The sequence below is a fragment of the Notolepis coatsorum genome, assembly GCF_963971535.1.
Source record: "Notolepis coatsorum genome assembly, chromosome: 6".
Lineage (NCBI taxonomy): Eukaryota > Metazoa > Chordata > Actinopteri > Aulopiformes > Paralepididae > Notolepis > Notolepis coatsorum.
The window spans coordinates 179,718,641-179,779,588 of NC_140170.1; the positions used below are offsets into that span (position 1 = coordinate 179,718,641).

At 42.3% G+C, this 60,948-nt stretch overlaps 2 protein-coding genes and 2 long non-coding RNA genes across 4 annotated transcripts; 2 read left to right on the forward strand and 2 right to left on the reverse strand.

Moving 5' to 3' along the window:
* Positions 1–5,426: 5,426 nt before the first annotated feature.
* LOC311231066 lies at positions 5,427–7,654 on the reverse strand. Its single transcript, XR_014619848.1, has 4 exons — positions 7,526–7,654; positions 7,224–7,443; positions 6,993–7,123; positions 5,427–5,534 (listed from the first exon to the last, which is right to left on the reverse strand). It is a non-coding gene; the product is annotated as an uncharacterized lncRNA (long non-coding RNA).
* A 10,183-nt stretch (positions 7,655–17,837) lies between these two features.
* On the reverse strand, positions 17,838–18,976 carry LOC311231065. Its single transcript, XR_014619847.1, has 3 exons — positions 18,864–18,976; positions 18,148–18,370; positions 17,838–18,034 (listed from the first exon to the last, which is right to left on the reverse strand). It is a non-coding gene; the product is annotated as an uncharacterized lncRNA (long non-coding RNA).
* A 9,433-nt stretch (positions 18,977–28,409) lies between these two features.
* Positions 28,410–32,762, forward strand: LOC311229823 (uncharacterized protein; the record flags this gene model as incomplete). The annotated part of the gene is made up of 6 exons (XM_084315897.1): positions 28,410–28,493; positions 30,134–30,265; positions 30,541–30,734; positions 31,860–32,007; positions 32,115–32,319; positions 32,455–32,762. The coding sequence occupies 6 exons, from the start codon at positions 28,410–28,412 to the stop codon at positions 32,760–32,762; spliced, it is 1,071 nt and encodes a 356-aa protein (XP_084172023.1).
* A 20,706-nt stretch (positions 32,763–53,468) lies between these two features.
* LOC311229824 (histone H2A-like) lies at positions 53,469–53,819 on the forward strand (the record flags this gene model as incomplete). Its single annotated transcript, XM_084315898.1, has 1 exon — positions 53,469–53,819. One exon carries the CDS (start codon positions 53,469–53,471, stop codon positions 53,817–53,819), a length of 351 nt encoding a protein of 116 aa, XP_084172024.1.
* Between the last annotated feature and the right edge of the window lie 7,129 nt (positions 53,820–60,948).

Below are 60,948 nucleotides of genomic sequence, written 5' to 3' on the forward strand. Positions count from 1 at the left end.
ATTTGTGTATCTATATATATTCAACAATTAGGTCGATGCATATAGTACTGCGTGGCTTCTACGATACGATTGGTCGGGCGTGGCGCACGTGTGTAAAGCTAATAGAAGTTAAGTTCTCATTTAGCCAGTAGAGGGCAGAAGAGTTTCAGCCATGAGTTTGTTCTGCTTTACTCTCTTAAAGGAAAACTCCAACATTTTGGGAAATTAGCTTATTTAACATCTTCCCTGGAGTTAGACATGCATGCATTAGGCTTAGGGAACGCGTGTAGCTTATTCCCAGCGGAAGAGTGCGTCGCGTGCTTCCACGTTTTCTCTGATTGGCCATGACGCCCATGTGACCACGGCAGCGCGAGAGAGCTGCAGTGCGGAAATAGGCTGTCTATTGCCTCGCGCTGCAGCGCGGAAATAGGCTGTCCATTGCCATTCTCTAAGACAAACTCTAACCTTAACCAGCTCCTTAACAGCGCCTAAACTTAACCCTTAAGAAGGAAAGTGTCAGATCAGGTTAGTCTTAAGTTATATGGGGAAAGGTTAGAGAGAGTAGAGTGCTTTAAATATCTAGGGATTTGGTTTGATAAAAGGCTTATGTGGGCAAACCATATAGGAAAAGTTGTTGCTAAGTGTAAGAAAGTATTAAATATTGTAAGATGCCTGAGGGGTAGGGAGTGGGGAGCAGGTAGGGGTTCTTTGAAAGCTGTGTATATAGGATTAGTAAGGTCTGCTTTAGATTATGGCTGCATCGTGTATCAGTCTGCATCAAAAAGGTTATTAAAGAAGTTAGATATAATACAGTATCAGGCGTTAAGACTGTGCTGTGGTGCGATCAGAACAACCCCAGTATCTGCATTGCAAGTGGAAATGAATAAAGCTCCTTTGGAGTTCAGACGGAAGCAAATAGCGTTAACGTATTGGGTAAACTTAAAGGGCCATAAGGGGAGTCACCCCACTCAAAAGGTATTATTAGCATGTCAGGAAAAAGAAAATAAAGAGTTTAACAGATGGTAGAGGTAAACGGTACTCTATCCCCCCCCCTCACAGTGAGCTGTGGTGTTCCACAAGGAAGCATACTAGGACCGCTACTCTTCCTAATTTATGCAAATGACATGTCGTCAGCCTGTGACTGCAATTTGTTCCTGTTTGCGGACGACTCAGCCCTGCTGGTCTCTGACAAGAACAAATTGCAGGTTGAAAAAACCCTCAGCACTGAACTAGGCAAAATCTGCATATGGCTCGCTGATAACAAACTATCATTACACATGGGCAAAACAGAGTCCATTCTCTTCGGTTCAAATAACAAACTCAGCAAGACCGACGGATTCTCAGTTACAGTGGGTGACAATATTGTCACAAGGAAAGACGAAATTACCTACCTGGGTTCCATCCTAGAGGCAAATCTTTTCTGTGACAAAATGGCATCCAATGTAATAAAAAAAGTCAACCAACGAACTAGATTCTTGTACCGGATCTCCTCTCTGGTAAACAAGAATACCCTGAAGACTCTGGCAGGAGCACTCATTCAAGGGTACTATGACTATGCGTGCACCTCATGGTACCAAAGCACCTCAAAGGCGCTTAAAACAAAATTACAAACATCACAAAACAAACTGGTCAGACTACTACTTGACCTGAACCCCAGAACCCACCTCACCCCTGCCCACTTTGCCAACCTAGGATGGCTTAGAGTAGACGACAGAGTACAGCAACTTGCAATGGGCCTGGTCTACAAGATACACTATACGACCGGGGTGCCCATGTACATGTCAAAATACTTCCCAAAGGTCAGTGAATACCACAACCACTACACCAGAGGAAGCTCAACAAATCATGTGAAACCCAGATTCGGCTCAAACAAGGGACTAAACACGTTTCGCAATTATGCCACAACAATGTGGAACGCCCTACCCAAAGCTGTAAAGGAATGTGAATCCCTGCCCACATTCAAAACCGCTCTTAAAGAGCACCTACGGGAGGCTGCAATTCGAAACTGGCCACCGTAAATGCCCAAAACCCCCACCACCTCCTAATAGACAGTCTCCTCCCCACCGCATGTATATATTCCCTCCCCGCCGTATGTATATTTCCCTCCCACCCACCCACCCCCTCCTAATGTACAGTCCCCTCCCCATCATATGTATATACTCTGTCAGGATCTAGGGGTAACAGTACTGTATATTTGAATACCGCCTATGTCACAAATGTATCAGTACTAAATACCTATATGTCCCTATGCCATAAATGTCATGTATGTTGTGTATGTCATAAATGTCTATATGAATTGAAAATGGGGGACCCTGATGGAAACAAGACAAACGTCTTTCTCAGGTCTGCATCCCCTTAACAATTGTATGTATTGAGCCGTACTGTATTGTACCCATTCTGCAATCTGTTAAATAAAGTTTTCATTCATTCATTCATTCATAAGAGTTTTGGGTGGACAATAGGGAATGACAGTAGGGAGATATGGATAGGGGAGATGGAGATAAGCCCGACGGTACCATTGTCTGATGTTCCACCATGGCTGTTTGAGGAGGTGGAGGTAGATTTTCATTTATTGGAAAGAAGGAGGGAAAGAGGTGAGGAAGTGTTGGATAGGGGTCTGTGTACGTTTTGATAGTTCGTTTTTTGTTTCAAAAGGAAAAACGAAAAAACGAAAAAAAACGGAAATACGAGGTGTTTCCTATTTCCGTTTGAAACCAAACTCGAAAAAACGGGGAAAAACTGAAATACGGACCTGTTTTTCGTATTTTGGTATCAGAATCAAATGAAAAAAACGAGTCAATAATGGGCCGTGTAGGGGCCGTGTAGGGGCCGTGTACGTTTTGATAGTTTGTTTTTCGTTTTTGATGTGAAGAATGGAGAACGTGACAAGTACATTTTTCAATGTAAAAGCCATGCACAATCTAACGTGAACGAATATGTATAACGTTACGTTATGAATAAATACATGCATACAGATCTATACTAGGGCAACGTTATGATACATACATTTTTTGTTTTGTGCATTTCATTTAGACATTATATTTATTGTCCGTGTGATTGAAAACTTTATTAACAGATTGCAGAATGGGTACAACAGTACAGCTCAATACACACAATTGTTAAGGGGATGCAGACCACAATAAGCCGTGACATGGTCGACCAATCATATTGATTTGCAGTAGGCAGGCTTTTTATTTGATCAACAGAAAAATAATCGTAACTATACATTATAATCTAGGTATTTTGGCGCATTAGTATAGCCTCCGGTATTTCATCAGTGCAATACATATGCCTAATTTCTATGCGCAATTTGTACACATCCATCCTTACTTCTGTGTATTCTAACGTGCAGTAAAATATTACATGGACTTTGTTAACTGTGTAAATACACGTACACTACAGTAAAGTGTGGAAAAACATACAATCTAAAACTACTTACAGAAACTGACCAGCAGGTGTCGCACTGTCAATTATTATTATTATTATTATTATGCCACATGATTATGGCATCACTCACCCAAATGTGCTTTCTTTTTCCTCAGAAATTTCATAATGTAGGCTATTTGGTCTAAAGACTGAGTTTCATACAGATCTATACTAGGGTAACGTTATGATACATACATTTTTTGTGCATTTCATTTAGACATTATATTTATTGTCCGTGTGATTGAAAACTTTATTAACAGATTGCAGAATGGGTACAAACAATACAGTACAGCTCAATACACACAATTGTTAAGGGGATGCAGACCACAATAAGCCGTGACATGGTCGACAAATCATATTGATTTGCAGTAGGCAGGCTTTTTATTTGATCAACAGAAAAATAATCGTAACTATACATTATAATCTAGGTATTTTGGCGCATTAGTATAGCCTCCGGTATTTCATCAGTGCAATACATATGCCTAATTTCTATGCGCAATTTGTACACGTCCATCGTTACTTCTGTGTACTCTAACGTGCAGTAAAATATTACATGGACTTTGTTAACTGTGTAAATACACGTACACTACAGTAAAGTGTGGAAAAACATACAATCTAAAACTATACTTACAGAAACTGACCAGCAGGTGTTGCACTGTCAATTATTATTATTATTATGCCACATAATTATGGCATCACTCACCCAAATGTGCTTTCTTTTTCCTCAGAAATTTCATAATGTAGGCTATTTGGTCTAAAGACTGAGTTTCATACAGATCTATACTAGGGTAACGTTATGATACATACATTTTTTGTGCATTTCATTTAGACATTATATTTATTGTCCGTGTGATTGAAAACTTTATTAACAGATTGCAGAATGGGTACAAACAATACAGTACAGCTCAATACACACAATTGTTAAGGGGATGCAGACCACAATAAGCCGTGACATGGTCGACAAATCATATTGATTTGCAGTAGGCAGGCTTTTTATTTGATCAACAGAAAAATAATCGTAACTATACATTATAATCTAGGTATTTTGGCGCATTAGTATAGCCTCCGGTATTTCATCAGTGCAATACATATGCCTAATTTCTATGCGCAATTTGTACACGTCCATCGTTACTTCTGTGTACTCTAACGTGCAGTAAAATATTACATGGACTTTGTTAACTGTGTAAATACACGTACACTACAGTAAAGTGTGGAAAAACATACAATCTAAAACTATACTTACAGAAACTGACCAGCAGGTGTTGCACTGTCAATTATTATTATTATTATGCCACATAATTATGGCATCACTCACCCAAATGTGCTTTCTTTTTCCTCAGAAATTTCATAATGTAGGCTATTTGGTCTAAAGACTGAGTTTCCACTGTGCTGTATGTCTTTGGAAGATACTCTCCCAATTCTAGGGAGATCTCATGTATTTATTCTCCCTAGTAATGAACAATTTATTCAACATTGCACATACTTTCAATAGCAAAAACACCATAACAATAACATGAATTTACATAAATTAACCAGATATGGCTGCAGAACATAATTGACTTTGAACTTTACGAGGTCCTCAATAGAAAGTAAAAAAATGCAAATATTACTATTGCACTTTACTGTTACATTTGCACTCTGGTTGGATGCCAAATGTCTTCGTTGTACTGTATAATGACAATACATTTTAATCTAATCTAATTAGACTGATACTTCATGCGCGGGGGCTCTTGCATCAGCCAGGGACCTGTTGTAGATATACGTTGCAGACTTCGCATTTTTCAACACCTTCTGAGAAGGAGTGTATTTGTCAGCTGAACCAGTGTGATTGATCTTGCATGACAGTAAAGCACAAACAGTACTGTTGTCCAATGCCAGTCTGTTTTCTGTGACAATCTTCTTCACCATACTGAATACCCTTTCAGAGCTGGCATTGCTGTGTGGAATGCATAACAGAGCCTTCATAAGTCTCGCCAGCTCACTGAACTTCAAGTCCTTGCCTAGAAGGCCCCAAAATCTGGCGATTCTGTCTTCTTGGGGGAGCTGCTCGGTCTGGTATACGGCGAGTTCCTGTGACAGCAGATTCTGATCGAAACTCAACTGAGGGAACAGGGCTCCTAGCCTTCTCACTGTAAAACAAAACCATACAATACATTATACAATACAGTCAAAGTATCTTGCTGTCTTCAACTGGAAATTATAATTCTATTCTAACTGGAAACTGTTGCTAATATCTACCCGTCTTTAAAAAAGGGTTATTACATGGCGTTTTCACATTCGCCAAAATGCTTGATTGTGATCAGTGGTGCAGTCGTAATATGGGAACTGGTAACACGCCACGCCACGTGCACGCGGGTACGTGCATGCGCACGCGCGCGGGGGTACGTGCATGCGCACAGAACAGATTTCTTTTTTTTTTTTTAAATAGAGCAGCTGAAAAAGGTAGCAGGATGTAGCCTTCAATATATAAAGAAATTATATTGTCAACAGATATGGTTGAAAAACAAACAATGTTTTAAATGCAATACCGGTAGTTACAATTTCTTTAATTGAATCAACTTAAACTAGAAAAGTAAATACAAACTAAATTAACAATGTAAGTTACATTGTTAATTTAGTTTAATTGAATTAACTTAAACTAGAAGTAAATACAAACTAAATTAACAATGTAACTTACATTGTTAATTTAGTTTGTATTTACTTTTAGTTTAAGTTAATTCAATTAAAGAAATTGTTTTACACACAAACACAAAAGCAAACTTAAAATAATCAGACAACTTGTGTTTACTTGAAGTGTGTGTGTGCAATGTGCATGACTCCTAGTGCACAGCCAGGGAGGTTTGGTGATGAACCTTGTGGTGCGCTCACACCCACTCGCGCGCGCAGTTATACACGCACACACACACGCACACACAAGCGCATATACGCAAGTGCAATCTTTCTATCATACACGCTCTTCTTGCTCTCTATTTGTGTGAATGTGCGCGCGCGAGAGCAATTGGAAAGCTGGCGCGCAGCACGGCAGACGCTTGATTCAATCATAAGCAGGTAGACCCCCATCACGAATTCCGAGCCACATTAGTATTCACCTCCACTGCCATCACACAGAATGAAGGGGGAGATGCATTCAGATAGCCAACACCCAGACACCTAGTCTACCTGCGCTTTTTGTTATGTAAAACGGTGGCCGCCGGCCGGGTACTAGTCACAACGAATGGATACAGCGCATTTTTGTGTGCGCGTACACGCGAGTACACATCCGTGCGCGATCGCGCATACTTAGTTCTGCCTCAGTGATCTAATAACACGGCGTGTAACCGCGCGTGTGCACGACTGCACCCCTGATTGTGATTGGTCAATAGCGCTCGGTTGCCCATAGCAGCGGTCAATTATTTCTCGATAACTGACCGCTGGCATGGGCAACGCGCAATAATGACCGCTGATACGGGTAACAGAGCGCTATTGACCAATCACAATCAAGCATTTTGATCGCCACTAGATGGCACCATCTACCAGGCTATGCACAGCTCAGTGCATGTTGTGCTGTTGTGAGGAGCCACAGAAGTTATCTTAAACTGTTTCTATACCTGTCATTGGAGTTATGTCAAGCCGCGATGCAGGGTCTAGCACTGTCAGGTCCTTCAGGAGTTGGGAGTCGATTGGAAAGCAGGCGATCATCTTTCGTATAAGTGCTTCATAGAAGGCTCTTCTTACAGTTCTAAAACAGTAAAACAAATCATATTCATTAGTGTCATTTCAGGGCACACAACAGACTTCTCAAGTTGAGATCATAACTACAATAATAATAATATACTCACTGAAAGATTTTCTTCCTGGCTGAGACAGGGATGTCTGCCTGTTCGATGAATGCACGTGTCTGTTCTCCAATGAAGAGCGCTTCATCTGCCAGCTGATGTCCCTCTCCATATTGCACCTCCTTGAGAGGCACACCCATGATGGACCTGGGTGGTATGAGGAAGGCCAAAAACTGCCTGATCAGCCGACACATACCACGTCCTCATTGCTGTTGAAGTATGCCTATATGGAGAAAATAATCAATGGAAACATACCATAATACATGGAGATATCGGCGGAGTGGAGTTTAGTATTACAATCTTACCTTCAAAGCCTCCCACTGGTTGAGTACTCTCAGTATGCATGTGTGCAGACTGAGCCATCTGATAGTGCAGTAGTTATCTGACTCTGTAAACTCCTGAAACTCCTTGAAGAGCTCACCCCTCTTTGCACTGAAAACAAGAACATATTTTGTAGGTAAAAAACAAAGAAGTTCCAGGCACTCTTCATATATATACACTCTTCATCTAAACACTGGAGGCACACTACACAGTAAAATTCGCAGTGTCAAATTAACACTTAAAGAGTCGAATTTAACACTATTCCAGAGTGTATATGACTCCAACTACGAATAGTGTTAAATCGACTCTTGCTCCTGTGTTACATTTTTTGAGTTAAATTAACTCTAAATAGAGTACAAATTTAACACTCGCTTACACTGTATGGTGTTATTTAAATCGACTCTTGCTCCCGTGTTAAATTTTTTGAGTTAAATTAACTCTAATAGAGTACAAATTTAACACTCGCTTACACTGTATGGTGTTATTTAAACTTAACACTATAGGTTTAATAACACTTGAGAGTGTAATTATTATTCTCAGAAGTGTTGATAATTTACTCTTATGTGATAACAAATTAACTCTGATTGAGTTGAATTCCAATGCTCATTAACACTGCATTGAGTTATTAAAAGTTAACACTGAGGTCAAATAACTCTGCTGAAGTGTTGCCATTACACAGTACTGTGTTGATAATTTACTCACTAGTAGTGAAAAAACAGCTCTGCAAATAACACCCATTAACACTGCACAGTGTCAATGAAACCGGACACTATATTGGTGAAAATAAACCTCACTGGTGTTAATTTTACACTTAATTTACTCTTGTGAAATTGCATTTACATACAATATACATTAAAAAATCACAAGTTACCACAAAATGATTTCAACAATTTTATTGTTGGTCAGGTCAGGCAGGGTCAGGCAGGCTTATAAAAAAATAAAACATAAATATACATTGACCTCAGCAGGTCTGCATAAAGTGCAATATGGAACAATATACTTCACAGCTGATTTATACAACACCTTTACAACTATATAGGGTTGGGCATCGTTTGGATTTGAACGATTCCGGTTCAGATTTTTTTTGAAAATGTGTACATTTTTTCATACTATTCACATTTTCAGTTGACTTGATACAGTTTAATTTGGTTGCTGTACTGCAACTATGGTATTAATTAACAAAGTAAAAAAAAATAAAAAATTAAGAATCGAAATGCAAATATGTTACTTCCGGTTCCAGAACCGGATGTTAGGAACCGGTTGCTATTAGAACCGGTTTTCGGTACCCAACCCTATTTACAACTCCGTCTGGATGCAGTAATAAAACAATCACATTAGCAGGTCTGCATAAAGTGGCAATATGGAACAATATACTTTGAGCAATCTGTCGTTCGATAATTCATTTGAATATCAAATGGTTTAAAGTAACACAGCTGATTTATATCCAAGACCTTTACAACTCCGTCTGGATGCAGTCTGACCTTAAAGGCATGGTAATGGTCATCAAAACACATGGTTTCCATCAGTTTTCCACAGAGCAATACACTGTCATCTTTCACAGCAATAGTCTTGATCTTACAAAACACAGGCATCTCAAATGCTACCTCAGTACAGATAATCAAGTCACAGCGGTACTCTGTACCATGATGTTTTATCCACTTGGCAGAAAAAACACTGGTTACATCTCCAAATAAGGAAGCAATCTCTGGACCTTCTTTGAGCTCAACAAGTGCCACCATCTTTCCTGGACCTATGGTTAATCTTTCTTTGGTAAAGGACTCCCGATACATTGCCATACAACTTTGGTGCTTTTGGGCTAATGTCTTTGTAATGTTTTTAAAGCTTTTTAATTGTCTCTTAAAGAAGTTATGTTTAGCTTCATAACGCATGCACCACATGTGCAGAATTGGGCCAATGTTCCTTATATTACGAGGGTAATGTATCATGAAGTGATGCTTTGGCAATAGGTTGCTTCTAGGAAATAACTGCTTGAAGAGCCGATGATGATCAGTGATTACATGTTTGAGATAAATGGTCATGCCATATGACAGGACTGGTGAAAATACAATGTTAACAATCTGTAGAAGCAAAAGCAGAAGATGCCAGTACTTATCATCAGTCTGTATTAAATCACCAAATATCAGAGGCATATTGCGCAACAAGCACCAAGACTGTGTGGCATTCAACCCCAAATCCTTACTTTCATCCAACAACTTGACTCTTGGCGGACGGTTTCGCTGCTGATTGTAACCATAGTCAAAAGCATGTATTCTGCCAGCCAGTTGTTCAGCATTTAGAAGTTTCTCCTGAAGAATGTACTTGAGAATAAGTTTCACCTCAAACTGAGCAACCCCCTCTAAAATATCATGCATGATATCTACAGAGAAGTTTGTGGCTGTGTTGAAATACTCAAGTGAATTCAACAGACAACTGCGTTTCACGCCATATATATGAGGTAGCGTTGGATCTGTCTGTATAGTTTGACAGTGTTGTGCGTGCATCTCAACAGTTCTTAGTACAACAGCCGGATCATCTTCACAGAATACAGTCTGAAAACGAGCTTTCTCAAGGAGACAGAAACGACAGCAATACCGAGCCCCAAATGACTCCACAAACCCAAACAGACCATGCAAGCCAAGGTTATCCCCAGTGACCTGAACTATGGTACCACGAATTACGTGTCTAAACATGGGAATTTTAAGTCCCTCTGTCTCCAGTACTTTCAGATCATTGACAAGTGGCTCAAGTATCAAATTGAAATCATAACGCTTAATGTCCTGTGCATGGAAAAGAGCACACAAATGAATATTAATCAAAGAGGAATTATAGATTGGGGGGAAATTTCTTAATGTAAAGTATACACCACCTAATTTATGTATACCCTTTTTAGAGCCCAATGGATTTGCAGTTTCAAAGTCATCATAAAAAAGTTGAATTTGAAAGGAATCTTTTTCTACTGAAAACAGGGGACTTTCTTTCAAATAGGTGGCATCTCTCAAGTCTGCATACACACCTTCCTTAGTCATGTGCCTGGGCTTTAACATGTCTGCAAGTTCTGGGTTTTTAAAAATGCTCTTCAGCGTTTCCAAAATGGGAACATATGCAAACTTATCAGTTACAATGACCTGGTCATATGTCCCAGTAGTTTTGTTTCTTCTGCTGTCAAATCTTGTGCCAAGCACCTTTTCAACGGGTTCAACTTTTCCCCATTTCTCTTTGAAGTGTTTGTTTATTTTTGCCTCAGAATTGTGTGTGAATGGGTTTTCCAACTTTTGGAATGACTGTTCTAAGCTGTTCTTATTTTCTGTGTCCTGTGGAGATAAGCACTGTAGAGCTGCATCTTTAGCGTGACTATGAATCTCAGAAATCACTTCTTCCATGGTTGAGACAAAACTTTTTACAGTAGACTGACTGGTTCCAGCAGCCTTGAGTTGTGCAACAGCAGTTGCACACATATCGAGAGTGCTCCTATTAGAGTTTCTGAACAGTCCACATGTGGCCGTCGCATCGACATCAGATGTTGTGGCGGTCTCATCTACATTAGCGATCACCGCCTCTCCTACACTGTTTACATTAACATCAGTGTCAACCTCTTGGTCAATATACTCAGTGTGTTTGTTGTCTAAATGTTTCCTAAAACCTGAAAACGTACCAAACCTATAGCCACATCCAGTCTGAGCACATTTAAGGCGAAGCTTTTTTCCTTGAACGTAACCGTGAACTATTCGCAAATGCCTAACAAGCCTATTTGTACAACCTAACTCCTTCCGACAATCAAAACACTTCATGGCGGAGGAGAAGCCTCATGCACTAATGAAGCAACCTCGCCCTAACTTCAGCAACACGAGGACTCTCCTTGACTTTCCCAACATCAATACTATACACAGTGGTCTGGAGGAACGTGTACATGTTGCGCAGCATGGTGTTGTATGCTGTGCCAAACACATAATGTGCCTTAAAGAGTTCATCTAAAGCACCAAGAGAAGAGATTGACTTGCAAGGTATGGCCTTCTTGTCAAGAATGATGTAGAACCGGTGGATCGCATTCTTCTTCACTCCAACAGCCAGGAGATAGGGTTGATTGCTGGTAGTGATGGCATCAAGATGCTCTTGGATGCTTGTTCCAGTCTGAGAAGACAAACACACATGGAGAAACAATTAGAATTACATGATTGTGGCGGCTGGGTGGCGCAGCAGTCACGAAAGGGGCTAAGAATTGGCATAACGACTAACATTGGAATGGGAGAAAAACAGAGAAAAAGGAGGGGGGGAATATAAAAAATAATAATAATAATAATTACATGATTGTAGCATTATAATTATAAATTTGTACATTAGGAGAAAATACCAACCTTCTTGAAGATCACAAGATGCTGCTCCGCGTTGGACGCCGACACCTTCCCTGGTCTCTTCCGCCCCTGAGCAGAGGGTGGGATCAAGTGCAACAGCAGTAGAATCGATGAGAGGTCACTGTCCCAACCTGTAACGATACAAGTTGGATGTTAAGACACTTGAATTATGTAGACCATAAACAAAATTCAGTCCATCTGCAATGTTAGCAGTATTTTTACAAAATAAGATAAAAGACAGCAGTTCATCACAAGAAGCTCTGCCACTCAAAATATGAATATACAGTACCAGTAAAAAGCTTGGATGCACTCATTCAAGTGAATGGGAAGACACTTTTGACTGGTTGATAATACAAAATGCCTCGTACATTTTTCACAGAAGTTCAGTGAAAAACAACAAGAATGGTTTGCTCAAAAGCAGCTTACCAACGTCAGCATCCACTTCAGTGTCATCCTCAGGAGGATCAGCTATCAGCAGGAGCTCTTGAAGCTCACTGGTGGATGGAAGCCGTCTGCATTGTTGGATGATCTTTTTCTTGTATGTGGTCGGCCACTTTTCCAGAAGCTTGCCCGATACACCTTCTCCAAACATCAGAACGAAATCCTGTTCAACCTGTAGAGGGGTGATTGGGGGACAATTTCAGGATTTCACAGCCAACCAAAGTTAGTGGGTGCTAGTTGAGGTACAATACATCTACAGTCTATCATTCAAGTGTCACAAAATGGTCAAAATAATGGCAGATAATTACCACAGGCCGAAACGTTGTGTTCAAGTATATTAAAACTTGGGAACACTACAGACGGTGTGCAGACTTTTTTTCCACAACATTACAGATCTATTTTGAGTCTAGCACCCGTGACTATACACTTGGGATGTGCGTGAGTCTTTTCTACTAACTATAGATAATTACCAAGCCCTTGACGTCTTGGAAACGTGGAAAGTCAGACAGTATGTTGCTTGACTGCTGGGGGTCGAGGACCTTGTTGTGCCTATAGTCAAATGTCAGTTTCATCTTGTTCTTCACTGTGTCCTCATCAGCTGAATGTTTCATTAGTGAGATCGCTTCCTTGCACTCCTCTTCGCTCAGGGCAGTCTCTGCAACAACATGGGAATCTCGTCTGGCAGTTGGTCCTCCTCCACAAGATGGTTCTCCACAGGATTCTACAGAATATGGGGAAAAACACAAAAAAAAAGAATCTACCAAAGGCCTGATTGATGGAGTTCTGCAGGTACACAGTCATGGCCGTAGCCAGCTATGAGGCCACCGAGGTCAAACTCCCCAACCAAACAAGCACACCATTGATTTAATTGACATATAAATCACACATAAAGATCTAACTATTACTCCTCTCTGAGCATGAATATAAAACAGGTGATCTATTTACTGTGTAAACCTTATGCAATATTCATCATGGATATTTGGATACTTGAAATCTGTATGAACTGAGTAGTTAGTATCAAATGAAATAAGATGGAACAGCTCCATGCATTAATTGCGCATATTTGCTCATTACCAGTATGGTATTGTTTAAATTGTACAGCTTTTTGTGTCTCTGTCTTTGTCTGTCCTTATTTTGTGTACTTTCAGTGAGCCAAGAAGTGGAGAAATATATTAATACTTCAGTAAAATTATTTTTTTTACCAACAACAGGTGACTTTATTATAGATAATGCATTTTGAATGAATAGGTTGGGTTGTATAACTCATTTTGGTATGCATTTAGCCCATTCACCAAATTATAAATGCATAAGAGACCACAGGGCTTTGGTGCACTCTTTAGGCCACTCACCTGTAAGTGCCCCCACGTCCTGTAAATTACTTTGTGAGTGACTGACCTTAAGTTGATCTCTAGATAATAAAGTTTGTATAAAAAAAAAATTACCTCCCTACTTTCTAAACCCTGGCTACGGCCCTGTATACAGTAATCAATAATGCTGCTTGTTTTGTTAATCAACTCGTTGTACTCAAGATATGCATTATTAGTGTTACCTCCAAATGATGATCGTTTGTCTTTAGCAGCGGTTCTCTGAATAGTTTTAATCCTCCAGGCCAAGTATCCACTGCCACTCTGGCCATCATAATAATGCTCCTTGGAGGGTGGAATAAAAACAGACACTTCACATTTAAAAGTGAAAAACAGCATGCTCTGGTAGGATAAAAAATGTATCAATATTGCCACAACCATTACTGTGTGCAACTCACATAGCCATTCTTAGAGTGTGGGTCACTGAGGTAGGGGAATAAGGTCACGATCCCTCTGGCATACTTTTCCTTCAGATGTCTGGGTGGTGAAGTACTGGAAGATTAAGATTAAAGAAGAATGTATTTCTCAGTCATATTCCCTGGATTTCATTTAGATTTCAAATTAATCGGAAAGCTAGATTGAGAACAAACTAAAAACAAGGAGCTAATTACCCATTCTTCTCTGTCAAGTCAGCTGCCAATAGGTTCACCATTTTCCTTCTGTTGTCATCGTGCAAGGACTTGGTTCGATTGTATTCATTTATTATGCGTTCTCCACCAGATTTCTCACGAAGAATGGATTCCACCAACTTGAAGCACAAAAGCACATGCACAAAAAACAATTCAGTGTTAGGAATATACTGTAGACTGCAATTCAAAGTTAAGGTAAAGGATAAGTATCCTTAATATCAGTTTTAACCCTATCTGAGGTCTGTCTAGCATGCTTCTGACTCGTGGAGATGATAATTTGAGAGATCCATCCAATCTCAAGTGAGCTACAATATTCTTACAGGCACGCGACCAGTACAATGGAAAAGATGGGGGCATAACATTGACAGTAAAAAACATGCATTTCTGAGTTGTGAATCACAGGGTGATGCATACATATTACATGTGTGTCAACTCTTACTTGCTTGGCCTCTGTATCCAGCCTATGGCGTTTTCGTGAAGGGTCCTCTGAAATGATGACAGTATCCTGTGATCCTGACGAATCCAGGGATGATGGCTGTGACCCTGACGAATCCAGGGATGATGGTTGGGACCACTCAGATGAGGCTAGCGTGGAGACAGACTGCTCAGATGAGGCTAGCGTGGAGACAGGATAAATAAATAAAAAGATTATACACAGTTTCCTCATAAAGATGTCCCTTATCTAATCGAATGTAAGCTTCACATGACAAATAACTTATTCATTAAATATATATTACAAATGTAATCAAACCTGTGTCATATTTGATGATTAGCACCCCAGTGGATGCATCTCTTGCTACCTCCTCAAAAACATCGTCATCCAATTCGGTCCCCGAACTGTCAAAAACTTTCACACCTTCCGTTACAGCTGGGACACCAAACTTTGCAAATGCTAGAAACGGGCACAAAAGCATAAACAGAAATGTCATTGGATGTATCCAGTGATTTCTAAATCTACTCACTAAATATTCACTTAATCTTGAATAATTGCTGTCTGCAATACAATAGATGAAGCCACAGATCCACCCAGTGGATAACCATTGAGTATCACATTGAGGACAATTTCCCAATGATCCCAATTTCTTACCTGCACTCAGAAACTCGATCAGATTTATTTCTGTAATCCGAACAAACTTTTGGACATCTCCCAGTTGGACTTTCAACAGCATGCTTGCAGCAAGCCTGCAAGAGAGTTACCAACGAGTGGGCAACTTGAACACAGGGAAGTGTGGGAAATTAGTGTCAGGCTGGAATATTCAGTGACTTTGTACTTATTATTTACCTTATTGGGGACATTGATCTAAGTTAAGTTATTATTAAATGTTTTACTTAGATCAATGTCCCCAATAAGGTAAATAATAAGTACAAAGTCACTGAATATTCAAGCCTGACACTAATTTCCCACAGATGCAAACAGACAAAAAAAGGAGAGCTATATAACCCAGGGTTTTTTCCTTGCATTTTCCCTGTGTTTCTTCCATTAAACTCAATCAACCATATTGTATGCATTCTAATGCACTCACTCTCATAACACACCATTTCACAGTACAGATTACTTATATCATTCAAGGGTATTTCCCCGCATTAACATTAGCAAGACACATTTGAAAAAACTCACGAAGGGTATAGGCTGGCTCACGTTCAAGGCCTCCCTCAACGTGAAATGGCGCACGTGCAGTCTTCTTGGCTGTCGCCGAAATCTGTGGACTTAACAAAATAATAACATTGGTCAAATGCCAAATAACTGTTACTTGATTTCATACTGTAGGACACATTTACCTCAGAACATGGCATGCAAATGTTTGTTACTAAGCCAATGTTAGCAGCTTGGTAACAGGGCCTTCCTTGCATTTTCCCTGTGTTTCTTCCATTAAACTCAATCAACCATATTGTATGCATTCTAATGCACTCACTCTCATAACACACCATTTCATAGTACAGATTACTTATATCATTCAAGGGTATTTCCCCGCATTAACATTAGCTAGCAAGACACATTTGAAAAAACTCACGAAGGGCTGGCTCACGTTCAAGGCCTCACTCAATGTGAAATGGCGCACGTGCGTGCACTCTTCTTGGCTGTCGCCGAAATCTGTGGACTTAACAAAATAATAATGTTGGTCAAATGCCAAATAACTGTTAATTGATTTCATACTGTACACACATTTACCTCAGAACATGGCGTGCAAATGTTTGTTAAGCCAATGTATCGCCCTGTGTTTCTTCCAATAAACTCAATCAACCATATTGTATGCATTCTAATGCACTCACTCTCATAACACACCATTTCATAGTACAGATTACTTATATCATTCAAGGGTATTTCCCCGCATTAACATTAGCTAGCAAGACACATTTGAAAAAACTCACGAAGGGCTGGCTCACGTTCAAGGCCTCACTCAATGTGAAATGGCGCACGTGCGTGCACTCTTCTTGGCTGTCGCCGAAATCTGTGGACTTAACAAAATAATAATGTTGGTCAAATGCCAAATAACTGTTAATTGATTTCATACTGTACACACATTTACCTCAGAACATGGCGTGCAAATGTTTGTTAAGCCAATGTATCGCCCTGTGTTTCTTCCAATAAACTCAATCAACCATATTGTATGCATTCTAATGCACTCACTCTCATAACACACCATTTCATAGTACAGATTACTTATATCATTCAAGGGTATTTCCCCGCATTAACATTAGCTAGCAAGACACATTTGAAAAAACTCACTAAGGGCTGGCTCACGTTCAAGGCCTCACTCAATGTGAAATGGCGCACGTGCGTGCACTCTTCTTGGCTGTCGCCGAAATCTGTGGACTTAACAAAATAATAATGTTGGTCAAATGCCAAATAACTGTTAATTGATTTCATACTGTACACACATTTACCTCAGAACATGGCGTGCAAATGTTTGTTACTATAAGCCAATGTATCGCCATGTGTTTTTATCGATCTTTTTTTCCAAACGATACAATTCACAATCACCCCTCCACATTGTATTTAACAACATTAACATTACCTCTTGCAAGTTGCTGGAAGCCAATAGCTACCGAATTAATTAATTAATATGTGATTAGGAGAAACTTACCTGCCGAGTTACCTCTGCCGCGACGTGAAGAAAATGGCGTGTCTTGGACGTTCTTCAAGAGAAGGAGATGGGCGGAGCTTCCCAGAGTAGTGATGACACCAGCCAATTAACTACGAAATATTTCACCAACACTGTCTGCATTTTACTCAAACTGTTGTTGTAATAACTCTGAAAGAGTCAATGTACTTTGACACTGCATATTTGACACTGCGAATTTTACTGTGTACAAGAACGCTGCAGCCCTCCTTGTTCTAGTTTATATTTTGTAGGTCTGCTCATGGTGTAGGCTACTAATAATAATATATGGGATTAGTTATGAGTGTGTGTGTGTGGGGGGGGGGGGGGGGGCATAAGGGAGAGATGGGGGTACAGGCAAGAGGAGAGAAATTGTAGTTTTTACCTTTGGTCAAAGTGGTTGTGTATCCCGGCCAAAATGCTCGCCACTTGGCTGCTTTGATTCCACAACCAGTGGCAAGCTGGGCAAGGTGGCAAATGCAGCCCAGGTCCTGGACATTAGGCTGGCTTCCCCTTACTCTGCTAATAACAGAATTGTACCGGCCTTTCATGACACTGGCGTTGTCGGAGTTGAAGGCAACAAGGTTCTCCCATGGAATTCCTCTTTTGCTATTGGAAAAAAATAAAGATATGCCCATAAAACAACCTGACAAAAGCTGCTATGCTCTAATATTAGCTGTTACAATTAAATGCAAACTAGGTAGACAGTGAAATTATCTTACCTCAATACTTGGGATATCTTCGCATATAAGTTCTCAGCATTACCCACATTGCATATGGGCATGTCTAGGAACTTCGTCATCACCTCCAGATTGGACTCATCGTAGATTCTTGCAAGAATGACAAATTATTTGTCGTTGTTTCTGTTGTTCGATTCGTCGCACAACAATGAAAAAGGCTGAGCTATGCTTGTAACGTCGTCATCACACTCCACAGCTATGGCACCTGTTGAGCAAAAGAGTCCATTGATTAGATTTGATTGTCCTTTATATTAGCAAACAGTATTATTTATAGATCCTTTTCACAGCAGCCATTTAACAGAACGCAGGGTAAACCTAGGCTAGTATATTGTCTATTCATTAGTAACGTTAGCTGCTAGCTAGTCTGTGGCTAGCAATGAAAGCCACAAAATGGGGGAGGGGAGCCTGATGTAAACAAGACGAAAGTCTTTCTCAGGTCTGCATCCTCTTAACAATTGTATGTATTGAGCTGTACTGTACTGTACCCATTCTGCAATCTGTTAATAAACGTATCAATCAATCAAACAGCAAACACGTTGGCAGCTAACGTTAGCTAGATGCTAACGTTGACTAACTGGGCTGGATATACGATAGCTAACGTTAGTTCGCAGTCAAAGTCAAACGTTAGCAAACTAATAGTTTGGTCTATGTTTCTAATACATGCCGTCAAATATTATGTCTTTATGAATGTACCTTACCTTTGAGCAAACATAAGTGTCATTGGTAATGGTCTTCACATTCAGTTGTTTATGTGGGCGACGACACAACACAATCCACCCACCGCTTGCACTTCTCTAGTTTTCGTATGGGCTTCGGGAAAGGAATGAAATATACTCCGAATTACAGGTACCCCACGCACAGCGTTTCACAATCAGATATTATTTGAATAATAACATAAAACTGAACTCTTGACAGTGGTTTCGATCACAGCCGTCTGGTTTGTACAACCTTCTTCTCTTCTTCTTCAATAAATTAATGGCAGATCGCGACCACAAAAGGCGCATACCGCCACCTACTGTACAATCCATTAAACCCCATAACACACAAAACAGATTCCCTATATGGGAAGAGCAAGGCATACACTCATTAGGGGATATTTTTAACAAACAGGGTTTGTGTAGTTATGGAGAAATATGCAAAAAATGTACTACTGCTGAATGATGTTTTTGAGTGGGCAGTACATCCACAGCTAAATAGATTGGTTTTATCGGGTATCACAGTGGCTAAAAAGCTGATAGCATCACGATGGTTCCAACCGGAAAAAAATTGCCGAAAGGTCTGGATTATTACATATCTCGATGTGATCTATCAAGAAATATCTACAGCAAGAATTTTGGGTCTCAATGAATCCAAAATGACATTGTGGTTAGAAGTGGTGGAGAAAATAAAAGCTAGCATATAATGGTAATGTCTGGTTAGGAGCGATGGAAAAAGGATGGATTGTCCAATGGGGGGTCCGGAAGGGGGGGGGTACGAGCTGGAGCATATGTGTGTAGGTTTTTAGATAACAGGTATTAAGGGTATATCCTATATAAGACAATTAACTAAAATGTGATTTCATTGGATGTGCACTGACAAATAATGCTTGTATATCTTATCGTGTGTTGTCATGTTTTGTTTATGTTTGTTTAAAAAATAATAAAAAAATAAAATACAAAAAAAACAAGGAGGGAATATTACAATGTGTACAGTAATGTGTAACTGTAGATTTCAAATGGCTGTGCAAATAGTGTATAATGCTGTCTTGAGAATTTTCAGGTAGTGTCACCAAGATCTGACTTTTTTGCATTGGAAAACACTTAGAGTGATCTGTCATAATGAAAACATTTGAAGAGAATGAAGAGAATACATGTAAATTTGAACAATTTATTGAATATTGGCAAATGGCAAAAACACTCAATGGCAAAAACACTATAAAGAGGGTGAATATCCTCCACATACAAATTTATTTGGAATAACAAACCACCACGTATAAAAAGATCCACCGCACAGAGAAACAAAGCAGACGGAGGTATGGCATTTCCAGATTTCTACCACTACTTTAAGGCGTACACTTTAAGACCACTAACAACATGGTTTGATCCCCAAGCATTAGTATCATGGAGAAATTTAGAAGAAAATATAGTAGCTCCACATAAGCTGAAGGGCATAGTATACACCAAATTACCAATTAAGCAATGCGAACGGAAATTTGGCCCCATAATCACTCATGCGATCCGGACATGGCGCGAAACACACAAAAAATATCCTAACCCACATAAATGGCACAATCATACTCCCTTATTCAATAACAATGCACTCTTGATTGAAAAACGACCCATAAGATTCCCTATATGGGAAGACCAAGGCATACACTCATTAGGGGATATTTTTAACAAACAGGGTTTGTGTAGTTATGGAGAAATATGCAAAAAATTTAATCTCACCAAGTCCACATGGCTTTTTTACATACAGTTACGGCTATGTTTGAAGTCTCACAGTGTTCCATTAGACATACCAATTGAACACCACAGATACCACAAATTCTTCTATGAAAGAGAGACATCGAGTGGTTTTGTTTCAGATTTTCATCATCAATTACTAACGTCCTCGTATGAAACCCTCCAACTAGACTCTGTCTGGAGGAGGGATATACCAGACCTGGAAAGCGACTTTGATTGGCAAGCAGCATGGGCAAATATTCGATTCACATCAAGGAACCCGGACCATCAACAAATCAATCTTAACTATATTCACAGGACATACTTGACTCCTATAAGACTGAAAAAAATGGGTCTTATACAAGACTCTAAATGCTCCTTATGTACAAATGGGGACGAGGGGACATTTATGCACATGTACTGGGACTGCCCACCAGTTAAGATATTCTGGAAAGAGGTGACCCAGCAACTATCAAACCTCTTAACTTGGAATATACCTGTACACCCCTCTGTACTAAAAAATAAATAAGAGGGTGAATATAAAAAAATTCGAAAAACCTAAAACAGCGACTCCTACAGTTTGGTCGGGGTGCCTGCTCAGCGAGGATAGGATCTAAGGGGGGTAGTGTGATCCTTCCACACGTTACACCCTCTCAGTGAGAGTCCGCGCTGCCAGGTGAAAAGAAGCGGTTCATTGGCTACACGTTTGTCGGAGGAATCACGTGATAGCCTCCACTCTCCCAGACCCACTGTGGGGGGTAAGTGTGCAGCGACCAGGAAGGGGATTGGGAATTGGCATAACGACTAACATTGGGATGGGAAAAAAACTGAGGAAAAAGGAGGGGGGAAAAATATCAATAAAAAATAAAAACAAAAATGCAGGGATGGAACCTTCCTGGCTGATTTAATGCCGTATTGTGTCCTTGAACACATTGACGACGTCCTCCATCCCCGTCAGCTCAAACATTCTGTCAGGGAAGGTTCCATCCCTACATTTAGGGCAATACGGCGTGTTCGCCGTCCATTGGGCCATACAGACCCGGCACCCGACGAGGCTTCGGCAGCATGGTGCCACCACGGGGTTCACCATCACATCTGCAAGATAAAAAAAATGTATTAGAACAATTTTAGATCATATAATTATTATATTAGTAGGCTATGTAATGATAATGGTAATAATAACAATTCTATGACTAAAGTCGGTAGGTATTTCCATTTGAATATGAGGATAACCCCTTAAACTCAATTTCCCCATGCATTTCCATTGTATCCCTATGTATCTCCAGTTTTATAAACCACTTGTTCCATATTGTAGGACAATGTCACATGCATAGTGTTGCATGCATATAGTGCTGGTTGCAGTTTCATTTAAGCCACATCACAGTAAAATATTCAAAGCCAAAATGCCATTGTTTTATGGCTGCAGCTTTACACCAAACATGCATGGCTTTAAACAAAGCTTGTCAGAGCAGTGTGCATTTGTAATGATGAACCCACTAATGGGACTGGCCAGTTTGAAGAGGGTAATGCAATTATTACTTCAATTTAAAACGTCTGAATATGGTTTGTTAGTAGAGAATCAAGGTAAGTTACTAGCCTCTGCAAATAATACATTGGAAGGTGAGCTGCACACTGGACACCTGATCGTCTGTCAGGGCCAGTGTGCTGACCTTGTTGGCCCGGGCGTACTGGCCCAGGTCCCGCAGGGCGTCCCTGATCGCTGGCAGCTCTCCTGCTGCCAGCACCAGCTCCTGGACCTTCTCCAGGGCTCCGTCATCTATGCGACTGGGGGGGGTATACAAAAATACAAAAAGTGAGGCGAGACAATGTAGTCTTGGCTTCACTTGCCAAAATTCAAGCAAGTCTGGGCGGCTGGGTAGCTCAGTGGACTAAGCACTCTCCTACCACCGCAGAGACTCTGGGATCGAATTCAGCTGTCAGTCATCCCTACTAACACAATTGGCAGTGTTAGCGGGGGGGGGGGGGGGGGGGGCTGCTTGCGTCATCGCTTAGTAAGGTGGTGTTCAAAAGGGCTCAGTGACTTGAAATTACACATGAGACTATTTTTGTGTATTTAAATGTCACTCTTCAGAGCCTATTGTGGTGAAAGAACTGAGTCTTGCATTCAAAAACAGGTTGAGGCTTAGATAAACACCATGCTTTACCTTGTGCTCTTCCTCTTCCTGCTCTGTAACAGCTCCTTGTGGGAGCTGTGATGGAGGGCAACTATTTTGCGGGCGTTTTGCCTCCAAAAAGCTACGCCTAAAGAGAAGATAATAGAGTTAAAATAGAAAATTAAAGTGCAGTACTTTTTGTCAATTTTAACAGATTATTTTTTAAGGTTAATGTGGTTCTGATAAAAGGCACAACACAGATCTAACACCCTGCATTGTAATAATGTATGTTTGGCCAATGATTTCCCCCCATTGGTCAACTGTTCTGGAATGTACTTGAAAGTACTGCGTTTTACTTTTACCTCGAAAGTGCTCGAGTTTACAAAAGGTCCTTTGCGCTATATTATAATTGCTGCACTTTGTTAAAAATTGCATTGATCTGTTGGTCTGTGTAGTAGCTACGAGGATTTTGCTGCATAAATAGTCAAGTCAATTTTATTTATATAGCACATTTCCAGGCAGCGTGCTTCAAAGGCATGTCGATAAAAAACAAAATAATACAACACAGTAAAACAATTAATGTAATAAAAACAGGTAGAACACGGTAAGGCCAGGGAGAATAGGTTTTGTATATTCATTGATTCACTCATCATATACCAAAATTAATTTGAATTGAAAAATGTTGCTTTTCGCATCAAATATTGATATGCGCTTAAAATGTTATTACTTTCGATTAATTAACTATAAAGTCTCGAATTAATTCGATAAAAAAAGCCTACTGCATGGCTCACAATCACCCCAGGCCCTGACAAGAAATAGTATAGGCATATTATTTCCTGTAGCTGTATAATACATACCCTCTAGTCGGTTGTAATGTGTACTAACCTTAAATATCCTCTCCAAATTGTCTATGGTGACATCCATCTCCCGAATTCGTACTGTGCGAAGTTCACGGAAAAGGGTCACTTGGATGTGGGCCATGTTGCATGTATTGAAGACAAGTTCTGTGAGCAAAGGCATATTTGTGGGCGCAACCTATTTTTATAGTTAACCTTTTTGCGGTCGTTGTATTTTGATAGGTTGACTTTTAACCTTTAACCTACAGTAACGAGAAAGCCATTTATTATAATTTTATTAATTAAACATCATAAATATTTGAAACATTTGAAACCTTCAAAAACATGAACCAGTGATTTCCGATACATTTTATTTAAACGAGAAAACCGTTGTTTAAACTAAGGTTAAACAACGGTTTTCTCGTTTAAATAAAATGTATCGGAAATCACTGGTTCACGTTTTTGAAGGTTTCAAATGTTTCAAATATTTATGATGTTTAATTATGCGTGCGTTATTGAAATCAGACTGGGGTTGCACGCAGTATCAACAATAAACCACACTTCTTTGATTTTCTTCATACCCAAGGCACAAGCATATCACAATAAAGTTCCAATCCGTGATCCTTTTTATCTTAAAAATGTGGCGTTTATTCACAGACATTCTATCAGATGGAAATTAGCTGTCTTACTACAGTGAGTGTTTATAAACATTACCAACCTAAATAAAAAATTTAGAGCCACAAAGTACAGCAATTACAATTAAAAACTGTTGCCTGGTGTTCGCCCTTAAGAACTGAGTCAATGAACTAGAGTAGACAATAAGAACATTTATTACATGGCGTTTTAACATTCGCCAAAATGCTTGATTGTGATTGGTCAATAGCGCTTGTTTGCCCCTGACAGCGGTCAATTATTTCTTGATAACTGACCGCTGCCATGGGCAACGCGCAATAATGACCGCTGATACGGCCAGAGCGCAATCAAGCATTTTGGCGAATGTTAAAACGCCATGTAATAATAAGGTAATATAACAGTGGCCTATGTCATGGTTTGCACATACATTGAATGTTACAATCACAGAGTTCATACGTGTGTTTTTACCAGGATTCTGTTTTAGTCAAATATAATGTATAATTATAAATATAACACTATAATGTAAAAGGAAGACTGAGATTCTCAAATGAATGGAATACGTACTCAAGTAGGCAAGCACACAAATCCTTTAAAGGGGCACTTCACCAAAAAACAATGCTGATTTATTTTGGACATAATCTCACACACATCCAAAAACTAAAAAAACACATATATATATATGGATGGATGGTTCTCGAGATATGCGAAGGACAGACACACTGTAGTGCCACCATCTGGCCAAATGGCACCAAATTCAACCTTGCACTTCCCTGGGCAATACACCCACCAAGCATGAATTCAATCAGATGAATGGTTCTCAAGATGTGCAAATTACAGACACGCATCCACGCAAAGATGGGGGGGGGGGTTACAGGTGGGTTAGGTAGTAACAATAATAATAGAACATAGAACAAAGTGCAAGTAGTAATGATAATAGTAATAACAGTAGTGAGTGGCAGGATTCAATCAGACAGTAGTGATAGTGATGATGGCCTACATGGTCCAAACCGGAGTAACACTACACCAGAGTCCGTGCAGTGTTTATTACTAAGCGTCAGATAGTCCTAACAGTTCTCGAGGTCACCATGCAGCCGTTAGCTCTCCAGCAATTGGCAGCAGTCCGTGCCCACGGTTGTGGAGCCTGATGGCTACCATGGCACGAAATACTGGCCAAGGCGGTTTGTGGTGTGTCATGGGGGGATAATGCTCATCCTGGCTAGCTCCTCATAGAGGGGGTGGGGTGGGATTTTCCAGTATAGCATCGAGGGCAAGGGGCAATGTGTGACTAGGGACAGCCAGAGGACAATCTGAGCAGACCAGTGGGTGGTAGATGAGACGACTTCCCACAGGCACACATGGTGCAGGCGGACACGAAGGCGTGGGTATCAGTGTTCATGGCAGGCCATGGTGCCTTTTAAGCCTTTCACTACCACACTACCAAATGGTTAACCCTTTCACCGCGAGAATACAGAATGTTAACCATTTCACTGCCACACGACAAAAGGGGTTAACCCTTTCACAACCACACTACAGAAGGTTAACCCTTTAGGCGGCTTGGTGGCGCAGCGGACATTGCGCTCGTCACCAACGCAAGAGACACCGGGTTCGAATCCGGCTGTCGGCGTTGCCTCCGGCTTGGGCCGTCCATCATACTAACTCAATTGGCAGAGTTAGCGGGTGAGAAGTCGAAGGGTGGTAGTCTGGTCGTTGTGAACAGCGACTCCTACAGGTCGGTTGGGGTGCCTGCACAGCAAAGTCAGGAAAATGGCGGGGGCAGTGTGAGCCTCCTACACGTTACTCCTCGCCAATGAGAGTCCGCGCTGGCAGGTGAAAAGATGTGACAGGCTGCCTCCACATGTATCGGAGGGGACATGTGATGCAAGGCTTCTATCCTCCCTACAACCGGCCAGTGGGGGGCATATGCGAGCAATGATCAGGACAGGGGAGGGAGAATTGGCACGAGAGGTAAATTGTGATCGGGAGAAAAATCACAGAAAAAGGAGGAGAAAAAGTAGATAAAAAAAAAAAAAAGGTTAACCCTTTCACTACCACACTACAGATGGTTAACCTTCTTTTTTTGATGTGGTAGTGAAATGGTTAACCTTCTGTAGTGTCTACCACAGAAGGGGGGAAACACTGTACAAACAAGCAAAACTGTACATTGGAATATTGACAACACCATACTAGGTAAATGACTGTACATTGGAGGGGGTTGGGTTAGGACATTTACAGGGGCCAGTTTCGAATTGCAGTCTCCCGTAGGTGTTCCTTGAGAGTGGTTTTGAAAGTGGGTAGTGATTCACATTCCTTTACAGCTTTAGGTAGGGCGTTCCACATTGATGTGGCATAATTGCGAAACGTGTTTAGTCCCTTGTTTGAGCCGAATCTGGGTTTAACATGATTTGTGGAGCTCCCTCTGGTGTTGTGATCGTGGTATTCACTGACCTTTGGGAAGTATTTTGACATGTACATGGGTACCTTGGTCGTGTAGTGTATCTTGTAGACCAGGCCCATTGCAAGTTGCTGTACTCTGTCATCTACTCTAAGCCATCCTAGGTTGTCAAAGTGGGCAGGGGTGAGGTGGGTTCTAGGAGTAAGGTCAAGCTGTCTGACCAGTTTGTTTTGTGCATGTTTGTAATTTAGTTTTTAGCGCCTTTGAGGTGCTTTGGTACCATGAGGTGCAAGCATGTAAGAGAGTTTGTAAGAGTTTGTAAATGGATGAGAGTTTGTAAATGGATGTTTTGATATAATTTAGCTGTTATTAAATCAAATCTCCATTAAATTCATCAAGTATTTCTACCGTTTTCTGGTATACGTTCACCATGGAGACAGGCGAGAAGAAGAAAAAATCGTACCGCCTGTCTCCACGGTGGTAGAATCCGTTTTCAAGTTTTATTTATTTGTCACATATAAGGTAAATTATAGTGAAATGCTTGGTTCTCTATGACCCTCCTGAAATTGTGCTTCATACAGTAAAGAGTTAAAGAATAAGGACCAAACACTATACAAAAATATACAATATACAAAATGCTAAAACTAAATGAGGTAAATAAATAAGTGTATGTGTTCCTTTTCGAACATGTAAATTGAGTTATGTTTTGCTTTTGTTTATTTATTTATTTTTTCATTTAATTTCTTGAGATCAATGATTTGTTTAGATTTTATATTGTTTGTATTTATTTACATGTTCGAAATAAAGATTTCAAATCAAGAATAAATAGATCAGTTTTCAAGAAGTTTTCAATCAATCAATCAATCAATCAATCAATCAAAGACTCATTTCGGCTTCCGTAATATGTTCGGTTTTCTTTGCGCGCCAACCCATTGGCGCCACAGTTTGAACCAAAGCCCTATAAAAAGATCTCTCCCACTTTTAAATAATCTCTCTAACGGTCACTGGTTTGAACTGATCATTATGGACTCCAGCCTGTTACCATACTTGGCGGTTATAGAGAACATGGTTAAAAGTGGCTATAGCGATGAAAATATACGGAACCACTTGGTATTTGAATGTGGGTTGCAAAGAGGAGCTTCCATCGCAAATATTCGCCGTTTTTGTACAGAACATGGCATACAACGACAGCGAATGAAGGACCATCAAGTAGAAGCCGCCGTCTTCACTGCAATACAAGAGGTAGGCTACAGTTAAGTTTTACGTGAACATGGGTCTACGCTGGTTATATTGTTACATTGTATATTGAAATTCGAGAAACGACAGACACAGAGAAAGCCCATCTATTTATTCTTCTATTTACTTGTCATAACTTCTTGTGTTTTTAAATGTTTCCGAATCCTGAAACGTTCAGATTATTTCCAGGTTTATGTGGAACATATTAGACATTTTCTATAAGCGCTTTCTCAGTCTCAATTTCAACCTGGGTGAACAGACATGTTTCTCACTCATTCGAAAGTTAAGCTACTATGAATTAACAACGTAAATAAACTGAACCGCCAAACATATCAAAATAGGACACTGAAATTAAATAACCTATTCGTATCTGGGGAGGGGTTATGAAAATGTACAGAACTAGCTTGATGACACAACCCGAAACATGTTTCTGTCAGATGGCAGCTGCTATGCTCGAGCTACGGGAGAACGTTACTTAACTTGATGCACGCCAACAAGGTCACGAAAGGGGCTAGTTACAGTGTGTAAACTATCGCTTACTTGTTTATAGGCTATGTTGTAGCCAATTTAATGATTTTCTGCAGTTACTTTATTGAATGAAGGCACTGTTACCATGAAGGTGTTGACCAATTATCTGGCAGTGGGCACAGGAGGCGGGGCTCAGATGTGCTCAGGCAGAGCCTGTATGTGTTCACAGGTGTGCAGCGGGAGGGAATTGGGTAATTATCACAGGGAAGCCACACTGTCTTTTTTTTTATCCACTTTTTCTCCCATTTTTCTATATTTTTCTCCCATCCCAATTTCGTATCATCCAATTCAACCCTCCCCTGTCACGAACGCTGTTTCTTGCCTCCCACAAGCCGGCTGCAATGTGGACTAAGTCATACATAGCACAAGTCCCCTCCGGTACTTGAGGTAACAGCAGTCGCATCTTTTCACCTGCGCTTAGATGGCTTAGAGTTGACGACAGAGGCGTAGTACATTTTCCTTTTTGAAAATCATCTGACATGAAGATGGAACACATTTTTGTTGTTAATATTATTTATATTACTGGTAGTTCATACAAGACATTCTTTGTAAAATGTGTCATAATGACTGTAGCATTTGTGTGTGTAACGTACACTGTAAAAAATGTTTTTTCACAGGAAATTCACTTATTTTACAGATTACTTTTGTTTTTCTACTTTAAGTGTAAATGCCATACAAATATAGTAAATTCCCTTTTATCAAAATATTAACCATTAAATAAAGGTTGTAATTCCTTCATAGTTAAATACAGTAGAGGTTGCATACTTCATTATCTAAAGATGGTAAGTTAGAGTGTTGTGTTTACTCATAGTTAAAGACTGTAGAGGTTGAGTACTTCATTATCTAAACATGGTAAGTTAGTTAGAGTGTTGTGTTCAGTCAGACAGTAGACAAGTAGAGGTTGAGTACTTTATTATCTAAACATGGTGAGTTAGTGTGTTGTGTTCATTCATAGTTAAAGACAGCCGAGGTTGAGTAGTTTCTTCTGATATTCCATAGTAAAGTACACGTTAACGTTACAATGTGTTGTGTTCACAACACTGTTTAGTTAAAGACAGCCGAGGTTGAGTAGTTTCTTCTGATATTCCATAGTAAATTACACGTAACGTTACAATGTTGCGTTGTGTTCACTCATAGTTAAAGACAGTTGTGTTCACTCATAGTTAAAGACAGCCGAGGTTCCAAGTGATTCGTTGCAATGTACGCGGAAATGCCATAGCATTTGTCTAAGCGGCGTGAAAAGAAAGGCGCTTTACCGTAGTGGCGTGCGGTGACGAAAGCTGAAGCATTTTTGCACTGTTCCGCTGTTATTAAGCAACACGCGCCCCCGACACTTCCTGATTCTACTGCGCAGGCGCACCAACCGACCTGTAGGAGTCGCTGTCCACAACGCCCGATCCCCACCCATCGACCAGCTAAACTGAAAGCAATGTGGAGCGCTGGGCTCGAACAGGCAAGCCCAGCGTCTCCGTCATTCGTGACGAGCGCCTTGCCCACTACGCCACGTAGCCGCCCGGAAGCCACACTGTCTTTTAACCGTGCGCGTTTGTTTTGTTTTCAGTTATATTGAGTCACTTTTTGGGTTTTATTTTGTAGCACTTATCCTGTGTTTAAGTTCCAGTTTAAACACAGAGGTTACAGTATGCTTATATTTGTCCACACTGCAAGTAAGAATAAAAACTCTCAAAAGTCTTTTTCTGGTCTGCATCCTCTTAGCAGTTTTGTATTGAGCCGTATTGTACCCATTCATTCTGCAATCTGTTAATAAAGTTTTCAATCAATTTAATTACATTTTATCTTTACCTTAAGACTGGTCCTACCTATGGCAGGAAGATGATGACTGGCTATCTTGCAGCCGCGGGAGCCTGTGCATCATCAGAGGGTCGTGTGGGACATGCATTGCGCAACATTCATCCACCATATCATCGGGAACGATGCAGGGTAGGTTTTTTTTTTATCAAATGTATAGCCTAATTATTATATTTTTCCCACATTTGAGAGCTAGTTGGAGGAACTTTTAAAAAGGAATTCTTTTTTGCTAGGATGTTATTATGTGGTTGCTAGGCTGACAGGTGGTTTCTATAGGGTTTTTTCTATATAGTTGCTACAGGTGGTTACACCTAGACAAGCAGCCCCACTTCATGCTTTAGCTGTTTTCTCAACTTTGAACTTTGAGTATGGTTTGAGTATGCTGTTCTTTTTTGTCTGTCTTTAAGGGAGCCAGGAACCTCAATCCGGTTCCATATACTGCAGCCTATGTGGGTCACAAGATCCACATGGACCAAAATGAGAAACTGGTGATGTTTGGCGTGACCCATGTGCTGGCGATTGATGGCTTCTCCAGCAAAATTGTTGGACGATCCACTATGCCTGTTAAAAACAACCTTACCATATACACTGACGTTTACAGGTAATGAACAGGTCATTTAAAACCAGAGGTGCATTCCTCATATCAACTCTGATTGCACGCACGCTAATGACGCCACGTGCACGCACGTTCCCGCGCATGCGCATAAATGTTCCCTCGCTTAAGCACAGACTAAAGATGGTGCCTAATTGCCTCTACGAATGGAATGTAACACATTTCATTCACAAGTTAGGTGTGAATTAGGGATGTCCGATATTATCGGCCGATATCGGCATTAAAATGTGATATCGGTATCTGTTTTCAAAAAAAAAATATATATATATATTTTTTTTTTTTTTTTACATTTCTATAAGCTTTATTTACCCAGGCAAGCAAGTAAGAACAAATTCTGATTTTATTTATTGTCAAAAGTATGCATAATGTTGTGTTAATTCCACAACAAGAGATATGTAATGTTAATTACCTGAAATTATTCAATTTTTTGGGGGGGGGGAAACCCTGCATATATCGGTATCGGTTGATATCGGTATCGGAAATGAAGAGTTGGACAATATCGGTATCGGTAAAAAAGCCAACATCGAGCATCCCTAGTGTGAATGTATCTGAGAACGTATTTAACACACCTGACGACCGGCGCTATTGATATGCAAAGTAGCCAAGGTGGGTACTTATAGCGAGTTGGCGAGTGCAGCGCATTCCTGTGTGCATGCACGTGCCGTGCAAATCCGTGCATGCGCTTTTGCTCAAATCTTTGGGTGCACGGAGTGCAACCCCGTCCCATGAAGAACGCATCCCTGTTTAAAACACCTTTGTCCCTGACTCCCTGTACCCAAAACACCAAAGTATACTCTTGTCTGAATAACTCTGTCCACCTTGTGGAAATTATCCACAAAGGCCAAACGGCTCGTTTAAAGGCACAGTTTCTGAATTTGGCTGTGTGCATTTCTCTGTGGACTGAGCGTTTTGATACTTTCACAGTATTTATATGGCACCACCTACTACCTACCTAGACCTGCTTTATAATAATACCCAAAAAAAGGATATCTCCCTTCCTACAATATGTCCCCTTTCACAGCAAGTGAAAACTCGGATCTCCTCACTACCTGACAACACAAGAGCCACTATAATTTGTTTCCAACTTGCCAATGTTATTCTGTTTTCTTGCAGAAGTGCGGTAATGGAGCATGGCATATGGGACCAGGTCAGAGTGGACCATGGGAAAGAGTTTTATTTAACTCTTTACATGCAGGAGAAGTTGGCCAGCCACCGGCACAACACAGAGAGGCCACCATATAGGCAAACACCATCAACAAAGGTGCGTAAGAAATTAGAACAAGACTTAATACTACAATACAATACAATATATATATAGTTAATCTGGAAAAAGATTCTGAAAATGTCTTCTATATTTTACAATAACAGAATCACACCATTGAACGGATCTGGCCAGAGATCAACAACAGGGTTAACTACCCATTGAAAGTGGCTTTGGTCCATCTGGTGGATCAGGAGGAGCTGGATATGGAGGCCAGCCTGATAAAATTCTGCGTGTCAAACCTGACATGCCAGTTGGCCAAGCTCGGAGTTGATCGTGTGGTTCAAGCATGGAATGCACACAGGATTCCAGGTTTGTGTTATAGTTTGTCTCTCAAGCAAAGGTGTGATATAGTCTGATTTCTGATACATTTTATTTAAACAAGAAAACCGTTGTTTAACCTTCATAGTTAGAGCAATGGATAATTTTTTGCTCAACTTATTTTAGGAAAGGGGATCCCCAGGTACTTGGCCGGAGAGGGATGCCCAAAACGAGTGTCCACAGACCTTTTGCCAGATGCATCAGTGGCTGCAGACTGGTATGAGCAAGAGGTTGGATCGCTGACACGGGTTTCTCACTTCGGCACCAACCCCTTTCAGAGTTCACAGGACCAGGAAGCTGCACAGAGAGAATTTGCTCTGCAGTACCCTGATGTGACCATACTGTTGGACAATGCTGTAAACAATCAGCCAGAGCTGTTTAAATCTGGGCTCAAAAGCCTGATTGACATTACAAGGAGACATTCTCAGCATTGAGAGCCTATTTCAGGGGTGGCCAACCAGTCAGAGACTAAGAGCCACAAAAATTACTGTGGTACCACAAAGAGCCACATCATATACCAGCGTTTCTCAACCTTTTTTTTCAGTCACGGCACCCTTCATGTGTTTATAGGTCTCACCCTCTGGCCTCTGAAGTTGCTAATGTCTTTTTTATTTGGGCCTCACAGGGTTAAAAGTACCCTGTGAGACCCACGGTTGCAAAATTACAAAATCACTTTTAGCCATTTAAAAAAATTATGTTTATAGGGCGGTCAGGTGGCGTAGCGGAGATTGTGCTTGTCACCAACGCAGGAGATGCTGGGTTTGAGCCCAGCTCTCGGCGTTGCTACCAGCTTGGCTGGTCGTTCATACTAATACAATTAGCAGTATTAGGGGGTGGGAAGCTGGTGGGTGGGAATCTGGCGTTGTGGACAGCGACGCCTACATGTCAGGTATCGGCGCTTGCTCAGCGGGGCAGGACTTGGTGGAGATAGCATGCCCTCCCACGCGTTACACTTCACCAATGAGAGTCCTCGCTGCCAAGTGAAAAGACGTCACTGGCAGTCGCCACACGTATCGGAGGAAGCGCGCGGTCAGCTTCGGGACGCCCTTGTACCGACTCGTAGGAGAACATGCATACAGCAGCCAGGTAGGGGGGGGGGGAATTGGCATGACTAAATTGGGACGGGGAGAAAAACAGAAAATTGGAGAGAGAAATAAAAAAATAAAAATTAAAAAAAAGTGTTTATTTAAAAAAATTTAAGCACATGTAGGCCTATAGTGAATTGGTCCTGTTGTTCAGCCTCACAATGCTATTTGATAGTAAATGTGTTTCATATGTCCCACCCTCTGGCCTCTGAAGTTGCTAATGTCTTTTTAATTTGGGCCTCACAGGGTTAACCTCTTAAGCCCGAGATATACAGTAAAAGTGTATATTTTCAGCATGACGTTTGTTTACCAATTATTTTAACTGTTATTAGTGAAATATAAGATTATAGAAATCTCAGGGCATTGAGTCGGAAACCGGCGCATATTGACAGGAAGAAGTGGCACAGCCAAAAGTGAGTGTAGTCTTTTGAAGGAAGAGACTCAGGGCTTTCGAATTTCGAAAAACTACCCTACCCAGCTCACACCAGCCCCTGTCAATCATCTGACTTACTTTTTTATTTCTCTTATTTTTGGGGATTATCTCCCACAAACTTGAACGTTATTGCCATAAGACAGAACGCAGTTAGTTTCTCTACCTTTCTGTGAACGTCTTGCAAAAAACGGTGTTGCAATACGATGAAAAATGGTGGAGAAATTTACATTATAAAAAAGATGGCAGAATTCAGTACTGTATCTACAAAACCTTCTGTTTAATAATCTTCCCTTTATTCATTTGCTTAGATTTTTCAGGTCTGGTCAATTTTAGCATGGTGTTATTCACAGTCAAAGATAAAAAAAATTAAATAGAATTGATATTCTCCTTTGGTTCATTACAATTTACTCAAGCCTAGTAACAGACACACTATTTCTGACACTGATCTATTATGTCCCTAGATTCAGATCCCAAGAACATGCCAATGGACCATTTAAAAAAAAAATTGTAAATGTTTATTCTATGTCCTTATGAATGACGTGAAAAAAAATTATTATTATTTTCTATTTTTTTATGGATGGAAGAGCTGCGAGCCGCGGGTTGGCCACCCCTGGCCTATTTCAAGGATGGCACAAAAAGTCACAGACTTATTTCCACTGTGGTGGTCTCAGCAGCACATACATAAACATGTATTACACATAATATCATCAGCCTACAGTATATTGCTAAAAGTAAAATACAACATTATTAATAAAATATGTACAGACACACTAAAACTACACTACATTAAAACTAGAACCTTCCTTAGTTACTCTGGGACATTTTCTAGGAGCCATTTCCTAACGTTCACCGTGAAACTATACAAGTTAGTATAGAATTAGAAACTGGCCCCTGTAAATATCCTAACACAACCCCCTCCAATGTACAGTAAATGTCCTAACCCAGTAATACACAAGACCCTCTTCTTGGACCAAGTAAGGTTGTCGATAATCCAATGTACAGTTACCCCCCCCCCCCCCGCCCAACCACCTCCAATGTACAGTTACCCCACCCCACCTACCCAACCCACCCCACCTCCTCCAATGTAGTTTCTTCGTCAAATGTATATACTCTTCTTTTTTTTTCTTTTTTTAAACTCTTTTTGTATCACAAACGGTACTGTATTTGTAAATCTGGTATGTCATAAATGTATAGATGTAGCAGTACTGTCTATGTTAGGGATGGGCGTGAGTAATCGATTACTCGTAGCTATGAGAAAAATCGATCTTAAATTAATAATTTTTATGGAAAAAGAAAATATTAAAAAAATATATTTTTATATATTTGTTTCACATGTATGTGTAAGATTATAACTGTTTGTTGGTTTCCTTAAACATATACGTGAATGAACAAAATTAGGTAAAAAAGAAAAGATTAAATTTATATTTTTTTGTTTTTTCGAGTAATACACGATCACTCGAGTATAGCATGCGATCAATCGATCTGGATTTTTCTTTAAAATGCCCATCCCTACTATCTATGTCATATATGTTATGATTAATTGAAAATGGGGGACCCTGATGTAAACAAGACGAAAGTCTTTCTCTGGTCTGCATCCCCTTAACAATTGTGTGTATTGAGCTGTACTGTATTGTACCCATTCTGCAATCTGTTAATAAAATGTTCAATCTATCAGGTTCAAGCTTTGTTTGGTGGTCAAAGGCAACTCATTCCACTCCTGTGTGTTTCCACCTCATGGCTATCAATATTTCTTGGCTGCTGTAACGTCCTGCCAGAATGATTATTTTTTTGCTGTATGGAGGCCGGCAGTATACATATAATTTAGGAGCAGTGTTGCTGCTGCAAGTGGAATTGTCAGGTTACATGTTTGAAAGTATGGTTGTTATCCAGCATACAGCCCTCTCAACATGTCCCTTGCAGTAGTTCTATCTATTACTTAATTTCACAATTTTCTTATACTTTGATTCTACTGTCGCCATGTATGCATATGCCCACTACATGTATTTATTGCTCCATCTCCGCCCACTACAAACATGGGAACTCAATAACCCCCCCTCCCCATCTCTCTGAGTGGTTGTCTCGTAGTGTTGGCCAAGGTGGTGGATGTCTCTGGGTCTTGGCCAAGATTGCAGTGACTGTTCTACCCCCACACTGGTTATGTGTACCACCGAGGCCATGGATCAGCTTCATACCGTCTTCTGTCAATGTGGTTTAGACGTTTAGTTAATTGAGTTCATTGCTGGGTTAAGTACTTCTATTCTATTCACATAATATGCTTACTACATATATCTCATTTGAGTAGTGGAAAAGGGGTAGGATTAAATAAGTGTACTTCTTCCTATTCCTTTTCGAACATGTAAAAATTGAGTTATGTTTAGTTTATTATAAAAAAAAATCCATTTCATAGAGATCAATGATTTGTTATGATTTTATATTTTACATCGTAAAACGTTCGGAATAAAGATTTCAAATCTATTCTATTCAGATTTTTGCTTACCACATCTATCTATTGCTATGTCCGCCTATCACAATCACGCAAACTGTAACGCTTGTCCCATATCCCTGTCTCCCTGTGAATGGCTGTCTCGTGGTGGACGTCCCGTGATGATGACCGGGAGGATGCGACCCTCTCTGCGTCGCCCCATGCCTCAAATAGATCCGCCATCAGCTCTATTTACAATCTTTTAAAATGTTCAGTTGCTATTGCATGCACTTATCCGTGTTTCATAACATGTGTGCATGCTTACCAACTGTTTTATTGCAACACTAATAATGTGTTTTTTAATGAAACTACATTAAGTGTGTCTTTAGACGACACGTTAAGGACAGCATTAGCTAGCTTGATAGGATGATCAACATCATCCAAGCTAGCTAAGTTATTCCATTCTGTGTACTGCATATTACCATACTTACCATATTTACCATCAGTCATGCTCTTGCTAATAATGCTATGTCTGTGTCTAGGCAAACACTAGGAACGGGTATATACAAGCTCATGAAAGACATGACCGATTAGTCTTGACTAGTTTAATATAGGTCAACTAGCAGGGCTCAAAGACACTAGGGCGACAGTCTGGCTGATGTTCTTAAAACAGCCTCAAGATAGGCAGATGGACATTTCAGTACATCATATCGTGTGCTCTAATCTTGTGTCTTTTCTCTCTTACACACATACACAGCACACACACACAGACACAGCACACACACACAGACACACAGACACACACCGACACACACACAGAAACACACACACACACAGTCACTACACACAGACACACACACACAATACACACATACAATACACACACGTCTGTACACAGACGCACACACACACAGACACACACACACATACACACACACACACACACACAAACACACACACACACACACACATCTCACTAAATCTTTATCTCTCTCTCTCTCTCTTTCTTTCGTACATGTATAGAAGATAACTCATTCTGGGCGTAGAGCCAGCTAGCCAAGAGAGATAGCTCTCTCTCTCTCTCTCTCTCTCTCTCTCTCTCTCTCTCTCTCTCTCTCTCTCTCTCTCTCTCTCTCTCTCTCTCTCTCCTGGGTTTGCTGACCCCTGTTGGTGGGCCAAGGTGTAGCATACAGACTCATCACATCTCTTTCTCTCTTGGGTTTGCTGACCCCTGGTGGTAGAAAACACACACACACACAACCACACACACACACATACACAGTCACACACACACACACACAGTAACACATACAATACACACACACACACACACACACACACACACACAGTCACACATACAATACACACACACAGTCACACACACGACACACACACACACAGTCACTACACACAGACACACACACACACACACACAGTCACACAGACACACACACACACACACACACACACAGACACACACACACACACACACACATTCCTGTGTCCCGGTAGACAGCGGGTTGTGACACACACACACACCGACACACACACACACACACACACATTCCTGTGTCCCGGTAGACAGCGGGTTGTGACACACACACACACAGTACGCACACACACACAGTCACACACACACACACACACACACAGTCACACACACACACACACACAGCAAAGACACACACACACACACACACACACCGACACACACACACACACACACATTCCTGTGTCCCGGTAGACAGCGGGTTGTGACACACACACACACAGTACGCACACACACACAGTCACACACACACACACACACACAGTCACACACACACACACACACAGTCACACACACACACACACACACAGCAAAGACACACACACACACACACACACAGACACACACACACCGACACACACACACACACACACATTCCTGTGTCCCGGTAGACAGCGGGTTGTGACACACACACACACAGTACGCACACACACACAGTCACACACACACACACACACACACACAGTCACACACACACACACACACAGCAAAGACACACACACACACACACACAGACACACACACACCGACACACACACACACACACACATTCCTGTGTCCCGGTAGACAGCGGGTTGTGACGCACACACACACAGTCACACACACACAGTCACACACACACACACACACAATCACACACAAACACACACACACACCGACATACACACATACACACACACACACACACAGACACACACACCGACATACACACACACACACACACACACACACACAGTCACACACAGACACACACACACCGAGTTGTAGTAGCGTTGTAGTGGTAGATCTAGGTTAACTGTGTCCTGGGGTAGAGTAGTGGTAGATCTAGGTTAACTGTGTCCTGGGGTAGATTTAGGTTAACTGTGTCCTGGAGTAGAGTAGTAGTAGATCTAGGTTAACTGTGTCCTGGAGTAGAGTAGTAGTAGATCTAGGTTAACTGTGTCCTGGAGTAGAGTAGTAGTAGATCTAGGTTAACTGTGTCCTGGAGTGGTAGTTGTAGAGTAGTAGTAGTTGAAGTACAACCACACACACACATACACAACACAATAAACACACATACACACTAAACAACGATGCATACAGCAGAGGACATACTGTTAGACCGGAACCCGCTCATAAAGAACCTAATTCTTAAGGTTGGTGTCCGGTGGCAGAGGCGTACAAAGGCCGGGGACACAAAATGGCCTTCCGGAGGTACTTTTGATCTCGACGTATGCGAAGAGATGAATGTAATGATTCGTAACCACAAGCCAGGCGACAGCAGCAAAAAGAGGTTGAAAAAGAGGACAGAAGAGTTGGGGGTAATGAAGCTCTACGCCCAGAAGGGGAGAGCATACAGGCAGGAAGCTTTAGCGCTAAATCAGAGAGAGACGGATATAGGGAAACCAACATCCCCACCTTATGTCACGCAATTGCCGGTGGGCACGGTGACAATAAGAGGAGAATATGAGGAGACGGAATTAGGGACCCCCGCTAGGTCAGAAACCCCCGCTAGGTCAGAAACCTCCGCTAGATCAGAGACCTCCCTTAGGCGAGATACCCCCCCCAAACTGACCCCGCAGGATCTCTATCCGAAAGTCCTGGCGGCATATGGCGAGACAGTACGTCGGAAGTTGTATGATGCAGAGGAAGAGGAGGTAGAGAACCTGGGCAGGCAGAGGGAGGGAGTCGGGAGGAAGATAGAGGAAGAGGCCCGTCAAAATATGGCACAGCAGACATCAGGGAAACACGGGGCGTGTGGCCACACCAAACTGTTGACTGATGAGGAAGATGAGAACGACACGAAACCAGCACAGGAGAAAGGAAACATTACAGGAACCCTGACTTTCGCCCCTACATTCCTGGGAAGTGTGACAAGTACAGGCCAGTTTCCCCTGCTAATAAAGGGGAACGATATCTTTCACATGCCATGGTCACCTCTAGAAATCGATGGCATAATAGCAAGACTACCGGACCTTTCAGAAGGAGCCTCCAGGTGGATCACGCAGTTTGAGGAAAATACGTCATCTTTTCTGCTAGCAGTGGGTGACGTCAAATCCCTGTTGACGCGCTTGCTAGGAATTGGTGCCTGCCGGGACATCATGGGTGATACATCGATGCGAGTGGCATGCGACACGCAGGCCCATGATGGAGACATATTCAACGCCCATAGAGCGGCGTTGTGGTACAAACTCAGGAATCAATATCCATCACGTATTAATCCGGCAAAACTGGCGGGCAACCCCATAATGGAGACGGAAGGGCCTGGCACCTATGTGAACAAAATACTGAAGGAGTGGAGAGGTGAGCTAGGACACAACCCAGAAATAGACCCGTTGCAGAGGGCGATGTTTAGAGAAAGTGTGATGAGAGGGCTTCCAGAGGTGGTTAAGAATAGACTGGAAGACGTGGTGGGGTTAATGGACATGACTTATCCTTTGTTCTGTGCACATGTAACACATAGTGTGGAGAAGCAAAGGGCTCAGGAGCAGAAAGTCAGGGATCAGGATAGAAATGACTCAAGGAAGTTAACTCAGCAACAACTGCAGCCCCAAAGGAGGTTGCAGGCAGTAATGGTGTCATCTGCTACCTCTCCACCCATGCAGGACCAGGGACCCCCGCCTGCACCTCAGGTAGTGAGAAGCTATGGCTATAGTTCACAGAACCAGGCGTCCAGGCGGCAGGCAGGGAATGGGCAATCAGGCCCACGGTTTACACAGGGACCGGGGAACGAACAACAGTTTCCCCGTTTCCACTGTTGGAACTGCGGCATGCAGGGACACAGGGAAATGAGATGTAGGCAACCATACCGTCCCGGCTCGGAGTATGGAAGACCCGTGCGCCAGGGGGAGTCACAAGGGCCCCACGACCAGGGGGAGACAGGAGGGCCCCGAAACCAGGGGGGTAATCACTAGGGGTGCCCAGAGAATGCGACGGGGGGAAATCAAATGATTGTGGTTTCCAAGGGAGCTGAGCAAGAACCTATTCTGCAGGTCCTAGTGGAGGGCAAATTAACAGAGATGATGGCAGACACTGGAGCAGGTTTTTCCTGCATAAAGCAAAAATACGCCGCTCACTTACCCCAGTCTGGACAGTATGTTCGGACGGTCGGATTCTCGGGAAAAACACAATTAATACCCACATCAGATCCAATCTCTATGACGTATAACAACAAGACCATAACAATACCTGTATTAATTTCGGACAGCACCCCGCGCAATCTCTTGGGACGAGATGCAATGTGTAAACTAGGCTGTAAAATCCTATGTACGCCTGAGGGGATTCAAATTGAACAAGACGTGTACCAAATGATGCTACAAGGGACGGGGGAGAAAGAGGCCACTGTGTTCTGGCTGGGCAACATAGATGCAGAGCTGCAAAGGGTCTGTGACCCCTGGGAGCCATTTCTGAAAACCCAACTGCCTTAGTCTAGACAAACAAACATGGAGGCACATTGCACACTACAATATTTGACGAATAGTGACCTAGTTAGGAACAAGGCATGGTTGCAGGGACAGCCCGAGCAGGTGCAGATTGACTCATCTACGATAATTGTAGGGAGACAGGGCGCGGCGTTGAGGGTTAACACGGGTAAGTATCTACGGGAACAACATAGACTAAGAGACGCCGCCCCACACATCACTCTGAGAATAAATCCTGGTTACGAATCCGAACATCTAGGTTCAATGATACAGGAATCCGAGACTCAAAGGTGGGTCTCCACGGAATCTCCGCTAATTTGGAACAGCGCAGATGGGAGTTTCATAAAAATAATGATTTCCTTTTCAGTTTTGGCAAAACCGCAAGTAATCAGATTACCAGGAGACCCTTGCGTTATTCCAGAGGCGGATGCTTTGCTGGAACAGGACATGTTGGCGCGCACCCCGGAACGGTTGTGGTCAAAACACGACACAGATGTGGGTCTAATATTGTCGGCACAGCCAGTGAAGGTCAGGTTAAAGAAGGGTTGTAGACCACCCTTTATCAGACAGTATACAATGAAGCCAGAGTCGGAGGAAGCTATATCACATCAGATTGAGGGACTGTTAAAGGGGGGAGTGCTCGTCCCTTTCAAATCCAGATGTAATACACCTATCCACCCAGTGCTAAAGGCGGACAGGGCTAGGTACAGACTGGTACACGATTTGAGGGCGGTGAACGACGTGGTGTCTGGACCAGAGGCGGAAGTCGCTAATCCACACACCCTCCTGACAAACATCCCGAGTAGCTCGCAGTACTATACGGTCATTGATCTCACGCAGGCATTCTTCAGTGTTCCATTGGAAAAAGAGTCTCAGTATCTGTTTGCTTTTACCCACAGGGGGAAACAATACTCTTACACCCGGTTGCCACAAGGGTTCGCGCACTCGCCGCATTACTTCTCGAAGGCGCTCAAGGAAGACTTGCAAGGAGTGTGCGACACACTACTCAGCACGGTTTTACTGTATGCAGATGACATTCTAATCTGCTCGGATACACGTCAGCAGTGCCATGAGGACTCCATCAAAGTTTTGAGTGGATTAGCCGTGGGAGGCCACAAGGCATCCCGTTCAAAACTGCAGTACTGCCAGCCAAAAGTTGAGTACTTGTCTCGCGTCATTCAAAAGGGCATAAAAAACATCTCACCCACGCAACTCGAAGCTGTATCCAAGGCACCTAGGCCATTGACGGTCCGACAGATGATGACGTTTTTAGGGATGACTGGGTACAGCTCTGAGTGGGTGGAGGACTATACGATAGCGACAGCGCCGTTGAGGATGATGATAAAAGAGGCGGGTACAGACAAGCTTCGCGCTCCCTTGACATGGACCGAGGAGGGGGAGGACGCGTTCATAAACATTAAGCGTCTGTTGTTACAGGCCCCTGCCCTGGCGCTGCCGGATTATGAGAAGTGTTTCCACCTATTCGTCTCACATAGAGCGCAGCATGCGACAGCTGTCCTGACTCAAACACAGGGGGGGAGTGGGAAAAAAAATCATGTTCTTGATGTATGAGAAGGCAACGGCCGTGACAATGGGATATGACATTTGCATTTGGACACATCACAAATTGGCAAACTTGATTGAAAGAGGCAAATTTGTTCTGACCAGCCAACGGCAACAGGCTTACATGAGGCTCCTGCAGTACTCTGACGTTATGATAAAAACATGCCACGGCAGTAACCCGGCGGATCTGGTACCACTCCCGAGCGAGGGTCAACCGCATGAGTGTGAGGTGGAGGTACAGGCTTTCGTGAAACTCCGTCCTGATTTGGGAGTCGACCCGCTCGCGATAGCAGAACTCTCACTTTTTGTGGATGGGTCCTGCTATCGGGAGGGGGAAAATTTAAGGTCAGGATACGCCGTCGTACAGTGCAAACCTAACGGAGAAACACTAACAAGAAAGGCCGGACAATGCATGCAACCATGTTCGGCCCAGCTTGCAGAACTAATAGCACTAACAGAAGCATGCATAATAGCTAAAGATCGCACGGTTAACATCTTTACAGACTCTGCGTATGCGCATGGCGTATGCCACCTATTCGCGGCCATTTGGAAGGCAAGAGGCTTTAAGAAATCGGACGGCTCACCGATCCTTCACCACAAGCAGGTTGTGGCGCTTATTCAGGCTGTAAAGTTGCCCAAAAGCATTGCTATCGTAAAGTGCCAGGCACACAGAAAAGACCTGTCCTTTGTGACGACGGGAAACAACGCGGCGGATGAGGCCGCGAAGGCGGCGGCTGCGGTGCCGTCCACGGCTGTTCTGATGTTTGCGGCCGAACTGACGACTGAGGTAACTGAGGATAATTTGAGTGATCTTCAGGACTCAGCCACGCAGGCCGAGAAACAGTCGTGGATGGAGAGGGGGGCTGTAAGGGGGGCAGATGGTCTGTGGAGGAGTCATAACGGTTTGATAGTCGCCTCCATCGATCTTCTGTCCTTAGTGATACCTGAGGCTCATGGTGTTGATCACTGTGGAAGAGCAGAGACCCTGAGACGAATCACGAAAATGGGATTTTGGTCCCCAAAGCTTCAGGCACAAATTGACGTTACACTAGCCAGGTGTTTAACATGCTTACAGGGCAATGTGCGCAAAGGAGTACCGACAGTGGCGGCTTACACACCCCTCCCTGAGGGACCATTCAGACATCTGATTATGGACTACACGGATATGATAACGCCAGTGCAGGGCAAACGATACCTCCTGGTAGTAGAGGACTGCTTTAGTCGCTGGATTGAGGCCATTCCATCTAAACACAAGAACGCGGACACAGTGATCAAGTTCCTGTGTCGCGAGGTCATTCCGAGATTTGGAATTCCCACGATATTACAAAGCGATAATGGCCGCGAGTTCATCGACAAGGTGGTTAAAGGGCTGATGCAGAAATTAGGTATAAGACAGCGCCTTTCCTGGGTCTATAGTCCCGGGTCGCAGGGGAAGGTGGAAAGGGCCAATCTGGTCATTAAAAACAAACTGTTGAAAATCTGTATGCAAACTAAGCTTAACTGGATTGATGCTTTGCCACTTGCTCTGATGGCTATTAGAAGCAGCGTAAACCGCCAAACACAGCTAACACCGCATGAAATGCTTACAGGCCGCAGCATGCCAGCACCGCCATTTAGACACCTGGCTAGGGGCCCGGCATTAGATATTTTTGAGCAAGATCTGAAAAAATATCTTCAGCAAGTGACTAAAATACATGAAGCTGTGTTTCGACAGGAGCAGAGAAAGGGGGTGAAGGAGGCGGAGAAGGAAGCCACCAAACCGAGACTGATCCCTGGGGACCTGGTCTTCGTAAAGGTCCACAAGAGAAAGTGGTCATCACCCCGGAGAGAGGGCCCGTACGAGGTGATCCGATCGACTGGAACGGCAGTCCAAGTCAAAGGATCAGCGACCTGGTTCCACTTCAATCACTGCATAAAGGCCAGCGGCGATCTCTTGGGGGATACAATCGATCGCAGTTATGCAGAACCCGACATGGAGGGTCCGAGACGGCAACTGGAAGGTGCAGTGCCTGCTGATGCTCCCGCAGATGTTGGCAGCAGTGTGCGGACGGTCGGCCGGGCACAACCGTCACGGTCGACCCGTCCTTGAGGATGACGGGTTTGAGTTGGTAGGAGTCCCACGGGGTCCCGCTCAGGCTCAAGTACCAGCAGGCTTTCATGACCAGGCTCAGAATCAGGCGCCCCCTCTGCCCTCCATCGAGGAAGGGGGGGAGAAGATAAGACTACAACCAAAAGGGGTGTTTCCCGTAGGACCGCAAGGGCATGTTTTTGATTTTGACCATTCCCCCGTTACAGGCGGGGATACTTACCATTATACTAACGAGGATCGGGTTGTGGGGGTAGATAGGAGGGTTGAGCCTGTCCCGAACCAATCACAGGGGACAGGGGTGAGGGGAAAAAGGGAGGTCAAGGACACTGAGTCGGAAGAGGTGGGGGGACAGGATATGTTCCAGAGGACAGCCGGAACGTTGAGGGACTCAGTGGGCTCACTCTGGGCCAGGTTGAGGGGTTTGCTTCCTTCCGGGGAACAAGATGGGGGCGACTATGACTATGACGAGGAAGACCCGGAGGCTGACCCGATGTATAGGGCGGCTTTAGGGAATGAGTGGTTTAAGTGGGTCCAGTACACGAGCGCGCAGAATCAGATAGAGGATTGTTATGTCTGCTCCAAGGCACGTCCGGATAGGCTGCTGGTGAAGGGCACGAAGTTCAGTTGGGCTCAGTGTGACAGGGACGCAGAGGCATGGGAGGGGCCCCATAATAGTCGCCCTTGGTGCGAGGCAGAGTGTTTGGGGTTTCTCGGCTCTAGTCGTTTTAAGGCGGCAGGAAACGTCACGGATTTCAAGGATGTCACTATGCGGGAACGTTGTAGGAAATTGGATGTACGTGTGCAGGGGGTAGCGACGGGGTTGCCAATACCCAGAGGTGTCAAACTATGGCTGACCAAGGATTTCGAGTGCTTGCAAAAGGAGGGGACCCGGGACGTAGGGGAGGTGGCAGAGGGGCGGTGCACTACTATTTGGAGCATCACGACTAACTGCACGAAAGAAGGAAAGTGTGGACACGGGGTCGTGTTAAAGGGAGTGGATACCAACCCACGGCCTGTAGCTTGCCCTTTTCATGTCCAGGATATGGCACTGGCGGACCAATACCGGCTCTGCGGCGGTAGGAGGTTGAGGAATACACTTCCTTTAGATTGGTCAGGTAGATGTGCCCGGGTTCAGGCGATCATGCCAATGGTGGTCCTACCATTATCAGTGACGGAAGGACCTTCTGAGTCTCCTATCTCTCGAACGAAGCGTAGCTACAAGGCAGACCCAAGGGTGTATCTGGACAGCATAGGACAGCCAAGGGGCATTCCAGCCAAGTTCATGGCTAAGAATGAGATTGCGGCAGGGTTTGAGTCTATTCTGCCATGGATATCGGTCAATAAGAACACCGGGTGGATCAACTATTTGTTTTACAATCAGCAGCGGTATCTCAACTACACCGAGGAGGCGTTGGATGCAATGGGGGACCAGATGCACGCGACCAGTACGGTGGCGTGGCAGAATAGACAGGCTCTGAACTGGTTAATGGCGGAGAAGGGTGGAGTCTGTTCCATGTTTGGACAGTACTGCTGCACATTCATTCCGACGAATGTGGGGCCAGGGGGAAAGTTCTCCGAGGCCATGGCTAAGCTGAAGGATTTGAGGGAGGAGTTGAGGGGGAATTCTGGCCGGAATGAAGAATGGTGGGGGAGTGGGGTGTTGGAAAGATTGGGACAGTGGGGAAGCATAGTGATGCAGACGGGGATATCCATTGGGGTGGCAGGGTTGATATTGGTTCTCCTTTTCTGTTGTGGTATGCCTCTCTTGGGTAGGCTGGTAACTTCACACGTAACGAGCCAAATGCTGATGGTGGGACAGAAAGAGATTGAGCCACAAATCGGGCCATATCCTCAGCTTTATGCTGCCTTAGAGGGAGACGAGGGGATAGAGGATTAGGGGTATGGTGAGGTAGGGACATTTTCTTTTTGTTGGTTCTTTCCTTTAAGAGTGACGGGGGATGGTCTGAGTGCAGTTTTGTTGGTTTATTCCTTTAACTAGGAGTTTTAGTCTGATTTTCTAATGATCCTTCGGCATAGAGATTGCAACCATTGAAAATCATTGCATTATTTTTTATTTTTTTATTATTTTTTGTTTATTTTACTCGTGGTCCTGGTCAAACCGGAATGGGAAGGGGCATCGGCAGAGTGTCGGTTCTGAGCCTGAGGAAGCATTGAGAAGAAGTGTTCTGGGGATCGGTTCTGGGGACTGGAGGGACAAAGGGGGGGGCTAACGCAGTGGGCAAGATGGGCACCTCCCGTCGAAGATGGGGGGACACGTGGTGAGGTCGGTACCAGCGCCTCCCGTCCAGGTATGGGGACACGCTTCTACGGGGACTGGAGGTGTGGCGTGGTGGTTGCTGTATTGGCAAAATGTGACTTTTGGCAATACGGTGAGGAGACTATGGCGTGGGCATGGAAGGGGGGCTGAGCGATGGACACTGGGACTCAATGTTATGGAAGAGACAATGTCATTTTTTTTTTGGGAGGGATGTTCTATGTTTAGTTCTGACGGTCAACTTCTCCTTTCCCTGATGAGAGTCGCGGTTTCCGGCCGGAACTGTGGCTCATTTGGTAAGCGGTGGAGGTTGGGGGGATTTGTCTGTCAGGTTAGGATTATAAATTGGGGTATTTTGTTGATGTTTTATTATTACTCTTGTTTGGAACGGTTTTGTGTTTTGGTAAGAACGGTAGTCAGCCTTTGTTGGTCCGTTAGGGGTCCAGTGAATGAAGTAAGGTTTCTGGTTTAGATTAGGCATTTAAACTTTTATTATATAATTGTGGTTTCTCGTTTAGTTAGACGTTCACATTTTCTTGGTTATATGATTTGGGTGGGACTAGGGATAGCCCCAAATGGGGGAATGTTGTGGAAAATGTGTACACGGGGGTGGAGGTAGGAGAGGGGTTAGTCTTGACTAGTTTAATATAGGTCAACTAGCAGGGCTCAAAGACACTAGGGCGACAGTCTGGCTGATGTTCTTAAAACAGCCTCAAGATAGGCAGATGGACATTTCAGTACATCATATCGTGTGCTCTAATCTTGTGTCTTTTCTCTCTTACACACATACACAGCACACACACACAGACACAGCACACACACACAGACACACAGACACACACAGACACACAGACACACACATACACAGCACACACACACAGACACAGCACACACACACAGACACACAGACACACACAGTCACACAGACACACACACACACACACACAGACACACACAGTCGCACAGACATACACACCGACACACACACACACACACACACATTCCCTGTGACACAATACACACATGCAATACACACACGTCTGTACGCAGACGCACACACACACAGACACACACACACATACACACACACACACACACACACATCTCAATCTCTCTTCAATGTTCTTAATGTTTTTATCTAAATCTATGTTCTTCTTAATGTCTTTATCTCTCTTCATGTTCTTAATGTTTTTATCTCTCTCCGATGTTAAATCTACGTATCATCTTAATGTACGTCATGTCAGATCTGACATGATATGATACGTCATCATATCTGTCATGGGGGGGCAGGACTGAGAGGGGATTTAGGGGACAAGAAGAGGGATTGAGAGTTAGAGTGTTTTTTGTTCAAGCTGTGGTGATCCTCTGCTCGATCCATAGCTTTTGCTGTTAAGAACTTCTTTTCCTAAATAAATTACCTACTTGTTAAAATTGGAACTATCGTCTCCTGCTGTGTTAAACAACCATCAGCCACAACACTACCTTGCAGCAGAAGACACACCTGAGGTAGAAGCTTGCGGCAGGACATATGCTGTGGGATGTGGCCTCAGCCACCAGGTGAGAAACGTATATAATTATGGAATAAGATAAGAGTGCATAACTAGTCCCCAGCTCCAGTACTTCCTGGAGGAAGCTTGCACATTGGTTTCCTGTCAAATATTAGATGAAGTTATTAATCTCAGGTGTGCAGCACAGCTGATTAATCCCATCAGGAAACCAGTGTGTGAGCTTCCTCCATGAAGTACTGAAGCTCAGACATGTGTTTCCTGTGCAGCACACTGCACACCTGAGATTAATCACTTTATCCAGTTGGGTTTTTTTTTCTTCTGTTTATTCTATACTTTTCTTTGTTCTTAGCTATGTGAAGCTTGTGGTTGACAAGTGTCATGTCTAAATGTGATTGATTGATCCAACACTGTTTGACATGAAATTTATGTGAGGGAATTTATGTTCCCTCTCTTGCTTCCCTGTGTTTTTTTTTTTTTACATCCTCTATATTCCAGATTTGGACATACTTGTGATCCTGGCGTGTGCCATCCTCAAGAGAAATTGATAGTGACTGTTCGAGTGTTAACATTTCGATACGATTGAATGATTGTACAATAGCCTACGTTCATAATCTGCATGCAAACTGAAAAATTCCTTTTGTTGGTCTCCTTTTCCTAGGTCATCAGAGAGGTCAACCATCCTGTGGACGTCCATTTGTAAGTGCTTTGGGTGTCTTGAAAAGCACTATATAAATGCAAGTAATTATTATTAGACCATTTATTATGTTCTGATTTACCTCTGACCAATGAACGATCTTCATCCTTTCATAATGTTAAATCTATGTTATTGTGTTACTTTGTTAGACCTGTGCCACTGCTGCTGGTGTACAGTAGTGAATACTGCAGCACTCCCAAGCAGCCCCTTTTTACTGTATATTTATATTAGAATGTACATACATTACATAGGAAAGGTGAATCCTGGACCATATTTTATTATTATTATTTTATTCTTAAGCTTACTTTATTCTTAGGCATTTTTTTGTTATTCGTGATTTGTTTTGTCTACCTAAATGTTTACTGTGAGCGATTTGTAGTGCCAAATTTCCCTCTGGATGATTAAAGTATTTATATTCTCTTCTATTCTGGTGTGGTGTGGGAAAAGATACAGGTGATCAACACCTTGATCAATGCTGCCTGCAATACATGAGTATTTAAAACTGAAACATATCTTTTCTTATTAACAGGTGCTTCTTGGGCATCAACCCGGAGAAAGGCTCAAGGGGAAAGAAACAAAGCTCTATTAACCCTCATGTGACCACCCTTCTCCGGAAGCTTTATCCACTTTTTCTCATTTTTCTATTTTTCTCCCATCCCAATTTCGCCTCGCCAATTCTCCCTTCAATTCTCCCCTCCCCTGTCTTGAACGTTGCTAGACTATGCCTCCCACTGGTCGGCTGCAGTGAGGACCAAGCCTTGCATCACGTGTCCCCTCCGGTACATGAGGAGGCAGCTGTCGCATCTTTTCACCTGTACAGCGCGATCTCTCAGTGGCGAGGAGTAACGCGTGGGAGGCTCACACTGCCCCCGTTACTTCCTGATTCTGCTGTACAGGTGCACCAACCGACCTGTAGGCAACGTCCGATCCCCACCCACCAGCTTTCCCACCCCGTTAGTGGCGAGCGCCTTGCTCACTGCGCCACTTAGCCGCCCTGGAAGTTGATAGACAACTGTCATGATCCTGTCGTCCCTGCTCCTCTTTTTATTCTTTTGAGTGCGTGCAAGAAAACTGTTAATTTATTAGTTCCTTTTTTCACCACGCTGTTGTAGAACACACAAGCATGTAGTTTCATGTATTTCAGAATATGGTTCTTTTGACTTGTCAATAAATATGCCAGTGGGCTTCCATTGATTTTACCTCATTTGTGCGTTTGGGGTGTTTTTAATGTACAATATACAATAGCCTATGTGCATTTTTGTAGTCCAGCTCCAGTGCTTCCCGGCAGAAGCTCACACGTTGGTGGTTAATTTATGTAAATTCATGTTATTGTTATGGTGTTTTTGCTATTGAAAGTATGTGCAATGTTGAATAAATTGTTCATTACTAGGGAGAATAAATACATGAGATCTCCCTAGAATTGGGAGAGTATCTTCCAAAGACATACAGCACAGTGGAAACTCAGTCTTTAGACCAAATAGCCTACATTATGAAATTTCTGAGGAAAAAGAAAGCACATTTGGGTGAGTGATGCCATAATTATGTGGCATAATAATAATAATAATTGACAGTGCAACACCTGCTGGTCAGTTTCTGTAAGTATAGTTTTAGATTGTATGTTTTTCCACACTTTACTGTAGTGTACGTGTATTTACACAGTTAACAAAGTCCATGTAATATTTTACTGCACGTTAGAATACACAGAAGTAACGATGGACGTGTACAAATTGCGCATAGAAATTAGGCATATGTATTGCACTGATGAAATACCGGAGGCTATACTAATGCGCCAAAATACCTAGATTATAATGTATAGTTACGATTATTTTTCTGTTGATCAAATAAAAAGCCTGCCTACTGCAAATCAATATGATTTGTCGACCATGTCACGGCTTATTGTGGTCTGCATCCCCTTAACAATTGTGTGTATTGAGCTGTACTGTATTGTTTGTACCCATTCTGCAATCTGTTAATAAAGTTTTCAATCACACGGACAATAAATATAATGTCTAAATGAAATGCACAAAAAATGTATGTATCATAACGTTACCCTAGTATAGATCTGTATGAAACTCAGTCTTTAGACCAAATAGCCTACATTATGAAATTTCTGAGGAAAAAGAAAGCACATTTGGGTGAGTGATGCCATAATTATGTGGCATAATAATAATAATAATTGACAGTGCGACACCTGCTGGTCAGTTTCTGTAAGTAGTTTTAGATTGTATGTTTTTCCACACTTTACTGTAGTGTACGTGTATTTACACAGTTAACAAAGTCCATGTAATATTTTACTGCACGTTAGAATACACAGAAGTAACGATGGATGTGTACAAATTGCGCATAGAAATTAGGCATATGTATTGCACTGATGAAATACCGGAGGCTATACTAATGCGCCAAAATACCTAGATTATAATGTATAGTTACGATTATTTTTCTGTTGATCAAATAAAAAGCCTGCCTACTGCAAATCAATATGATTTGTCGACCATGTCACGGCTTATTGTGGTCTGCATCCCCTTAACAATTGTGTGTATTGAGCTGTACTGTTGTACCCATTCTGCAATCTGTTAATAAAGTTTTCAATCACACGGACAATAAATATAATGTCTAAATGAAATGCACAAAACAAAAAATGTATGTATCATAACGTTGCCCTAGTATAGATCTGTATGCATGTATTTATTCATAACGTAACGTTATACATATTCGTTCACGTTAGATTGTGCATGGCTTTTACATTGAAAAATGTACTTGTCACGTGGTTCCGTTCTCCATTCTTCACATCAAAAACGAAAAACGAACTATCAAAACGTACACGGCCCCTACACGGCCCATTATTGACTCGTTTTTTTCATTTGATTCTGATACCAAAATACGAAAAACAGGTCCGTATTTCAGTTCTTCCCCGTTTTTTCGAGTTTGGTTTCAAACGGAAATAGGAAACACCTCGTATTTCCGTTTTTTTTCATTTTTTCGTTTTTCCTTTTGAAACGAAAAACGAACTATCAAAACGTACACGGACCGATAGGTATGAAGTCAATAGGTATATAGAAATTAAGTATGGAGAGCAGATTAAAGTATACACAGATGCATCAAAAACAATCAGTGGCAAGGTGGGGGTTGCATTTATAAGCCCAGAAGTAGATATCATGGAAAAGGAGAGGGTGAGTGATAAATTGTCGGTATACACGGGTGAGTTAATGGCTATTTTGTTAGCTATTAATTGGGTGGAAACAATTAAGCCAAGCAAGGTATTAATAGCGTCAGATTCAAGTAGTGCATTAGTAAGTATAAAGAACACAGAGTCAGAATCAAGGCAGGACATTATTTTAGAAATAGCGCAGGCGATGTTTAGGGTAAGGAGGGTAGGCGCAGATGTGTGTTTCATATGGGTGCCAGCACATATAGGGGTGGAGGGGAATGAACTGGCGGATACATTGGCTAAGGAAGCAGCTAGTAGATTAGAAGTAAGTAGGGAAGTGAGGTACAGCAAGGCAGAAGTTAAGAGTGTAGTTAAGTATGAAATGAAAAAGAAGTGGCAGGAGGAGTGGGATAGAGGAAGTAAAGGTAGGCAGTTTTATAATATCCAGAGGGCAGTAGGGATGATGAGAAGTGGGGGTAGGGGTACGAGGGAAGAAGTGATTGTATCAAGAATGAGATTAGGACACACAGGGCTAAATAGTACACTTAGGTTAATGGGCAAGCATGAGACGGGTAGGTGTGAGTATTGCAGTAGGCAGGAAACAGTGGAGCATGTGTTAGTGGAGTGTAGTAAGTATAGGGAAGAGAGTCAGATCCTCAAAGAAAGGTTAGAGAGAGACCACATCAAGCTGGAGGTAAGAGAAGTGTTGCGACTGAGTTCAGGGAATGTGGGGTATAGGGCAATTTTTAATTTTCTAAATAGTACAGGTTTGAGTGGTAGGATATAGAGTAGTGTAGAATAGGGATTGGCATGTGCATAATCCATCTAGCTCTAAAATCAATTTCAGTAGGTGGCGGTAATGCACCAACACGTTAGTGCCAACCGCCAATAAACATTAGAAGAAGAAGAAGAAGACCGCATTCATTTTCTTAGAACATTTTTCTAACTCGTTTAACCAAAGAGACTAATAAACATGTCTGGAAGAGGCAAGACCGGAGGAAAGGCCAGAGCTAAGGCCAAGACTTGCTCCTCTCGTGCCGGGCTTCAGTTCCCCGTGGGTCGTGTCCACAGACTGCTGCGTAAAGGCAACTATGCTCATCGTGTTGGAGCCGGTGCCCCGGTTTATCTGGCCGCTGTGCTGGAATATCTGACCGCTGAGATCTTGGAGTTGGCTGGAAACGCTGCCCGTGACAACAAGAAGCGTCGTATCATCCCCCGCCATCTGCAGCTGGCCGTGCGTAACGACGAGGAGCTCAACAAACTCCTGGGAGGAGTGACCATCGCTCAGGGTGGTGTGCTGCCCAACATCCAGGCTGTGTTGTAATACAGTACTTTTACCTTACCACTAGATGGCACTATCAGTCAATACCACCCTCTGCTTGTAGACAGATATTTAGTACTTCCTGTCATGCTGTATGTTGTGTCTCAGTATGGTGTATGGTGCAACAAGGAATAAAGCTCTGGAAATATACAACAGGTTATGGGCCCAGAACATCGCTAAGAAGCTACACAGAGTTTTGTGTGAGATGAACAGTGTTGTGGGATTTCACAATGGATGACAAGCTGTTTATTGACCGGCTGAGCGGACCAGAGAACTGGGCAACATGGAAGTTTCAGATGGAGCACTTGCTGAAAGCTAAAGGACTATGGGGTATGCTAATTGAGACGGATACATTAGCTGCAGATGCTAATGCTCAAGCACGGGCTGAGTTTGATAAACGGAGAGAGAAGGCATTCTCTATGTTAGTGCTGAATGTAAGTACACCCCAGTTGTACCTGATAACAAGCTGCCAGACTCCCAAAGAGGCGTGGACCACGCTGAAAGGCCATTTTGAGAGAGATACTTTGGCAAATAAACTGTTTCTGAAGAAAAAGTATTTTCGATGTGAAATGAAGGAAGGAGATGGTTTAACTGAACATTTAAAACGGATGAAGGAGCTGACTGACCAGCTATCAGCAATAGGAGCTGTAATTGAAGAGGAAGACCAAATTGTAACACTTTTGGGTAGTTTGCCACCATGTTATGCTACAATTGTCACTGCACTAGAAACAAAGATTGACAGTCTGACACTGCAGTTTGTTCAGCAATCATTAACAAATGAAGAGCAAAAGCAAGTGAATGCTAATGTTAACTCAAGTAGTGCTACATCAGATGGTGCATCAGCCATGTCTTCACGTTTTCGAGGAAATGTGCAGAATAACTCCAGTGGTGGTCAGTCAATGGGAGTAGAAAGAGCAAGCACATGGAGGTGCTACGGGTGCGGAAAAAAAGGACATATTAAACGTGACTGTCCAAGCTTGAAATACAAAACTAAGAAGAAAACCCACAAGGCCAAAAACATGATGTATTACGATGATGAAGATTCATCTGAAAGTGCCTTTGTCGCCAGAGAGGCAACCCCGACTGACAGACCACAACATGCTGAGTGGTTAATTGATTCTGGAGCATCAAAGCACATGACATGTGATAAAAAGGTTCTTCAAGAATACCAGCAATTCTCAAAAGCACAGTCTGTGAGACTCGGTGACGGCAGGGTGGTTGAAGCCCTAGGACTTGGACATGTCAACATGAAAATGACTTTTAAATCAAGTGATGTAAAAAAAGTCACAATGTATGACGTGCTGTATGTTCCAAAGCTATCTGGGAATCTATTCTCAGTGGGAGCTGCTACCAAGAAAGGAAATACAGTGCAGTTCAGGAAGTCTCGCTGCTACATACGTGGGAAAGATAGAACTCTTCATGGAATGGGAACACAAAGAGCTGATGGGCTCTATCAGCTGGATGTTGAAGGAAGTTCATCTGTCTGTCATAGTGCATCAGTAGCAGCCAGCCTGTGGCACCAGCGCCTTGGTCACACCACCAAGCTGAAGGAACTAAAGTATCTGGTGAATGGAGTGGACTTCTCTGCAGAGAAAGAGGTTCTCTTCTGTGAAGGATGTGTGGAAGGCAAGCTGGCTAAAAAGCCATACAAGTCGATTGGAGAAATCCGTTCCAAACGCAAGATGCAGCTGATTCACAGTGATGTCTGTGGTCCCATGCAGACTGAATCTGTAAGTGGAGCAAAATATTTTGTGACTTTCATTGATGATTACTCTAGATGCTGCAAGGTATACTTTCTGAAACAGAAGAATGAGGTGTTACACAAATTCAAGGAATTTGAGAAAACATTCTCAAATGAGTGTGGGCAGAGTGTCATGAGGCTGAGAACAGACAATGGTGGTGAGTACACATCAAAGGAGTTTCAAGAATATTTGAAAGCTCAAGGCATCCACCATGAAATGACTGTACCTCACTCACCACAGCAAAATGGTGTTGCAGAAAGAAAAAATAGGACATTAGTTGAAGCAGCTAGAAGCATGCTGTCACATGCTAAGTTGCCGAAGATGCACTGGGCAGAGGCTGTAGCCACCGCAGCTTACATACAGAACAGGCTGCCCACATCTGTCCTGAAGCAAGAGACTCCCTATGAGAGATGGTATGGAAAGAAACCTGACATGAGTCACATGAAGGTGTTTGGCTGTGTTGCTTATGCACATATCCCAGATTCAGAGAGAAGGAAACTGGACAAAAAGGCTGTGAAGCTTCGTTTTGTGGGATATGCAAACAATGCCAAGGGTTATCGCCTGTATGATGAAGAGAAAAGGAGAATTCTAATCTGTCGAGATGTCATCTTTGATGAATCAAACTTCAACTGTAAACAGGAGGTAAAGGGCGAGATGACGATTAAAACAGGTGAGAGTGAAACACGTGAAGTGAAGAACGAAATAATCATTAAAACAGAGTGTGAAACACAAGATGATGAGGTCGATAGCACTGTCAGAACAAGCGGCAGAATCAGAAATGCTCCAAGGAGATATGGATATGATGACTTTGCTGATACAGTGACTGTTGATCATCATGCCAATATGTGTCGTGTGACAGAGCCAATCACACTGAAAGAAGCAATGGTGAGTCCTAATGCAAAGGAATGGCAGGAGGCGGCTGATTTGGAATATGAGTCGCTGCTGGAAAATGAGACATGGGACTTAGTGGATTTACCAAGAGAAAGGAAGACAGTAGGATCAAGATGGGTGTTCAAAGTCAAGCATCACAGTGATGGACGAGTGGAGAGATACAAATGCAGACTTGTCGCCAAGGGCTACTCACAGTTGTATGGTGCTGACTATGATGAAACGTTTTCACCTGTGGTACGATTCAGCTCTATTCGTACATTACTGTCCTTTGCTATTCAAAACAATCTACAGGTGCACCAGATGGACGTCGTAACTGCATTCCTTAATGGACACCTGGAAGAGGAAATCTACATGGAGCAACCAGAGGGCTACATCAAACCAGGGGAGGAACACCTGGTATGCAAACTGAATAAATCGATCTATGGACTGAAGCAGTCTCCCCGCTGCTGGAGCAAGGCTTTCACACAGTTCATGATGGAAATTGGATTCAAACAGAGCACATCAGACCCCTGTGTGTTTGTGAGATCAAGACAACAGCTTGAAATACTCGCAGTTTATGTTGATGATCTCATTCTGATAACGGAGTCGACTGAGAGCATGAACGAGCTGAAAATGGCTCTCAAGGAGCGCTACAAGATGAAAGACATGGGTGAGCTCTCCTATATCCTGGGCGTCTCAGTGATCCGAAATAAGAACAGTGTATTTCTTCATCAAAAGCAGTACATTGAAACCATTCTTCAGAAATATGGAATGGATGATGCAAATCCTGTAGCAACTCCTGCTGATGGCAATGTCAAATTGAGGAAAAGTGATGGTGTCAGTAAGCCAGTGCACCAACATACCTATCAGTCAATGGTAGGAAGTCTGCTGTATGCTGCAATGGCCACACGACCAGACATAGCTCAAGCAGTGAGTGCTGTGTCAAAGTTCAATGCAAATCCAGATGCTTCACATCTGACTGCTGTGAAGAGGATACTTCGATACTTGAAAGGGACAGTGAACCTTGCTCTCAAGTATGAGCAGTCAGACTCTGGAGCTTTGATTGGATTCTCAGATGCTGACTGGGCTGGTGATCAGGATGACCGCCGCTCAACAACAGGCAACATCTTTCTACTGTGTGGAGGAGCTGTGAGCTGGCTTAGCAAGAAACAGGCAACAGTTGCACTTTCAACAGCAGAAGCTGAGTACATCGCACTCAGTCAAGCTGCTCAAGAAGGTGTCTGGCTGAGACGACTACTGAGCGATCTCGGAGTGGAGGCTACGTCCACAGTGATCCTGGAAGACAACCAAGGAGCCATCGCAATCGCGAAGAATCCCGTGAACCACTCCAGGACAAAACACATAGACATTCGCTACCACTACATCCGTGAATGTGTGCAGAATGGGCAAATAGAACTGCAATATTGTCCAACAAATGACATGAAAGCAGACATCTTTACCAAGCCACTGACTAAACAGAAGTTTGAGTACCTTAGGGGAGAGATTGGACTTTTTCCTATTTAAATAGAGTGGTTATTTGTGCTTGACAGGTGAACGCCGAACGCTGCCTGGTCAAAGCAAGTCTGAAAAATGTGAAAAAGAGTTCCAGTAAAAGCATTGTAAAAAGAGAAAGTATTTTTTGTTGTTGTTGTTTAAAGATATTTTTTTCTTGATGTTTCTTTTTTATGAATGAGAGCATGGCTCTGTAATATTATTTAAAGGCACTTAATGCCATTGTAAAATTGAGTGGGAGTGTTGTAATATTATTTAAAGGGACTTGAATGCCATTGTAAAAGTAAGTGGGAGTGTTGTAATACAGTACTTTTACCTTACCACTAGATGGCACTATCAGTCAATACCACCCTCTGCTTGTAGACAGATATTTAGTACTTCCTGTCATGCTGTATGTTGTGTCTCAGTATGGTGTATGGTGCAACAAGGAATAAAGCTCTGGAAATATACAACAGGCTGTCCTTCTGCCCAAGAAGACAGAGAAGGCTGCCAAGAAGTAAATTATTTAGCCTCCTCGACAAACCCCACAAAGGCTCTTTTCAGAGCCACCCACATATTACAGAGAAAGCAATTACTCTTGGCTGCATCCTATACTGTAATTTGTACTCTTACATGAAAATATTGCTGCTCACTCTTTACTATAGGAGTTTATGGAGTCAAACAATGTAATTATTGTAGAAGCTAAACTTTTCTCCAAATAATTATTCTTTAGGAGACAGTAGAATAACTTCAGAATAAGACTAATCAGTAGGAGGTGATTTGCCAGTCATAATATTAGTTCAGTCAGTTCATCCCAGGTCGAAACTAAAACAGAATTACTGTATGTGGAGAGGACCGTGCATTTAACTCATCATAATAGACATGGTTATACATTTCCTCAATAGGTTTAAATCCATTGTCGTTATACAAAGAAAATAAGTTGACGTCTAAACAGTACAAATATAACAGTAAAGTGCAATATGAAAGGACAAAGTGATTAAACTGGAGTATATCAGATGTATGTACATCAGTGTTACAGGTATAAGTCATACTGACCAGTGGTATAACTAGAAGAGTAGGTAAGGGATTGATTGATTGATTGAAAACTTTATTAACAGATGCAACAGAATGGGTACAATACAGTACAGCTCAATACACACAATTGTTAAGGGGATGCAGACCAGAGAAAGACTTTCGTCTTGTTTACATCAGGGTCCCCCATTTTCAATTAATCATAACATATGACATACAGATAGACAGTACTGCTACATTTATACATTTATGACATACCAGATTTACATACAGTACAAAAATAGTCTAAAAAAGAGAGTATACATTTGATGAAAAAACTGTACATTGGAGGAGGTTGGCTGGTACACATTATATATATTATTGCACATGCTATCATACAGACGTATACCGGTATGCAGAATATAGTTTGAGGTAGGTGTGTAAGGCAGTTGTAGACAGTGAAATGCAGGAGTTTGAACAGTATGGATAACAGATCCTGGAGTATAGGCAATCAGGTATAGGCACTATTAACTTTTAACTATTATTTAACTGACTAGACAAGCCAACTAACCAACCAAGCCACCAACCAACTGACAAGCCAACTAACCAACCAAGCCACCAACCAACTGACAAGCCAACTAACCAACCAAGCCGCCAACCGACCAACTGACAAGCCAATTGACTGACCTACCGACTGACCGATTAACCAACTAATCAACCAACTACAATAACTCACATAACTCAGTGATTCAGATCATCTTATATTCCATTTAATCACTTCTTACACTGTATATTGTTAATGCACTTTTACCTTGCCCTCTGGTTAGATTCCAACTTCACTCTGTTGTACTGTACTTGTGGTGTACAATGACAATACATTTGAATCTAACCTAAATCAAATCAAGTCAAATCAAATGTATTTGTATAGCCCCAAAATCATGACAAATTGCCCCCATCACTCAGACAGAAACAAACACACAAACACACACACACACACACACACACACACACTCACTCACTCACTCACTCACTCACTCACTCACTCACTCACTCACTCATTCACTCACTCACTCACTCACTCACTCACTCACTCACTCACTCACTCACTCACTCACTCACTCACTCACTCAGACAGAAACATGTGCATGCTCACGCACAAACTGAACAAAATAACATATCTGACCTCAAGACATGGTGTCAAAAAAGGTTTATATGGTTTTCTTTGCATTATTAAACTGGCACTAGTATATTTGATCACCATGCATGTCAATGAAAACAGTACTGTTCTGCCCTCTAGTGCTTATGATGTAGAACTACAGCAACAAAAACTCAAGAGCAGGCTTTCCCAAGGTAGGGGTCAGGACCCACACTGGGCTCCCTTACATAACGATTTCTGAATCAAACTAACATTAATAATACTATGTGGTCACTATTTTGACTTGAAAAACGACTGCCAACAGCTGTTTGCACAGTGAGATCCATGCGGCCTATAAATGATGAATACAGATGGTTAACCCTTTCACTGCCACACTACAGAAGGTTAACCCTTTACTATCGCACTACCGCCTTTGCAAACTATGCACCAAAGTTATGGAACACACTACCTATGGACATTAGGGAAGCTAGATCTCTTGATATTTTCAAAAATAAGCTAAAAACGTACCTCTTCACCATAGCCTTCTAATACACCCCGCTGTTGATTGTACTGTAGCACTATTTTACTCTGTCCATTCTATTGCATAAGTTTACTATCTATTCTATTCTACTATTCTATTATTGCACTGTATTATATATATATATATATTTTTTTTATCTATTCTATTCTACAATTGTATTGCACTGCACTATTGCACTATTTTACTCTGTCTATTTGATCTTACTCTTTTTATTATTGTCTATTTAAAACTGAATCAAACCATAAACAAGGTGGCCTGTTGGGATGTTAGATCCTAATGTAAAAAACTGTGATTTTATATGTCTGCACTTTATGTGCTCATTTTATGCCTGTCTTTTTTCTG